This window comes from Pinus tabuliformis, chromosome X (genome assembly GCF_031772625.1).
Source record: "Pinus tabuliformis cultivar Carrire ecotype Pingquan chromosome X, CPIR1, whole genome shotgun sequence".
NCBI classification, from domain to species: Eukaryota; Viridiplantae; Streptophyta; class Pinopsida; order Pinales; family Pinaceae; genus Pinus; species Pinus tabuliformis.
In genome coordinates this window covers 768,926,537-768,998,625 of record NC_142308.1, presented here as the reverse complement: position 1 = coordinate 768,998,625, position 72,089 = coordinate 768,926,537, and the positions used below count along the sequence as shown (strand labels likewise).

General features: G+C 40.4%; 1 protein-coding gene and 2 long non-coding RNA genes across 3 annotated transcripts; all 3 read left to right on the top strand.

The window, feature by feature from the left end:
• The first annotated feature begins 44,407 nt into the window (after positions 1 to 44,407).
• On the top strand, positions 44,408 to 44,892 carry LOC149142121 (uncharacterized). The gene is made up of 2 exons (XR_016265261.1): positions 44,408 to 44,725; positions 44,814 to 44,892. It is a non-coding gene; the product is annotated as an uncharacterized LOC149142121 (long non-coding RNA).
• Positions 44,893 to 45,080: 188 nt separating this feature from the next.
• LOC149142120 (uncharacterized) lies at positions 45,081 to 46,426 on the top strand. The gene is made up of 4 exons (XM_089449911.1): positions 45,081 to 45,773; positions 45,865 to 45,945; positions 46,033 to 46,119; positions 46,300 to 46,426. Exons 1-3 carry the CDS (start codon positions 45,083 to 45,085, stop codon positions 46,116 to 46,118), a joined length of 858 nt encoding a protein of 285 aa, XP_089306037.1. The 5' UTR covers positions 45,081 to 45,082; the 3' UTR covers position 46,119; positions 46,300 to 46,426.
• A 10,303-nt stretch (positions 46,427 to 56,729) lies between these two features.
• On the top strand, positions 56,730 to 58,874 carry LOC149142119 (uncharacterized). The gene is made up of 2 exons (XR_016264392.1): positions 56,730 to 58,210; positions 58,497 to 58,874. It is a non-coding gene; the product is annotated as an uncharacterized LOC149142119 (long non-coding RNA).
• Positions 58,875 to 72,089: the final 13,215 nt, after the last annotated feature.

The window sequence follows — 72,089 nt, the reverse complement described above, 5'->3', positions numbered from 1 at the left end:
GATATTTGATGACCCGGCCAACTCAACGACTCCTCTCTCCCTCCCGGACGACGGGATAGCTTCATTAGCGGGATCAGTTTCATTGGGGGATCGAAATGGTGGATATGCAGGTGGTGGAAGGGTTGGACCGTGATCCTCTGGCTAGCTGATGAAAGAGGTGGAACTGTATCCGATTCTTATCGAGCGTATCCGAGACAAAGAGTGCTTATTCCGACCCCGCTTTCCCTTCTGCTGTTCCGACCCCCATGGACGGCCTGCCCCCGCTGGATATAAATTAGTTGTTGGTCTAGCTATCCCATCACGGTTTCATCGTTGCATCGGCCTAGAATTTCTATAGGGGGGAGGATAGGTAATTGAGTGATCGTTCAACCGTCGGTCGGGGTCCCTCTCTCTCTTTGATGGTCTGATGATGCCCTGGGATCGAAGCAAGAACCCAGACTCTTGGATGGGTGGATCATATACCTATATATTGTACCTGCTTATGTTCGATACCTAGCTGATCCAGGCACGGGAACAGATGCCCCCTCGTCACCGCCTTCCCATCTACTCCACGCACAAGAATCCATTAACGACCGATGGGTTCACCATCCCACCCCTGCCTAAGATTCTCTATTTTGCCAATCATAAGAAGCAAGAGGATCGAATCGTAACATCCCAGATATTGGGTTGTTTTTATGTTCCCATGTATGTGGAATGCGGTGAAGTCAAACATCAATCAATCATTCGTAATCACTTCTGTCTGTTGTTCCTCTCACAGCAATCAATCTATTGTCTACGTATTAACAACTGGAATGACTCGGCAACTTTGATATCTTAAGCGGTTGGTTTAATAACCGGGTGGATATAATATTATTAACAGGCAGACATAACCCGCTAGCAAGGGGTTAATACGTATTAGCTGTGCACGATCGATCACTTGGCAAGCAAATGGGCTTTACTCACGGGGATACGGGGGTAGTGGCTACGATCCGATCTATGGCAGGCAAGGTTTTGTGGCTGAGGAGTAACGGGTACGGTAGGCACAGATGTGGGAGGTATGGGTGGACCCAATTCCGTAAGCACCCATTCGCTTGGTTGGTTCCAGGAAAGGCGGGGGAAGCAAAGGTAGCATCCCCGCCAGTTTGAGACCCAGAAGCAATCAATTGATCTGGATATTATTAGTAAGCGCATCAAAGCAGGTCTACCTCTAGCTGCATAAGGTTAAACGAAGTCAAATAGCACAACTGCAACCGGCTTAGTTGGTATTTCCTCTCCTTATCAGTCGAGCCCCCTGTCGGGTCCTTGCACTAGGAAGCGCAAGACCCTCCGGACCTTCCTTTGAGAATAACTACGACTATAGGGGAGCTCACAATGGCTGAATCCACAGCTCTGGGAGAATCCATCACAATGGCCGAATTCATCGCTCTGGGAGAATCCCCTTACCGGAAGCAAGCCCTTGATGGCTGGATTCAGGGCGGGTAGGCCAAGCGGAACGTGGATTGTGTAACAGCGATTATTATTATTTTGCCAGGACTATTCATTCCAGTGAGGAGGTTAGTCCTCCCTATTGTGGACGGAAAGATGAGATGGGCCCTGCAGCAGGCCAAAATGGGTTGGGTTTAATATCGAACCCGACCGGTAGTGATCCGACTAAATCTTATTATTCCAGTAGGTACAGCTATTATCATGGTAGCTGCGGGATAGTTAGCACGCGGAGAAACGAGCGAGCCCAACAGTAGGTATACATATGATGAGCCCGGAGATCCAGGAACACCCATACTTAGATGGAGGAATAAACCATGCCTGGATACCCGAATAGGCTGGTCTCCTTGTCCCGAAAAGGAAATACGATATGACTAGAACGAATCCGGGCGGAATGTAAATATAACCTCTGGCTGACCGGAGAACCAAAATAGATGCTGGTTTCATATCGGGTGGGGTGGGTATCCCCCTACCTCCAGCAGAATCGTCAATTTAGAGTTCTACCTCGCACCTACCCGCAAGGTAGTCATTCCGAAACTATAGTAAGTCAAAGTGCACGGGGTCTTACCGTCGTGGGGATGCTGCTGGGCGGTAAGTAAGATCCTGCCCAGTAAGGTCCCTACCCAGTCAAGTTATTATAAACCCTTCTCACGCGAAGCCAACCCTACAGATATGATCCTTGCCCTATTACTTTATACCAAGTATTTAACAAACGTAAAGTTAGGGTGAAAAAAAACTTAGTACCTCGCTCCTATTTTACTTATTGGGTGGGGGGGAAAATGCAGCTGGAAATGGCAATGGGAAATGGGTAACGTCTGTCTGTCTGAAAGGGAAATGGCTTTCTATCTGTCTTTCTGTCTGTATGGCTTTTTATGTCTGGCTAGCTTTAGAAAAAATTCTAAGAGCCTTACCTCTCCTTATCAGTCGAGCCCCCTGTCGGGTCCTCAGTGTAACCTCTCAAAATGAAACCCTTAAAAACACGAAAACACTTATCGTCGAAGCTCTTTACTAAGGAAATAAAAAGATTGTGACTCCGTACTCAAACCATAAAAAAACCACCAAATTTATTACTGTGTTCACAAATTGAAAATTCCTTCCAACTTCCAAGGTGCCCCTACCCCTATTAATGCCAGGTTATCACTAGTTAATTTCCCACAGTCGCTCACGCAATCTCAGCCCAACCAGCCATCGAACCAGCCTAGCACTATCCACCATCCCATCCATCCCCGCAGGAGCATGCTACTATACTAAAAGTTCTTGGCTAATGGACCACCATCCATCCAGCCGTGTCTCATCAGTTATGACTTTAGTGAATAAATCAGGCAGTGAAATTCGCAGACGACACTTTTTTTACATCTACCGGCCTGCAGCTTAAGAAACCGACAAGCAGATCAAATACCTTTTCTCTCTTGGTGCACCTCACACTGCTACATCATCCGTCCGTTGAACCGCCTAACCTCACACTACGTGGGCTGTTGTCCGGTGGACCACCTAACCTCCACAACTATCTATGTGCGCCGTCAAACCAATAAATCAATCAGTGTCCGGGCCCAATCGCAACTATGGTGTAGTCCGTCTTATGTCCCGCCTCACCTCACAATATGTTTTTTTTGTTGTCCGTTCGTTGGACCGCCCGCCCCCAGAAAAAGTGTTTCATCAAGTGAATGAATCTAATCAGTTCCTTGCTTGCGAAGCGACCCACCCCTGAAGGATGTTTCCAATCAATCGAATCGAATCAATGCTGGTGCACCCCTCCCATAAGACTCATCAGTTGAGAGAATCCGATAAATCAATGCCTCTTCTGCCATTGACATATGTCTGTTGTCTGCCCGCTGGTGTGTCCCGGAGTTAGGTGCGGCTGGTATCTCTGCAGGTGTGTGATTCTTATATTTGTCAGGATGGGGGGGTAGAGGGTTCCCCTGTGAGTTGTTTGGCAGTTGCGGATTGACCTGAAAGCGGGCATAAGGCATACTGGGGATTGCGGATTGACCTGAAAGCACGGATGAAGTGTATGGGTAATGGGGAATGCTGGGAGACTGGTATAATGCGTATATAACGGACTGCGTCCTCTTTCTTATTGGGACGTGAATATTGTGATATGATTGGGCCGTGAGCAGGGGAATGAGGGGTCCGCGCTATTGGCAGATGTATAATCATTTGTAGCCCCCCTATAAAAAAAGAATAAGTATTCCGCTTTATTGGGCCACTCCTTCCCAGCCGGCCTCATCGGCGGACTCCTCATAAGTGGAGAGAATCCAATCTGGTAGGCTCCTTCTCTCTTATTAGAGCATAGCGTATTCAACTGAAGTACTCTCATTTCGGGTCCCCCCGGCAAGTCATATAACATCCTCAATCTCTGCTTAAATGTAAATTCAAGTAAGTAACAGTATTAGTTTAAAAGCTAATCAAAGGGTAGGTAGTGCTAGGTATTATAGTAGTTTAGTGTTTACGCAAATAGTTGAATGAAGAGTACGTATGTGATGTTGGCCCCTTTAAATGGTAATGAACATAAAGTGAAAAGAAGGCATATTGGGGATTGAAAAGAAAGCGTGTATGGCATGGATGTGGATTGAAAAGAAGGCGGGGCGTGTATGCGAACTTGGGGGGCGTATTTATTGAACTGGATGCCATGTATGGCGTGTATGGTTACTGAATGAGTCAATTGAGAATGCGAACAGAACGGAATGGGTAATGCGTGGATGGAAGCGCGGATGCTCCTTTAACTGTATGGCGTGTATGGCGGGCGGATGGCCCAGAAAGCGTGGCGTGGAAGCGTGGAAGCATGGAAGGCGGGGGTACTGGCGGGCGGTTAGCGGGAGCCTTTCAACCCTACTGACTCTCATAGTGCCTTACAGGGCTAGTACCTCACTGCGGTTTAAATAGTCTCTGTACAGTGCAAATAGGCACCCAATCCCAATAGAGTTTAAAGAGGTCTAGAAGCCAACATATTACCTACCGTCCCAGGCGGCTAACGGTCGAAATAGGACGCACCCATTCTATTAGAGAGAAGAGATATCAGATAGCCCCAACTATAGATATTGATGGCAGAGGCAGGCCTCGGGTTGGGCTCGAGAGGGTCGCGTGGGTAGATCATTCCTTCCCTCCGAAAACCGGGGTTGTTGCAAGTAGATAAAAGCAAGCAATCCACTAAGTAAAGGTAAAAATAACCAGGCGGGGCACGATAGGAAACATATGACTTCTCGCTACCACGGAGCCTCCTGCCCCCGGGACACTGAACGGTACAGAACACAGTTACTACTAGCTGGGACGAAATGCCCTGGAACGGGTTACTACGTACTGGAACCCTTAAACTGACTGAACGGTACGGAGCGTTGATTAATTCGGTCCCATAGCACGAGGACCAGAACATGATAGAGGCCTTGACGATACAAGCCTGGACACGGCAGGCAATAGAGGATAGATAGAGCCCGACTTACAGATACACAGAAAGCACCCACGGGAACACACAAATCAATGGAAACAACCTAGCATATTCTTCGCTAGAGCTCAGGGGCATAGAAGGGGCGATGGATTCGGTTAAGCGAGCCAGGACACTCACAGAGGGCACTAAGTAGCGGGAGAGAGAGGGAAGCGGGCACTAAAGTAAGTAGCAAGCCGGGGCAGAGGGGCTAGGTGAGGCACATAAGTAGCGGGGGTAATAGTTTGGTTACCTGATCTACAGGCCCATACATAAGTAAGTGGCACGGCGTTGACTTCAGTAGCGAGGGCAGTAGATGCAGTAGCACAAGTAGCAGACCCATACCTCTAACTCTACAACCAAGGCAAAGGAGTGAAGTGATTGACCAGATTTCATGCATTCGAGTGGATTTCTATCTTTAGGTTCCGCTTGAGTTGCTATTTCGAACCCTGGTTATCAGTCTTTATGCTGCTTATGGGGTCAGGTTCCTCTCTGAACTTCTCCTCTCTTCACTGGGTGGGGTGGATGGCTTGAATGAACGGTTGTTTCAATGCTTATGTGCGTGGTAGAGGGGTGACTCTTAAGACCACCGAGGACGAACCAAACAAAGACGGAAGCAGGGAAGTATATAGAGACAGAGCCAATTCCGGCTGAACTTGTGACCTGACTGGATACCTGATTGAAAACTCATTGATATCCGAATCTATCGATTAAGATCCGTATCGATCTTGATACCTGACTTACTTATCTCTAGCCTTATTCAATCCCTTCTAGAATGGCTACGGTTATTACGTATATTATACGATTTGCCATTGTAGCTCAAAAGAATGAATGGCACAATTTCAAGGTGAGGGGGCATCTCGATCCTCGACCTTCGATCTTGACCAAAGTGAGGGTGAGCAATTTAGAAAGCCAGCTCTAAAGCCAGCCAGAATTCATAAGAACAGGCTGGGCTTTATAGTGATTGATCAATTTGATATAGCCAACTTATTCCGAGATAGCTTAGGTGTGGTCCCACAGACAGGCAACAGCCATCTTCTCAAATAGGCGCTCCCACACGAATGAATGCCCACATATTCTCCACTAGCCAACTGGAGAAGGCCACCCCGCATAGCCAATAGGGATAGGGACACCCGCATAGGTAGGTGAGGCTTGGTGGGCTTGGGAGAGGGTGAAGGCGTGCTAAGCGCCTCCCCGTTGCGTTAGCCAGATGACCGGGAAATGACATTTACGGGGCTTTACGTTGCCTGACGCTCTACACTTGGTTAGCTAGTGTCATTTTACCTAGGGCAAGGGAGGCCCATAGATATTTCTTTGAGGTTTATGTTATAATAAGAATTTGAGATTCAGCCCTAATTCTGTCCAGATAACATTTCTTGTTGCAATTCCGATTTTCAATCATTCGTGACCAGATATTCCCGATCCTCCCGTATAAGGCGATTGCATAAAAGTCTCCATCTAATATGTTTAGAGAGCAGTAACTCATTATTCTGTAACTGAGGGAAGGCTCTACGAATTTTTGATAAAAGGACCCTCATTCTTGGAGAATCAGGTATTTTGATGCCGACGTGGTATTGAATTAGGCCCCCTTTGACCCTTTGTTTCGTCACAAGCAGGGAAGCTCCAGGAAAAAGTAAAGAAAATTGATCTAGAATAATAGTCCGGGTAAAGATGATATCTTTAATGGGGCCTAACGTTACCTGATAGACGCCAATCTTAGGTTTTATTCGTTCCGATAGGAAATAAATAGGATCACCTTCGATTGTTCCAACTAGGTGGTCCCCTACGTAAACAGTATGAATCGAGCCCCCTTTTTTAAGACTTAGGTGTCTAACTGATCCAGGACTTACTTCTTCCCGACCATATGCTTTATGACTTATTTTCACCCATAAATCCGAGAAGAATGGCGTACTTAAGGTTTTAAGTAAAGCCCTAATTGTAGCAATTGCTCTCACAATAAATACCGCTGAAACCCCAACAAAGAGCATTAATAGAACTATATTGAAAAGTATTTGGTTGGGAAAGAATTCGTTTAAGAACGATTTAACCTCATGAATAAATTCAATATCACCAAACATATCTATCAACATTGCTTCAGGTAGTATAACGACTATTAGAAAGAAAAAATGGAGAAAATAAAGATATAAATATTGAAATATACACTTCATGCTATCTTTTCTTTCCCTTCTCCTTAGTGAACGAAGCAAGCGGGAGACCCATTCGGGTACTTATTTATCGATCGTCTTGCCCATCATATGATAAGTGCATCATATTATAAATCGAATTCATGTTGACCCGAAGGGAAGGTTAGGAGCAGAAAGCAGGTGGGTTGTTAGGCAGCTCTGATTCGATGGCTGGTGCGGTTGGGTTCGGCAGCTCTTGTTCTAAGGCCTACTGCTGTTGTGAAGGCCTGTGAACTCTTTTCTTACTTACTGGGCAGGTGAACAAAGGTGAAATTGTATCATCTGCCGTAGCCAACGCCATTGCTATCGTGAATTGCTCATTGCTTTTTCCTCGCTATAGCCAAGGCCTATCAGATGGGCATCGAAGTAAACATTATCGTGTAAGCTCATCCCACGGACTAAAGCAAGTTACCGAAGTATTATCTCCCACGTACTCATGCAAGTAACCAACGCATATCCCACGGACTCATGCTGTATGTCCCCCTACTGCCTGACTAACGAATTCATCACTAACAGACTAACTGACTGATTCACCTCTCTCCCTCGTTCAAGGCCTCTTCAAGTGTAAGGCCTCCTTCTCCCGTCAAAGCCTCTAGATGGAAAGGTGGGCATTACTTCGCACGGTAGTATAGTTTATGCACAGCGAGCCAGGTACTTTCTTTTTAGGAACTATGGTGACAAGTGGGACTACTTCTCTACTCTGTGAGTAGTACGGCTTAAGACCTTATGGAAGTCCGGCTAGCACTTCTTAGGGGAGGACTTACACTCTCTCTCTTTTTCAAATAATGGGAAACTATCTTGTCAGTTGGCACCTACCTTGTCATGCATGGAGAAGTTGTTAATAGGTCACCTCACACTACTGGGGACTACTACTCCGTGCCCTCTGGCCTATCCGATACAGCTAGCAGCCTCAGAAGTTTTGGAAATTCTTTATGTCAACTAGGATAGTTCACTACAGCTAATTAGAACTTGGATTCTTCTTTCCCAATGAAGTGGAGTCTCCTCTATCAGATTTGACCTCGACAAAGGGGTTTATCAACAATCCTGTAGACACTATCGTAGCTCTAGTGTAACCTCATCATCGAACCTCTACTCGGACCTCTACGTGGTGTCTTCAATGTGACACTCTCTAGCTCGACTATGGATGGATGGATTAAATTAAAGTTGTGTATTTAGGGAAGAGAATGGTGCTACTAAGGATCACCTAAAGAGGTGCAGACCTCTGGATCACAGGAGGAAACCCCATACATATGGATTGGATTAGTCTTAGCTCGGCTCTTTCCCTCATTACCACCGGTACACGCCAGCCGAGAGGACATCAGGCCCAGGATGCAAGTACCCATTCACAATTAGACAATACCCAGAAACTACTTACCCAACAGAACAGGAGGGTCACACTGGGAGGTAGGGGCCTAATCACAAGGCACACTATCCTACACAGAATGATACAGTGAGTCATTTTGCATAATTGCCATATATAATACACGAGCTAAAGAATGCATGCAGAGCGACTTAATCTTCTTCTCACCTGCTGCTATATCTTCATGGTTCATTGCTTTATATACTTGCAGACCGGAGGACTAGCAACGAAGCTGGGGTTGGGTTGGACAATGGATCTTATGAAGTTAGCCCACTTCACTGATGAGCTTCGACATCAATGCTGATAGGAGGCGTCTTCAATACATTCCCTGAGCACAAGTACATAGTTAAGCCCGAAACACATTGCACAATTACTACCCATTCCCCAGTAGAGAACTTCCCATAGCGCAATTACCATAGTTCCACATACCACCCAGTTGGGGGGCGGTACAACGGACGGCAAACTATGGCACATGGCTAACAACTACAGCACTAGCACACAGTATCGCACTAGAAAGGAAATAATGAAAGCATACATACACGTGCTAAGCCAGGGGAAGACTTCTTAGCAGGGTATCATGAAAGCATTGGCTCAAAATACCCAACCAGGGGGCAAGCGGTAGGATCATCATCACCAAACCATGGCTTTCTCTTTCTTCCACGCTCGCTATGCGCCATAACTGCTCTGCTCTTGGTTCGCCCCCGTAAGGCACTCTCATGGGATGTGAACGCCCCCACTAACTAAGCAACCCCAGATTCTAATGTTGGAAGTGTACGGATGGATCGACCAACCAACCCTTACCCTTATTACTAACACCATCACGTAGGTACCCCCTATACGCCATTAGCTTTACAGCTTCCAGAACACTTGCTTTCAGATACTGCTGGGTACCAACCACTATGAACTCTTCTTCCCGCTGAGTCACCTTTGAGTGAGGCCGTTCTAATTGGTCGATAGCTACTAGTAGTAGTTTACTGCTTAATTCAATCCGAAGAAGAAGGACCCGGAGGGCGCTTTCCTGTAATCAGGGAAGGAGATTGACGACCATAAAAGACCTACAACTGGCATTCTGACTAGCCTATCGTGCAGCTACAGCTCAGACTGATACCTGAACTCCATGCTGACTGAAAGCCAAGACGAGTCCATCTTCCTAAAAGCGAGGGAAAGAAGCCCACTCAAAGTTGGGGTTTTCCAGCTTGTGCGAGGCTTCCTTACCTTTCTCGAGAGCTCAGTGGCCGGTAGAGGATTCTCAGCTCTGGCGAACTACTCTTGCCTTCCTTGGTTCGAGGGAAACCATTCCTAGATTCAGACTTTGGGCAGGTGCAAGTCTTCCTGCTTAGGTATGAACTCGTCCTACTTACATCGAAGAGAAGATGATAGTTATCGAGGAAACAACTGGATCTGCTTGATCTCAAACTATAAAGGACGCTGGGCGAGATGCTTCCTCTATCTCTGGTAATGGTGAAACTCTTGCCTCTATGGCTTAAGGATCTAAACTGCTTCAGGCTCTACCACTAATGCTGCTACCTATGTGGGATCAACTGATTCAAGGCCAACGACTGGACTTGGAACTCAATCTCGATTTGCTTTTGGAATGGGATCAAAGTCAAATGGCTCCGGTTCCACCTTTACTACCGGTGGTTGATCGCCTCGCAACGGAAGAAGCAGTTACTAATACGTAATCCCCAACGCGAGAAGAGGCGGTTGTTTCATCTGTTGATCCAGCACCATCAGTATCCGAGTCAATAGTCAAGACATAGTTGGCAGCTATAAAGGCAGTAGAATAATACCTATCGGTGGGTAAGGAAGCTGCTCTGGTGTAAGTGGAAGGAAGGCAGCACTCAGGTCAAAGAAGTGCGCTATGTATGCCCAAATGAATGTAGCGCTCACCATGCTTTCATCTTCGTGCTACCCCGTATGCCCTAAGTTTATGTAGTAGAGACATAGGGAGAAGCAGCGGGAAAGACAGGAGCAGAGCCATAAGCACTAGCAAGGGTGGTGGTTTCTGTAGCTTTGGTAAGCAGATCCTATATCCTATCCTATAGCAGTAGTTCCTGGTCCAGCAGCCTTCGATCCAGCAGATATAGTTCCAGCAGATTGTGCGGTTGATCCAGTGGATTCAGTTGAGGGAGATGGATTTATAGCTAGTGGGTAGCCTGCGTAACTACAGGAATTACGACCCGTCAAATTCACTTGATTTTTGCGATTCTCAATACACCAGAGCAAATTGGAAACACTTTATAGCATGCGTTACACCTATCATGTTATTACCCATAGCACGAACCCTCCGCTCGATTGTTTCGATTCAACTCCTAACAAACGAGGAAATCTATTGTACAGAAAACATGAGCGTATAGTAGGATTCTCGCTTGGACGTAGCGCTATCATGGACTATTCTATGGGCCGGATCCCCAACCTTGTCACTACGGGGCACTACCTTGATGTTGGCTTGAATAGGGAGCTATTTCTATCTCTAACACATGGATAGCATGCAGGCGTAGGGCTTAATTCGCAGCATCTTGGACCTTATATAAGTGAAAGCATCCGAGCCAGCTAAAGCAGATTCAGTTCCAGAAGCAGTAGCAAAGCCACCATCTTGCCCAGATAAAGATCCAGTCCCCTCACCCATAGTAGCAGAGGCACACGCAAAGATAGAGGTTTCAACGACGTAAACTAGTGGATCAACTGATTGTTCGACTATGACAACTGGTTCAAATGCTACTTATGCTGCTGGTGAAAAGAATGAATCGACTACTGCAGCATCAAGGACTAAAGACTGGAAGGGATGCTGCTGGACCAACTTGTGCTTACGGATATTCAACAACGGTCACTACTGTTGGTGGTGTAACTGGGTATGGAACTGCTCGTGCAGCTGAAACGGAAACAACCGAATCAACTTACTCGGCTGACTCATATACATATGCTGCCTTTGCTTATAGGTCAAAATAAGAAACTCTATACCTATGCTGCTAGTGATGCTTTCTTTGGTTCGGGGTAAACTGGGTATGGATCTCGATCTGTAACTAGCTATATAACAGGTAGGGATGTGCATAAACCCGGAACAAGGTCAACTACTGGATATGCTTGGTCCACTTTCTCTTCTACCTATGTCACTGGATCTACTGGTACCGGATCTCATTCCCTTGCCATTAGTGCCACTTCTCTATATACGGCTACTTCTAAGTCTCCATCTCGATATGCTGCTGGGACTAGTGCTTAAGGTGGATCAACTGGTCCAACTTCTTAATATACATATGAATCTACTGCTGGGTCAAAAACGACTACCTTCCCTGTTACAGGTGGTTCTCTAGCTACCTTAGCTTCTGGTTCAATAGATGCTTCTGGTTCATTGACTGGATCAACTGATGAATCAACAGCTTAATCTATTGCTACATCTCCCGAGTCAATGGGTTAAACTGCTTAATCAACAGGAGAAACTACTGGCACTGGTTCTTAATCTGGATATGGGTAAACAGATAAGGTTGGGTTTCGATCTAGCTCATCAAGGCAAGTGACTGACTCTGAACCTCGATCACGAAATGGAGCTATAAGAAGGGGTGCTACTACGGGCTCTATAAATGGAAGGTATGTTGCTAGCTATGGATCTGGGTATGCGTGCTTTATTGCTGCTGGAACATGAGAATCTACTATTGGTGTAGCTACTCCCGTATAAGCTTCTGGATCTACTTAGTAAAGGTAAACGACTGGATTTGTCTTTGCTCTTGGTTCTGCTCCTGCACCCCTAGTATTTGCTATGTGTGCAACTTATGTTGCTGGGTATCGATATCTAACTGGTCCATCTATTGGATCTGCTTAGACACTTTGGCGAATGTTCCTGTGATGCAGATAGTACTGCCAACCTCCCTTCTATCTTAAATCCCCCCCACCCAATAAGTAAATTGAAACTGGAAAAGAATCTTGTATACAAAGAGACATTTCATTATACATGAGGGATATCGTCATTCAATCAGCGATACCATAATGACATATATAATAGCAACATCGAATCCAATCATGATGCGCGGCTCGACCACTGGATGAGGATTACCCAAACCAGAAGGGCCAACCTCACACCAAGCTCACCAAGAAAGAGCTAATCCACCCTTCACAACAGGAGAGAATATACACCATCCCACCAAGAAGAAGATACAACATCGCGTACGTTGCTACACCCAGAGCTTCTATGTGCTTGTTTTGATTTACAAATGTTGCTCGAATATCTTCTAGTTGCAATCAATCAATATTTTCTCATTGCATTTGTTTTTGATTGATTGCTAGATCGATTACACCCATCCATACCACCAAGGGCGGGCCATCCCATTGAGCCCAACCCCAGGCGAACACTGGCTCGACGAAGAAATCAACCGATCGAGCCATAACACCCATTTACACCATCACACGATACGGGAGGGAGAGATGCCGTTACCCCATGGACCCCCGGACGGGGCGGGGTCCACCGGACGAGGGAGGGCATAATGATCGGGGTTGAAAACGAATAGAGAGTTGCCTGGCCTTACTGAGTGGCCAGATTAGAAGGTCTTAGGAAGAGACCAGAAAGAGCAACCACCTCTCCAACTAGTAGGTAGCATTGACCTGGCTTTCCATCCCACCCTGGACACTCATCGTTACTCAGTTCAAACTCCCACCAAACTCAAACTGCTTACGAGCTTGCCTGGAAACGACCAACTAACTCCAACTTGCTGGGACTTACTTTACTTGCCCAAGGCCAAAAGTGGATCCCGCAGATCTATATCCAGTCCCAGTTGATGTCGATCGATCCAACACCAGTTGCATAGCTATCGACCCTGAGCGAGATACCAATCGCCGATTCACCAAGGCGAGCATTCCCGATCGCCAAGCGCATTTGCTCCGGAGACACAGGCAGGATTCCGATGTGTTCCAAACTGACCGTCCAATGGCTCGTAACAGGGCAAGTTAGGTTCCTCCACCCATTCCCGCGACAATAGAGTTTCGCTACGGATCCCATCATCAGCTTACTATGCGCAACCTAGGCCTAATCCTACTAAGGTTATTACTGAGCTTCACTGGGCGAGGTCCTAATGCCAGTAAGTAGATCGCGCATTGCTCCCGCGCACCACCCACTGGGCCGCCCATGCTGCAAACCAACGAGCTCAGTTATATACCATGCACCGAAACGATCTACCAATCAATGAGATCAATCAAGTCTGATTCACTAATAAGACGTTCCGATGTTGGACCAATTCTAATAATACATTCTGATCCTTATTCACTAGGTGCTACATCCCAATACCAGTTATCCAACGGAAGAACCGGTCTACGGTCATCTGTCTGTCTAGCTTTCTGGAGCCCGTATGATAAGTCAGTATGAGGTCTGTTTTCTGTTCGCCATAGGAAGTTCGCAAACAGAAACCAAGTGTGTGAATTAGGTGGGGGCACCAATACTTATTGGATTCTTACAATGATGCTTGCTGGCCCAGAGGAGTGGCCGGCCAAAGGGGACGGAAGAAGTTAAGGAGTGTCAGGTTGTGCTTAGCTTATTTTTGTTTGGGATATGCACATATATAATGCATGGATGGCTTGTGCTTAATTAAACGAAACTAGCTAACTAGGGGCACGCTTTGATTGAATGAATGGGATTATGTTAGTGGCGTATTCTCACATCCAGCACGAGACAGGACAACACACGGTACGGGGAAAGTACCAGGGGCAGAAGGAATTTGATTGAATCAAAGGGGAAATAAAGACACTGGCGGGTTTTCACCAACAGAAATCTTAGTTTGGTGGAAGCTGTTGGATATATAGAGATAGAAAGAGATTGGATTGCCAACATCTTCAGAATAAAGAGTGGGGTGAGCCACGAAATGAAAGGGGAAAAGTGATTGCCCTTACAACCCTACCACGCATGACGTGTTACCACTGACCGGACCTGGACGTATACACTCTCGATTTAAACTCATCCTTGGAACCCTCATCAAACTCAGCCTTGGGAACATACTTATCAGCCTTACTTGGGTCATACATACAGCCTTGCGCGGGACTTGCCTTGGTAACACCCTATGCCCTCATCCCTGGAAACTTTCACTCAGCCTTTGGAACAGCCTTTGGAAATGCCTTAAACTCCGCCTTTGGAACCTCTGCCTATTACCTATGCCTTGGGTGGAATATGGTAACCTAATACCTACTGCCTTTTGTGGTGGTGGACTAGCCCTGGTAACACATCAGAACTACTCCTTGGGAAACATCCCTATCTATCTTGGGACCCTCTGCCTCATACCTACGGGGCCGCCTCATATAACTACTCCTTGGGATCCTGACACTCAGCCTTTGGAACAACCTTTGGAACCTATCATCAGACGCCTTGGGAACTGAAACTGTACCTTACTGATTCAACCTTGGGATACCTTCCTGAAACTCTTCTTGGTTAACTCCCTACAGCCTTGGGGAAATAGCCTTTGGAATTACTCCTTGGGACCTGACTTACACTACTCTTACATAATGCCTCTGCCCTAGGACCTATGAACGAGCCTTGCCTTAGGACCCTTGCCTTACGCTTGAAGTCCGCTTTCCGCCATAGGAAGCTCAGCCAGAACCCGAGTGTGTCAGTGAGGGTGAGCTTGCCGAACTCTCGAAAACAGGCCCGTAGGGTGAGCTTGCCGAACTCTCGACATAAGGCCGCCATCGACTCGGCCGAGGTTACGAGCCCCCCAACCCAATAAGTAAATTGAAACTTTAGTTGCTCGACCATAAGGACCTTTAGGTGCTCGACCATAGGACCTTTAGGTACTCGACCATAAGGGAGAGGGAGAGTATGCGTAAACAGGCTCGACTGTTAAGGCCGCCATCACCTTTAGGTGCTCGACCATAAGGGAGAGGGAGAGGAGAGGTACAACAATTATGATTTGATTCTTACACTTATGCTGCTCGCTGGACGGGATGGAGCCGACAAAGGAAAGGAATGGGGACCGAAGCCCAGTTGTTTGAGGTAGGTCACCGAGGACACGAAAAAACACCCTTACCCTTCTCTCCCTCGTACGTAAGACATAGATTGCTGGGGGAGGGATCCAGACAGCGATAGCCATAATCGATGAGGCATTATGTTACTCTATCGGGGAGGATGGGACTCGGCCGGTATGAGATACAAGTTGTTATACACCAGCTTGCGAGGTTGCTCCTTATTTTGGCTATCCCTCCTTGATAGTATGCCCCCCCCCCTTATATATGAGATTATTGCTAGCGCTTTCCAAACTAAATCACTTGAGCTCTCTATCAATATCCCGCGAGCTGATTCGAATCTAGGCAGAAGCGAGAGGCAGATAGGCCTGGGACCAGAGAGATGCTGCCCGGCCCACCCACGAAGCTTCCTGTCTCTTTCTTGTGCCCGCTCTTTCTTCTGCCCGCACCCTGCACCATCTTATGCTGGAGAGAGAGAGTTTCATTCTTTCTCTACGTCCACTACGTTGCCTGAGCGAGAGGTTGCCTGAGCAACGATAGAGCCACTAGCCGAGAGTAGGTAGGATCGATTGGAGAGAGGCGGCTGGAATATAGTCAGTAAAGAGAATTAGCAATGGGTTCGGCCCCTCGATGCGTCCTGATCGATGCGGTAATCGATGCGGTCTTCCCGGCCCACCCACAAATGAGACTCTAGATCGATTCATGGCTCACCCACGAATGAGACGTCTGTGTAGCCTCCCACAACAACGGTTCACGAATCACACGACTTAAGCAAGCCTTCCCGCAAACGTGTTGCGGGTGATGCACCCTTACATCGGTGGAAAGCCTCTCACAACATCGTAAGCAAGCCTCCTCACCTCGCACCCATAACCAAGTTGGCAAGCCTTCTCGATGGATAGTTCAATCCCGTCCCAAGTAGTTGGAGGAGAGATACTATTGTAAACAAATCCATTACTATAGAACGAACTCTATCTACAAGGAACAAGAGTAAGCTTCTATTATATTATTCACGTACGGTTATGAAGCCGAGCCTTTCCAGCAATGGAGCTTAGGGACCGATATGATTATCGGTAAGAAGATTATTCTAAAAGGCACGCACCTAGTTGGTAGCTACAAGGTCTCGGTTCAGTTGAATCCAAAAAAGCTGATAAGATGCATCTTACCTCTCCCTTATGGTCGAGCACCTAAAGGTCCTCCAAACAGCAATATTTTAGGAATATATTCGAACTCAATCACAGGCGGGGCATCTTGTCTCGCGAGTGGACCGGAATAGATCTTTGCCTGTCGATCCATCAGATACATATTCACAACCGACGACCTTTTTCTTGTAGAGAGAGAGAAGGAAACATTCTCTTCCATGCTTTTATCATGACCCACTATTATGCTACCATTGGCCAGTCGACCCGCTTAACCACCAGGTTGTTTTTATAAGCCCCACCTTAGATATAGAACTAGGCTGCGCGCCCACCCGCCTGAATAATCAGAATTGGGGGCACCGGTTCAACTGTTTCTGACGGTTCCCACTCTGATCCAAGCAACGAGAGGATAATATGCTAACGGAGATTCCAGAGATGCTACTGATAAATAAGTCAGTGCCGTGATGACCAAGTCCTTTCCAAGAGCGATGAAGTTACGATGAAGTAACGATAGGGATGCGAGTACGGAAAGATATGTTGTCCCGGTCATGCTCTCTATAGGGCTCACCACCATTCCTATTCCATATGATTCAGATGATTTCGAACTGGGAATACTGCAACTGGGGAACGGGATGATTGGAATGATTGGAAATGAGAAAGCTGCTGATCTTAGGGATGGAAAACTAATGGAATTGGATAAAAGATGGTTATATGCTTGGTCCTCGGAGCTACTGCTGCTAGCGATCGCACCTGAGCCTTCTCTATCGTCCCCCGAAAAATCACCCTTGTAATCCAATCACAAATTTCTGCTTCTCGACCCTTCCCAAAGCTACAAATCCTACAATACCATCCTTCTTTGGCAGTAGGGGCTTCGGAGCAGCTGACAAACCGAAAAAGACTAGCTTCCTCGCTTATAAAAACAAATAGGGCTCGGAAATCCTCCGATCTCGGGGCGGCAACTTCTTTTAATCCTTCTCCACCGGCATGCATGGGAGCATAAAAACTATATCTATCATGGCTATGGGGGAACGCGAATCCTTCTCTGAACCTCCTTTAAAGCATCTAATTTCGGTGGGGTCGGCGGCACTTATTAATTAATCAGTAATGGCTGGTACTACTGGCGATGGAGATAACACCGCTTAATCAGTAGGAGATAGAGAGGCTTAGGTGTAACGTTCTGAGGCTCGACGGCACTTCCTAACCGTTCCAGGCTTAGGTGCGACTAAGGATATACGAAAGATCTGGATGTTGAAACGTATACAAAAATCCCGATCCAATGCTTGTTCCACTACCAAATGGTTATGCTTTTTCACGCTCATGCGAGATAATAGTACGGTGCGATGGGTACTGCTGATCCCAGGGGTGACACTATAAATGAGACTGCTGAGATTCCAGGATTTGCAACGGAGATAGATGCAACTAAGGTAAAGGAGGGTGGTAAGGATGGCCAAGTGGGAGCAAGTTCCAGGAGCTATTAATCCACTTTTTCTCTCCACGTCTGCCGAAGAAGGGGTTTCGTCGGGAGGGAATGTGTTGTCAATTGCAACGGTTGGAGTATCGATTGGTTCATATCTGTAGGCGGGTGGTAAGAATATGTGGGTTCAGGGGCTTGGTCAATCGTATTATTCGAACTAATATTTTGGTCCTACCCATACCCACGGGCACTAATCTCTCGTAGCAGCGGAGCAACAAGGGGTATCGGAGATACATAGCTATCAATAGGCGTAGCGCGGAATACTCCCCAAATTGCATGTTGCGCCCATCTCATCCAGCTGGATCGAAGGGATCAACTATAGATTTTGGGGAAGGGATAGATGCAGATCGGGCCATAGATGCTAGGTAGATGTATGCAGGCCATAGATAATATCTAATAGATAGATCTATGCAAATCGAGCACATTCTTCACCAGTCATCGCTTCACTTGATCGAAGCACTCCCACCTTCATAATAATAAGAATAGGTTCCACCTGGCAAGGTAGGTGTAGCGAGATTCCCTGTGCTTGGTTTAGCAAGCTCGGTTAGGTAAAGAAGTCAAAGTTTTATTCATTTGCCGGGAGAAGGAGATTTATGCACTAGACCCGAAAGGCTTTCCCTGGACGATCCGTAGGTGAAGGATTGTTTCTCCATCGTTGCCCGGCTCTGTGAAATGCACATTAATTATAGATAGGGCAGTGAAACACCTTTAAGAATAGGGAAGGGGGTTCGATGTCAGAAACAAAACAACCGGCTGCCCCCTAATGAAATGGAATGCCCGCCTTAGAAGCATGGAATGCTTACCCTAGCATATTACTTACGAGCATGCCATCCTCAAACAGCACCTTACCTTGCCCGGTGCGGGACAAGTAATAAATTCCTCTCCTTATCAGTCGAGCCCCCTGTCGGGTCCTTGCACTAGGAAGCGCAAGCCCCTTCGGGTCCTTACTTTTATCCTCTTTCCTGGGCATGGTGGTAGTTAGTTATATATGAGCATGTGGTAGTTTAGGTTCAGTCAGTTCCTTGCACTAGGAAGCGCAAGCCCCTCCGGGACCTTGCTTTCCTAACGTCAAGCAAGCACTACGTTCCTTGCCGAAGTACTTATCGATTCCTTACGGGGCTTTGGTCGAGCAAGCGGCTTCGCACCTTGCCCGGTGAGGACAAGCAGGTAAACCTCCTTGCTTTCCTAACGTCAAGCAAACAATAAATTTCAATTTACTTATTGGGTGGGGGGGCGATGGTCGAGCCCTCTCCTTATTAGTCGAGCGTTCGTACCTCACCCTGCCTTCCTTGATGCTTATTGGGTGGTGGGCGTTGGTCGAGCGTGCTCTGCATCCTCTCCTTATCAGTCGAGCCCCTGTCGGTTCAATTTACTTATTTGCCCCCCCAAATAAGTAAAAAAAAGAGTCGAGCAACTAAAGTTCCTCTCCTTATCAGTCGAGCCCCCTGTCGGGTCCTTGCACTAGGAAGCGCAAGCCCCTCCGGGTTCAATTTACTTATTTGCCCCCCCAAATAAGTAAAAAAAAGAGTCGAGCAACTAAAGTTCCTCTCCTTATCAGTCGAGCCCCCTATCGGGTCCTTGCTTTCCTAACGTCAAGCAAGCAATAAATTCCTCTCCTCTCCCTCTTGGGTTTACTTATTGGGTGGGGGGGCTATGGTCGAGTACCTAAAGGTGATGGCGGCCTTAACAGTCGAGCCTGCTTACGCATCTTCTCCTTATCAGTCGAGCACCTAAAGGTCCTTAATAGTCGAGTACCTAAAGGTCCTATGGTCGAGTACCTAAAGGTGATGGCGGCCTTAACAGTCGAGCCTGCTTACGCATCCTTATCAGTCGAGCCCCCTCCGGGTCCTCTCCCGGTGGTCGAGCAACTAAAGTTCCTTGCTTTCCTAGCGTCAAGCAAGCCCCTACCGGTCCTTGCCCGGTGCGGGACAAGTAAGAAATTCCTCTCCTTATCAGTCAAGCCCCCTGTCGGGTCCTTGCACTAGGAAGCGCAAGCCCCTCCGGGTTCAATTTACTTATTTGCCCCCCCAAATAAGTAAAAAAAAGAGTCGAGCAACTAAAGTTCCTCTCCTTATCAGTCGAGCCCCCTGTCGGGTCCTTGCTTTCCTAACGTCAAGCAAGCAATAAATTCCTCTCCTTATCAGTCGAGCCCCCTCCGGGTCCTTGCTCTCCTAATGTCAAGCAAGCCCCTACCGGTCCTTGCCCGGTGCGGGACAAGTAATAAATTCCTCTCCTCTCCCTCTTGGGTTTACTTATTGGCCCCCCCAAATAAGTAAAAAAAGAGTCGAGCACCTAAAGGTCCTCTCCTTAACAGTCGAGCCTGCTTACGCATCCTTATCAGTCGAGCCCCCTGTCGGGTCCTTGCACTAGGAAGCGCAAGCCCCTCCGGGTTCAATTTACTTATTTGGGGGGGCAAATAAGTAAAAAAAAGAGTCGAGCAACTAAAGTTCCTTGCTTTCCTACCGTCAAGCAAGCACTACGTTCCTTGCCCTCAAATTCTGTTTCGATCAAATAAGATGAATGCCCCACCTCACGGACGAGACCCCATTGCCCCAAACCCGACTACCTTAATCTACCAATCACATATGGTGATCCCCTTCCCTACCACCGGCCGGGTATATTGCCAACAGAGTGCACAGAAAGAAGAGATGGATAACCCTAAACTGGATACAATGAAAATAAGAAATTGGTACCCCACATATTCTTTACGCACCTTTTCAACCTTTCCACTCCACACCCCGAGCTGGATACCCGGAAACTGGTTCGAGCCAATCAAATGGATTTTCTTATTACTAAACATTGCCTTTTGAGAGCATTTACCTTGTTTAGCCGATTCGATTGACTGGTTTCGATCCCAGGATTTCATGCAAGTACTCTATGCTGACACTCAATGCCAGGTGTGCTGTAGATCCCAGAGTTGATACACTCGATACCAATACTCGATTCAGGTTGGTAGTCGATCCCAGCAGCAGGTTGGTAGTCGATCCCAGCAGCAGGTTGGTAGTCGATCCCAGCAGGGAGACCATGACAGTCATAGATCGGGGATTAACAGTTCAAACAATGTTATGCCTTACTTACAATGCACCCGTTTAGGATCGATCTTGACAGACAGACCACTTATCACTTATCACCTCACACTTTTCACTTTAAGCATATGCTTATATACGTTCTACAGTTACCTCTTTGATTTTGTTTGGGCTTACTACAGTGATTTAGTTACATTGATTGAACTTATTTATTTGATCTATTTACTTTCTTTATTCGTTTTCCGAGAGAGGCTAACAAACTTTCTTCTTAGAGAGGCTAAATGAATGGATTCTTAAAGAGGCTTACTGTTCGATAAAGCCAGTATGATGCGAGGGCTAACTGACAGGATTATGCTAGGGGGTTGACAAAGCTCTTCTTCGATGGCTAACTTATTTAGTTATTATTTCATCTATTTCATTGATTTCTTTATTCGTTTTCCGAAAGAGAGAGGCTTTCTGAGGCTTCCTATTGAGGATTTCTCTTCATGATTCTTCCATTTGAGAATTGATTGAGTAGTCTTCCTATTGAGGATTTCTCTTTATGATTTTTCCAATTGAGAATTGATTGAGTTTTCCGAATGAGGATTTCTTAATGGATTCTCCGAGGGCAGGCATTCGCACAAAGAGGGCTGAATGAATGGATTATACGAGGGAGGGGTTTGACTAAGACAGTCTTCTTAGATTGGCTAACTGAATAGTCTTTTGCGAGGAGGGGATTTCTTTCGTTTTCCGAGAGAGGCTAACTGATTGGATTATACGAGGGAGGGGTTTCAAAAAGCCAGTCTTCTTGGAGAGGCGAGAGCCATAAGCCAGAAGCTGATAGCCAGGAGGTGGGTTATGCTTGCCCAGAAAGTGATTGATTGATGCATCGCCCACATCTTTAGAGATAGGTGGTCCGGAGGACGAATGAGGCAGCCCACATATTCGAGAGGGGTGGGACTAGGTATTCAAGATGGGCGGTCCAACGGACGGACCAATGACAGCCCGCATCACCAATGGACGAGAGGATTGGGCCTCCCATATTCTCACATACCGGATTCCCCTCTACAACATGACACATACACCCAACATGCACGGTATGGTACGGGGCCAAGTGATTGAGGCACAGACATAGGGTCATTGTCAATAGCTGGTAGTCGATGCACTCAATACTAGTCATAGCTGGGCTGGGCTACTTGGAAAGGTTGGGCTTAAGTGAATGGTTTCTGTGAACGGCTTATGCAGTGAGTGAATGGCTTCTATGCGCAGTGAAATAACACGGGGCTAGGCTAGGTGCATGCTCTTTTTCAGCTTCTATTTGCAGTTTGCGAACGGATGGCTCCCTGTTAACGGCTTCTTTGAATGGATTCTATGTCTGGGCTGGGCTCCTGGGCTGCTCGGTTGGGCTTATAGGTTCGGCTTATAGGTTGAGCTCATGGGATCCTGGGCTGGGCTACTTGGCTTGGCTCCCGGGCTGCTCGGTTGGGCTACTCGGTTGGGCTGGCATTGCCGTAGAGCATAGGATATCATAGCCGATTGATCATTGCCGATAGATAGCCCCAGTATTGGAAGGTCAGTTCCAGTCAGCCGAATATATCTCTAAATCAGTGTTTTACGACTCCGACTCCGACTCCGACTCGGCCGAGGATCGACTTCGACTCCGACTCCGACTCGGTAATGACTCGGCCGGCTCGATTTCAATGACTCGGTCGTTGTAAAAAATACATTAAATATTTTTTTTTTATTAAAAAACATAATTTTAAATATTTTAAACATAATTTTAAAGATTTTCATTCATGTTTCCATTGTCCAAACACACAGTGGGGGAAGAGTCGAAGACAGTTTTGGAATTTATTGAAGGTGCTTGGCCCTTTCTTATAGACCACATATGAAGTATCTGTGGCTCCATTGAAGCTACCTGGAACTATAATCTTGAGCAGTCACATAAAATGCTTGAATCTCCATGTTCATTGCACATGCTAAGTATGAGTTCTGTTGAGGTTATGACAATGTTTGCATTAACAGTTTTGTTGGTGACTCTTCATCCTACAGCAGCATGTAAAAGTTACACAATTAACCAATCCTATTGTTTGCAGCATTAAGGTGATTGAAGAAGTCTTGGTAACAGTATGGTGGTGGAGCACATACATGTGCATTGATCTTTGGATCCTTGATCAGAATTTCTGAAAGGGTTTGAACTTTGTATTGTTGATATGAGTATTTTCATAAACATTATTGTCCATACTGTGATAGACAGAAGATGCAACCTTCTCTTCTGTAACTTTTGATCCATCACATGTGAAGGTTTAGGTCTAAATATTGACTCTACCGTAGTCACTAATCACTATCAGTAAAACTTGGATCTCTCCTATTCTATAAAGAAGAGATGATACAGACTATTCGGTATATGTCTTAGAGAAATGACGAGCTAGTTGCTATGTAATTTTCATGTTTTGAGTTAATAGACAGTGGTGGAAATGGTTGCTGCAATATTAGCTTGCTGTAAAATTATAACACTTATATTGTGATTTCACAGTTCACTTGTGACTCGGCCAGCTACCCGGCCTGGTTGACCGAGTCACATATGACTCGGCCGAGTCATTGGATGACTCGACCGAGTCATATGTGACTCGGTCAACCGAACCGGGTAGCTGGCCGAGTCACTCCCCAGGCCTTTGACTCGGTTCGACTCAGCCGAGTCGGAGTCGATTCGACCGTTTTGTAAAACAATGCAAGATACAAGTGGGAAATCACAGGTGGACTTGGTGGTACTCATGCTAGTTTGGTGTGCACCCTTTGAAGAGGCTACAAGTAGCTTGGTGTGATGCCTTGCTAGGCCAAGTTTGCTAGTTATGGTTTGTTGTTGATGGTGGATACCCTATCTAGGGTTTGGAAGTATTCCAAATGTCCTAGTCTGTGTAAAGATTGATGGACATGTGCCAACTTTTGATAAACTGGTTGGTATGTACTTGTAACTTCATTTGTTGTATAATGAAGTACCTTGTTGTCCACACATTGTATACTTGTAGATCTAATTTTTAAGGTATATTCCCATGGAAATTAAGTAGTTTCTGATGTTGGGTATGCATGCTAATTTAATATAATAGTGAGTAGAATTTGTTGAGTAAGATCATTGGAGGAATGGATGCTTGACTTAGATAACAAGGATCCTTTTGATGAGAATTGATTGATACTTGGAACCCATGCTTGGAGAGTGCAACATGTGAAGATTGATCTCTTCACATGTGTATGCCTTGGAGAGTGAGTGCTTGACTTAGAGTCTTTATTTTGTAAGTTGCAATAGCCCTTGTATGTCATTCATTAGACACCATTACTTTAAGGCTATGGACCACATTAGTGTTAGTGGGCGCCCACTAACACTAATGTGGTCCATAGCCTTAAACTAAGGGTGTCTAATGAATGACATCCAAGGGCCATTGCAGCCCTACGCCAAGCTTAGCCGACATTTCTCTAAAAGTTAATAAGGTGGCAACAATTAGCATATCTCCATTAGGATCATATGTTAAGCTGAGCCAACAATTCAATAACATCGACCTTACGATTTCCTCGGCAACAAAAATAACAAATCGCCACCAATACATCAACAACATTCCCCTTTAAGATTAACTTGGGGAACCAAATATGGAATTTCGTCATAAAAGATATTTGACCAAATAAATATTATATCCCATTGGAGCATATACGTTGAGTAAGAGCATTTGTGCACTATAAGTTCATCTCAGACAACAAGAATCCTCATCATGTGGAGTGTCTAACTCTTCAAGCCCATGGATGTAGAGCACATCACTAGAGGATTTATCTCTTGACATGTGTACAACTTGGAAAGTGAGCGCTTAAATTGGATACCAAGGAAAATTTTAAGGATGGAAAATTTTCTTGAAGTTTAAAAACATTGGCGAATCTCACTAATCCCTAATACGCAAACTATAAAATGTTTATTGATACATTTGTAAAATTATTCAAATTTATAATGATTTTATATATATTCTCTATATAACGTTGGCGACTTTTAAGGTAAAATAATTTTATATTCTAAAATTTGGGCGAACCATATTTCATAAAAATTGGAAATTGGCTAATCTTTTTTGTGGAAAAATCATGGAAAATTAGCCCACTGGGCAAACATTAGCCCCTAAAATTTTCCATGTTGGATACCTTATCTTGTAGATTAGGTAGATGACTGAAGAAATTAACGAAATTTCAGAAAAATTGGCAAACATTTTGATTGTTTTACTCTCCTGCACCAATGAAATCTGCTTGTAAAAACATTTTGTAACTATCTTCAAACATACGGGCCTTCCCTGTGCACCTCTGCTTCATTCAAAGGTAACATCTTGTACTAATTCAGTTTTCTTAGTTCACATTGGACACGAATTGGCTTGCACGACTTCCCCTAAACACTTGTCATGCATCTAGTCTTTCTACTATGTGTATCAGTCCCTACATAGGCCCCATTGTTCACGTGGGTCATTCCATGTGGCAATGATTGAGTTGACACAACAACACGCAGGGTCCAGTTTCCAATTTTCACTACCATGGTGACTTTTCCTCCTTCCAAAGCCAAGGGTTGATCTTGAGGTAGATCAACGACCTAGATTCCCATCGGACTAAAACGTGCATGGGCATTTATGACAACTTACCCCCACCGATGAATCTAACTGCCAGGATTTCTCTGATTTCACAACCTAGATTTGTATCGTGCTAGAACATGGATGCTAGTTTGTGGGGTGCGATCTGCACGACAGATCTGGTGGTTGTGATTTTTGCTGATCCAAGGCCCACATCTTGCATCACTCTTAAACATGTACGAGGGTTTACAACGAGTTTTGTGCATGATAGATCTAATGGTTGTGCTCTCCCTTCATCAATGTCTCATAATCCACATCGTTCTCCAACTTGCACAGGGAATAAAATAGACTTGCACCCCTAATAGATATAATGGCTACGATCAAGCGATATTAATGGCCCACAACACACTTGCAACTCCAACTTGCACAAGGGATAAAACAAAATTGCACCCTCAATAGATGTAATGGCTACAATCAAGCGAGATCAACGACCCAGATCACCCATCAGAATCTAACTTGCACAAGGGATAAAACAAACTTGCACCCCAATAGATCTAATGGCTATGATCAAGCAAGATCAACAACCAAGATCACCCATCCAAATCAATTTGCACATGAGATAAAATAGACTTACAACCCCAATAGATCCAACAAATATAATCAAGCGAGATCAATGACACACATTGGGCTTCAATTTACCAGTTGTTTATCGATGCAAAGGGCATCTGGTGGATCTAACGGATCGCATTATCCATGTCATGCTTGCTAGTTGTGGTTTTTTGTTGATGGTGGAATGCCTAGCTAGGGTTTGGAGACAAATTGGAGTCTCCTAGCCTTTGACAAGATTACGATTGGTTTGTACTTGTAACTTCATTTGTTCTATAAATGAAGTACATTGCTTTCCGCAATTTGTGTACTTGCAAATCTGATTTTAGTGTACGTTCCCATTGAAATTGAGTAGTTTCTAGTGATGATTATATATGTTAATTTAACAAATTTTGTGCATCATCATAAATTGAGGAGTAGTATTCTAATCAATATGTTTTGTCAATGATCCTATATTAAAGTATTTATAATTTTGTCAATGCAAGGGTGGAAGGTACTAGGGTTTGTGACATGAAAAAACTAGAGAAGACATGATGTGCTAGAGTTTGATGTCCTTGGGTGAGAAGGATCTAGGATTTGTCGCATAGAATCCCTATCAAATACTTGTAGCACTATCCTTGGAGGCCTTGTTTAATGTAAACTTAGAGAATCTCCTAGATGACTTGTATGATGTATGTGGGAAATTAAGGGTGGACTTGTAGGCATTCATGCTAGTTTGTTGTTCATCCTTTGAAGTGGCTACAAGTAGCTTGGTGTGATGCCTTGCTAGGCCATCTTTGATAGTTGTGGTTTGTTGTTGATGGTGGATGCCATAGCTAGTGTTTGGAAACATTTGAAGTGCCCCACCCTATTTTAAGTTTTTGGAACATAACTCTCAATAACTATACACATAACATTTTACAACCATATAAATGGATTTGTTTAAATGTATGTCATATCATTATTATATATAATGTAGTGCTCTTAACCCAAGATTTAGCCATTTTTTTAATTTAAAATTTACATTAAAAAAGAGGAAGAAATGTAAAGGTCAAGTTGTCATTGGTATCCTTAGATTTCTAGCAGAGAAGCCAAACTAATGGATCATACTTTGAACACTAATTTGTCATACCTTGTTGTAAATGAGTTTCCTTTGCTTCAAAAGTCTAGTGCCAAGGAATAGGCATGGAACCATATGTGCTCCAGAACTAAGGTTATGAAAAGTAATGAAGATCCCAAGTTGATCATGCCACACTTATCTAGTGGATAAAATGGAAAAGGAAAGAGCAATAGAAGACCCCACCAGTCTTGGACATGTCTATTCATACTTAGGACATGGTTTGCAACCATGTTGGAGATGATTACAAATGCTTTGATGAGTCTCCTAGGATAACCAAGCTAGAGATGTTTCCCACTTTAGAACTTATGTGGGATGAACAATATGATGATGCCAAACCATCCCTATAGTGTATCTCATCCTCATGATCATTTTCAAGGCATGGAAATGTTAATAATCATCACAAATTCTTGCCAAAAAAATTAATTTCATCCATGCCATGGAACTGTTGAGAGACAATGAAAACATGCATCCATGCCTCATTAATTTAATCATACAAATTGATATGTCCCAAAAAAAAGTTTCTACTCTAAAGAAACACCACTATGTTCTAAATACAGTCTATGTTTACCTAAGTGTGATTAAGTTCATTAGGGTTTAGTGTTAAATAATTCTCCTCATACAAATGAATCATACTTAGCAATATTGTCTATACCTACTTAAATAACTTCTTATTTAAGTTTAATATAAAATGGTTCCACTTATATAAATAAATTATATATTTATTTTATAAATATAAACACTTGGTAATTGATACATGACACAATTATTTAACATATTTTAGACCAAAGAAAGTCACTCATTTCCTTTGGTTAAAAAAAAATCCTCCAACATTTCATCAAATCCGAACTTATTTTTAAGAAAATGTGACTAAATGGATAAGCTCAGGCGTTTATATCTATCTTCGCTGGAATCATTAAACCTTATATATAAATGGATAAGCTCAGGCATTTATATCTATCTTAGCTGGAATCATTAAACCTTATATATATATATGGAAGCCTACACCTTCCAACTCGTTTATATAGCGGTAGTCTAAAAATTATGTTTTTTGCCTTGAAAGTTATGGAAATTCTGATCATATTTTGAAAAATCCGGCAGGGATTTTTGTAAATCCAAGTAAAAGCTCTCAAAATTCATAATTTTAGGTGGCATGGAAGTTTTTGATGGCACTGATTCCATTTCCACTATCAAAAACATGATTCAAAGACTGCATCTACAATATTTTTTGAATTTTTTTAACCCGAATTCCGAACAATTTTCGCTGGCAATTCCGTAGTCTACCTAGGCTGTAGAATGGCCCTTTTTCCGGCACTGGCCGGAAAATCGTTCGGCTCCGGCTACCGGAAATCTCTCCCTCCTCGGCCACCATCTCTCAGCTCCACCACCCTCTTTCTCCGCCCCCTTCCCTGACCGCCCTGACAAAAAAACAGGATGCAGTTAGAGCGCCTGACATCCCTGACCGATCGGGGATGAGCTGGAATTCACACGAGGAGTAGAATCGCCGATTCGAAATGGTCACTCCCAATTCTGGCATGAACGAAATTATAGCGGGCTGCAGAAGCTTTCAGATGCCGATTAAGGCTGGGAACAGGGGAATTCAGTAGTTTTTTGAGTTGGGTTTTCGAATTTTTTGTTACAGGATCGATCAATATCTGGGTGTATATTCAGTGTGTATGTAACAGAGAAAAGATCAATGCGTTGTGGACCAGTCCTTGCTATCAGTGCGCCTAGCAGCCCTGCGAGAGCTCATGTTCAGCGAACCCTGATCTCCGTTACAGCTTCTCCTAGTATTGTGAAGCCGAACATCAGCAATCATGAGCACAAGCGTCTTCATCATCAATCTAAAGTTAAACAATTCAGAAGGTATGTGTCCATGGATAGTCGGCCCGCCAGACCCACGAGAGAGTATAGCTTCTACAGGAGGACCAAACCGGCCATGACTCACAATACCAGAGTGGATGTAGCTGCTATGATCACCACGCTACTTTGTTTGGTTTTCTTCGGCCGGCTCTGTGCAATTTTCTTCACATGTTCCTGTTGGTATCTGCTGCCAATGTTGGGAAAACATTTGAATAAGGAGAAGTGATAATACCGGGACTATGGATCTTCATACCAGTGAGAACGGGAAGAAAGCGATCGGGGATGGATTAGTGCAGGGGAAGGATAATTGATAAGATAAGTTACGTTATGTGATGGGGTTTAACATTTAGAAGAGGCATTGATTACAATAGAAACAGTAATAAATGGTGGATCTTGAGACTCGAAGAAAACATGGTTCCCTTGTTTTGCTGGAGTAGATCTTCATGGGCAAATACAGGTCCATGGTTCCAGAATTGATTGCAGCGGCCTCGACAGTGTGGATATTAGATTGGCCTGGGTACAGGAAGGTCAATGTGAATACAGTGCTGTTGAGGAAGGTTGGATCAGCATGAGTATAGGGAGGTCAATGTGAATACATTCCTGTGGAGGAGGCATAATTGACAAGGTTAGTTGTGGGAACTATTTTCCCCTCTGTGCAATTTTCTTCACACCATAGATCAATCAGATGCTCGGACAACACCATGATTTCTTATGTAAAGGAGACAAATGTGTTGGTTGGTATGGACAGGATGTAACCTCTGCTCACTATTTTTCTGAAGGCATATGAGGTTGGTTGTGCTTGTGTGATGCATTACCCTTCTGGTTACTTGCTTATGGTGGCCAGCAACTCTTTTCTATGTTCTGGTCTAGTTTCAAGACTTCACTGATTTGAGTGCTATGAAAACCAAGGCCAGTTCTCGACAATGGAGCACCCCACTCATCAAAACAGTTCTAAGCATATCCAGTTCTGTTTCTAGTGGTTCAATTTGTTGGCTTTGAGATGCCAAGACAATGCTCTGTACATGAATGGCTACAATCAGCCTCTGTAGGTGATGTCCACTTGTGAGGGAACTTTGGACGCTGATTTTTTGTACTCAAGAAAGACTCATAATTATCCTGTGGATTTAATGTATTATGGGGGAGCATTGAAGATACCGATATCAATAAATCTGTTGTTTTAACATTTTAGGAAACGTTTTAATGGGTAGTTGTATGTCCTGTCAGGGAGTAATCTAGAAAGTTCCTTGTAAGTAATCTGGAAAGTTTCTTGCAATGTACCCAACATAGAGGCATGGAGTGTATAAAAGGAAGCTAGATGCAAAGTAACAGATGGGAGATTGGGTGAGACAAGATGCTCCTCATGGGAAAAGTTTATCCTTTGTATTTGTTGCAGGGACAGTTGGTTAATGAATTATTTGTCTTTGTTATTCTCCCTAAATCTGTGTTGTCTCATCTGAATACATTTTTGGTTTGCTAGCAACTTTTCGTCTGTGGTTTTATTACATAATATAATCTAGTTTATCTCCGAGTGTTTATTTTGGAACACTTGGTCATCATCTTCATGATCCTTCATGCAACAACTTATATCAAGAAAACCATCACTTACCTATTAAACACAAATAATGTTCATATAAAAGTTTAACAGTGATATAGAACCAAAATAGATCGCCAAATTCTAAAGTGCATTCATTGACCTTCAGGCATGTGACAATACAAACAAAAATTGGCATGCCATCAATTAACTTGAAGGACAGAGCTTCACATGCAAACAAAGATTGTTGAAAAGCTAAGTTGCACAAAATGTGGAAATGTGTACAAGTTTTTGAAACACAAATGCATCTAACTAGTGCTACTGTAGAAATTTGTGCAACAAGTTCTAGGACATGCAACTACCTATCTCAGTAACTTGATTAAAATTAGGTGACAAGTTTGATTAATGAGCAATGTGAGATATATTCGATTAGATTATTTATGAGTCACTTAAGATTGAACAAAGAGACCAGTGCCTTCATAACATTGCTCAAATTACAAATTAGAAACAGTTGCAAGTAGAATGCCAAGTCACAAGTTAGGTAACGGCTGCAATGGAAAAGTTAGTACGATGAGATGGCATGATATCAAATATGAGAGATATGAAATATTGCTTGCAAAATGAATAAAGCTTGTACTTCAATGATATGACAACATTTCAGCAATGTGACCAAGTACAAGAGCAATAGTGGATAATTGTAAATGCAACAAGATTAGAAGCCCACAGTTTTCAGTAGAATGCTAAATGAGATGATGCAAGACGATATGAGAACTGCAAGACGCAGATTAAATTGTTTCACTGAGCTCACAATTATGTTCCAACACCAAACCACTTGCAACCAATATTATCAATTAAACAAGTATTTCAAAGTCACTCAATGAAGCAGCATTGGAAATGATGCCAAGGTGATTAGGTGAGCTTTATTATGATTCTCTTCCACTTATGGAGATGTCAATTGTAAACAAGAGAAATTTCAAACTTATGCAAGCACCATGATATGAGTACTTTGAGATGTGATTAACAGTGATTTTAAATGAGGCAAATGCAGCAAGAGCTTAATGTGAATTCCAATCACGAAATGCAATTTATGACTATGTAATGATAAGAGAACAACAGAAAATGAAATAGGATAGTAGCTAGCTAAGAGACAGAAGCCTACCCTTGATACCTTGACAATATCACGATTAATGCAATTACCAATCTCTTATGCTTTCGACTGCCACAGTAATGCATGAGAAAACCAATGTAGGACTAATAAATGCACCAGACCCTAAGATATACCAATATCAGTCCACTGTATCTACTTATTACTGTGATGAAATCAGCTCTCAAGATCATTCACAAGATGCGTAATAACCAAATTTAGAGCTAAGAACAATGCAAGGATGCCTTTGTGAAGAGAGATCAAACCACTGTAAGTTCAGTTCAGGCTTCTGCAACAATGATATCAGTCCTGTAACAATCAAATCAGTCATAAAACATGCATAAGATAATAGGAAAAACACTTGTTATTTATCTTGCAATTATTATGGGTTATTTTAATTTATTAATGTTTTTGGGTTTATTATTAGGTGTCAATTTTGATGATTAAGGTCACTGTAATGTATTGCTTCAGAACTGGTTATTGTGGCAGTCAACAAAGGTGGGAATGCGAGGCCTTCCCTTGATGACTGTTATATCAATGCGAGCCCTCAAAATTAATGTTTAGACCATAAATGAATATTGTGATCCCTCCTCAAGGCAACACAGACCTGGAACCACAATTATGTTAGCCCTAATGTGACAAAAGGATATAGATCAGCCCTCAAACTCCTTGCATCCAGGGTTAGAGAGGGTCCTAGGCCTTTCGGACAGGACTAGAGACCAAGATTGATGTATCAATGAGTTCCCAAAGTCAAAATAAAAGTAGAAAACCTTTGCCCAAGTGAATGATAGACCTGCAATCACCCACAGTTAGCCTCTAGGAGTCTAGACAAATTTATGAGCATTCAATGGGTCAGAACCCTGCAATAATCAATGAAATCTAATGCCAAACCCTTGGAACAAGCCTACAACAAAGTCAAATCAGCATGGAAATGGAATGCAGCTCACTTATAACCCTTCCAAAGGATTTGTGCATTGAGGATGTTGTTTCATCGGTTTTTCCATGGTTTTAACGTGACATTGGCTATATTTGTGAAGGAGAAGTGATCTAGAGAAGGTTTGGGACTTATGATTGTTGAACAACAACGTTATTGTGGAAGAGAAAATTTAGGGTGACAACTTTTACATGATAATTGTGCAGCAATAATCCCATCACTTGCACACTATAGTCCTGCATAGGGTATGTCTTAGTGTCTTTTGGGCTTGTTTAAGGATCTAAAATAGTAGACAACACTTTATTCCCAAGTTTATTTTTAGCATATTAGATAGCAAGATCAGTGGGCATAGGTGTTTTGAGAAGAATTTGTTTACAGCCTGTTGGTGATTTATTTTTGGCAAACATCAAGTCACTCAGAGTTAGCACTACATGTAGAACTTATTAGTCCAGTTTGATCCTTTTTCCCTCATGTTTAAGTGAGAAAATAAGGTCCTACAAAGAAATCATATCGTAAAAAGTGTCTAGAGAGGACCATATAGAACCATTATAGATCCAACAACCAGTGTAGATAAAATTCCTTCCTCCCCCCACCCAAATTGACCTGATAAGACCTTCATTTAGCAATCCCAGCATGCAAAAGGAGAGTCCTACCTAAGGTCACAAGTATTGTCTTCTTTCCTATTTGTTACTAACCATTCTTTGGCTAATCTGAATTCTTCTACTTGCAATATTGTAAGATTAACATCCAGAAAAATATTTTTGGGTAGTGAAGCAGGTTTCTTCTTGGAATTTCCCTCTGACGAGGAGAACCAACTCATGTGGGTAGAGTCTATTTCTATTCAAACCCTTTCTAGGTTGATGTTTCAAATCAATGATGTCATGGATGAAAGAAAATCTACAGAGATTTTGAAAAAAGAGAGGGAAGGTCATAGACTCTTAAGATTCAATTACTTAGCGCATTGGATCCACTCTTTTGTATACTTGGCTTACACAACAACCTACACAATCAGGGGAACCTTCTTCAACTCTACCATTTGGACCCAGGATTTAAGGTCATCAACTTGTTTATGTATGAATTGTTGACGGGCCACTACCTCATTTTTCCAATTTTCCTACTATGAAATAACTTAGGCTGCCTATATTTGACATCAGCCTCCTCATTATGGAGGTTTCCCATTCCTTAGCCTGTCACAACCTCTTTAATGCAAACTTGTTTTGTACCACAGTCTCCACAATTGGGGGAGCCTTCTTCACTCTACCACTTGGACCCAGGGTTAATGCTCATCAACTTGTTTATGTAGGAATTGATGATGGGTTGCTGCCTCATTTTTCCAATTTTTTTCTTCAAAATATATTAGGTTGCTTATCTTTGATAGCAGCCTTCTCTTTATGGAGGTTTTCCATTCCTTAAGGGTGGCTTGGAGGTGTCATTTTATAAATTTTTTATTTGTTGATTGAGTTGTTGGTTTCCAACTTCGATTTCTCAAGCTTGTTCTCCAGTCTGATTTTCTTGTTCCTCTTGAGTTTATTGACTTGCTTCATGAGGGTCTTGATCCCATAGTGGCACTTCCTCTGTTAGGTTAAACACCAAAGGAGTGGTATATGTGATACATATTTTTTGTATCATTTTTGTTTTGAATTTTTGCATGTATTAGTGTCAAATCTAGTTGAGTTTGTTGATACACAGGTCCTTGATATTCACTTTGCACTAGTTTCAATATCTTTTAGTTTTTGACCTTAAAGATGAGGCCTGCGGTTGTATGAGATGCACTAGGTACACACTATATTTCCATGTACCATTTTGATTCCGCATGTGTTGATTCTACAAAGTCTTGTTTCATTTGTTGATATATAGGCCCTAGACATTTACCTAACATTCTTTGCAAGTGCTATACCTTGCACTTTTTGTTTGATATTATTTGAAGTTGATGCCTATGGTGTATCAGATGCATAAAATTGAAGTGTGTCATTTCTCTTCACATCTTAGATCTCTGAAGTTTCTTTTGAATATCCCCTCTTATAAATTTTAGCTCGATTATCCCTAATGACGCTGCTTAGATCTTATATTCTTGGTGAGAGATTGCCCTAACTTTCTTCGTCATTATGTTGAGTAAAGAGAAAAAATTGTTTCTTGTAATTTTTATCTAGTGAGATATTAATATTCTTTTTGCCTTGTTAGGATTTGATGATGAAATGGATGAAGTGGGATGTAGAGGCTCCTTTAATAGGCAAAAGTAGTCTAGAGAAAAATGTTGCATTGATATAAAAACAAGGGGTGCTGCTCACATGGATTATACTATTAAGAATCAAAATGAATCGTTTTATTGTGATTTCAGAAAATGACCATCCAAAATCATTCATTTGAATACTAAAAATGGATTTGGCATTAAAAAAGTGGGTACCTCAAGGAGCAGTGGGAGGAAACATGTATCTATTTATGCAAGTCAACCTATATCATTTGTTCATAATTGAAGCATTAGAATAACTAAGAATGCACGTTTCAAATTGGCAGGGTTTGACTCAAGAATCAAAGAGCAAGCCATCTGTTATAGGAACAACTTCCCTCAACCTCGGGGAGTATGCATTGCCTATCATTGAAGTACAAGCTTTATTCATTTTGCAAGAAATATTTCATATCTCTCATATTTGATATCATGCCATCTCATCGTACTAACTTTTCCATTGCAGCAGTTACCTAACTTGTGACTTGGCATTCTACTTGCAACTGTTTCTAATTTGTAATTTGAGCAATGTTATGAAGGCACTGGTCTCTTTGTTCAATCTTAAGTGACTCATAAATAATCTAATCGAATATATCTCACATTGCTCATTAATCAAACTTGTCACCTAATTTTAATCAAGTTACTGAGATAGGTAGTTGCATGTCCTAGAACTTGTTGCACAAATTTCTACAGTAGCACTAGTTAGATGCATTTGTGTTTCAGAAACTTGTACACATTTCCACATTTTGTGCAACTTAGCTTTTCAACAATCTTTGTTTGCATGTGAAGCTCTGTCCTTCAAGTTAATTGATGGCATTCCAATTTTTGTTTGTATTGTCACATGCCTGAAGGTCAATGAATGCACTTTAGAATTTGGCGATCTGTTTTGGTTCTATATCACTGTTAAACTTTTATATGAACATTATTTGTGTTTAATAGGTAAGTGATGGTTTTCCTGATATAAGTTGTTGCATGAAGGATCATGAAGATGATGACCAAGTGTTCCAAAATAAACACTCGGAGATAAACTAGATTATATTATGTAATAAAACCACAGACGAAAAGTTGCTAGCAAACCAAAAATGTATTCAGATGAGACAACACAGATTTAGGGAGAATAACAAAGACAAATAATTCATTAACCAACTGTCCCTGCAACAAATACAAAGGATAAACTTTGCCCATGAGGAGCATCTTGTCTCACCCAATCTCCCATCTGTTACTTTGCATCTAGCTTCCTTTTATACACTTCATGCCTCTATGTTGGGTACATTGCAAGAAACTTTCCAGATTACTTACAAGGAACTTTCTAGATTACTCCCTGACAGGACATACAACTACCCATTAAAACGTTTCCTAAAATGTTAAAACAACAGATTTATTGATATCGGTATCTTCAATGCTCCCCCATAATACATTAAATCCACAGCATAATTATGAGTCTTTATTGAGTACAAAAACTCAGCGTCCAAAGTTCCTTCACAAGTGGACATCACCTACAGAGGCTGATTGTAGCCATTCATGTACAGAGCATTGTCTTGGCATCTCAAAGCCAACAAATTCAACCACTAGAAACAGAACTGGATATGCTTAGAACTGTTTTGATGAGTGGGGTGCTTCATTGTCGAGAACTGGCCTTGGTTTTCATAGCACTCAAATCAGTGAAGTCTTGAAACTAGACCAGAACATAGAAAAGAGTTGCTGGCCACCATAAGCAAGTAACCAGAAGGGTAATGCATCACACAAGCACAACCAACCTCATATGCCTTCAGAAAAATAGTGAGCAGAGGTTACATCCTGTCCATACCAACCAACACATTTGTCTCCTTTACATAAGAAATCATGGTGTTGTCCGGGCATCTGAATATTGATCTCTGGTGTGAAGAAAATTGCACAGAGGGGAAAATAGTTCCCACAACTAACCTTGTCAATTATGCCTCCTCCACAGGAATGTATTCACATTGACCTCCCTGTACTCAGGCTGATCCAACCTTCCTCAACAGCACTGTATTCACATTGACCTTCCTGTACCCAGGCCAATCTAATATCCACACTGTCGAGGCCGCTGCAATCAATACTGGAACCATGGACCTGTATTTGCCCATGAAGATCTACTCCAGCAAAACAAGGGAACCATGGTTTCTTCGAGTCTCAAGATCCATCATTTATTAATGTTTCTATTGTAATCAATGCCTCTTCTAAATGTTAAACCCCATCACATAACGTAACTTATCTTATCAATTATCCTTCCCCTGCACTAATCCATCCCTGATCGCTTTCTTCCCGTTCTCACTGGTATGAAGATCCACAGTCCCGGTATTATCACTTCTCCTTATTCAAATGTTTTCCCAACATTGGCAGCAGATACCAACAGGAACATGTGAAGAAAATTGCACAGAGCCGGCCGAAGAAAACCAAACAAAGCAGCGTGGTGATCATAGCAGCTACATCCACTCTGGTATTGTGAGTCATGGCCGGTCTGGTCCTCCTGTAGAAGCCATACTCTCTCGTGGGTCTGGCGGGCCGACTATCCATGGACACATACCTTCTGAATTGTTTAACTTTAGATTGATGATGAAGACGCTTGTGCTCATGATTGCTGATGTTCGGCTTCACAACCCTAGGAGAAGCTGTAACGGAGATCAGGGTTCGCTGAACATGAGCTCTCGCAGGGCTGCTAGGCGCACTGATAGCAAGGACTGGTCCACAACGCATTGATCTTTTCTCTGTTACATACACACTGAATATACACCCAGATATTGATCGATCCTGTAACAAAAAATTCGAAAACCCAACTCAAAAAACCACTGAATTCCCCTGTTCCCAGCCTTAATTGGCATCTGAAAGCTTCTGCAGCCCGCTATAATTTCGTTCATGCCAGAATTGGGAGTGACCATTTCGAATCGGCGATTCTACTCCCCGCGTGAATTCCAGCTCATCCCCGATCGGTCAGGGATGTCAGGCGCTCTAACTGCATCCTGTTTTTTGTCAGGGCAGTCAGGGAAGGGGGGGAGAAAGAGGGTGGTGGAGCTGAGAGATGGTGGCCGAGGAGGGAGAGATTTCCGGTAGCCGGAGCCGAACGATTTTCCGGCCGGTGCCAGAAAAAGGGCCATTCTACAGCCTAGGTAGACGGGGCTGGACTGGAGTAGTCTACGGAGGCTGTAGAATGGCCCCTTTTCCGGCACCGGCCGGAAAATCGTCCGGCTCTGGCTGCCGGAAATCTCTCCTTCTTCCGCCACCATCTCTCCGCCCGTTCTCTACCACCCTCCCGGTCCACCCTGACATTCCCTGACATTCCTGACCGATCGCCTGACATCCCTGACCGATCGGTGAGTAATTCCTGCGGGGAGTAATGAGCTGGAATTCATGCGTGAAGTAATTCCCTCCATTCGAATTCAACACCCGCGCCCATTCACTCCGTTTCGCTGTGCTCCCCTACCCTTACTCTGGTTTCGCTCTGGTTTTTGTGGTTTCGCTGTGCTCTGATAATCGCTACCTCTGCGAACTCCTTCCGCACTGCAGCTCGGAGGCCTGTGCTCTGATACTCGCTACCTCTGCGAACTCCTTCCGCACTGCAGCTCGGAGGCCAGGTACTCTTCGCTTTGCTTTGCTATCAGTTCGCAGTGTTCATCCTTCGAAATTTCGAGCGGGGTTTGCAATTCAGGGGGGTTTGTAATCGGGGTTTCAATAATACAATTTACTATATACCTTAGCCATTTGTTGCTCCACCACTCTCTTCTCCGCCAAATCACATTTGTTTCCAACGAGGATCTTGTTTACATTATCACTCGTATATCTTTCAATCTCAGTCAACCAGTGTTTGACATGATCGAAACTATCCATATCTGTAATATCATAGACAATCTGCAACAAAAGAAGCTTACAAATTATAGCTCGATTCCAAACGCTGTTAATCACAATAGCTACCTATTTCTGTAAAAATGTAATGATGCATTAAGTAAACCTTTGCAACTGTATAAAGTCTCGGCTTGTAGTCTTGCTTCTTCAGAAAACATGCTTTGTTGTAACCATAATGGTACTCTGAATTGTGATCCCACAGAGCACTGAACTTGATCATCCTTTGCACTAGCCTTAACAAGATCCAAACTAGAATATACATTGAACTGGGTCAAGTGCCAAGATCATGATTGAACTAAATATGATTAGAACTGAGTTTTCCACTACACCCAGTTGGAGATCGAACTAGGCTTCATGTATCCAAACAATAGCTTCATTATAATCTTCCTCAACGGAGGTCCGAATTATGATGAGATAATAATCTCCTCTGAACTGTGCCAAGAAAGTCTTCAAAACAATCTCAGAGAAATCTGAATTGTGTTAAGGGTGTCTTCCTTACTGTAGAAAGGTAGATCTCTGAATTCTAGCTTCATAGAATCACCACCAAGCCATAGAAAACATGGGCTAACCAAAACTAAAGCAAATGATTTTATTTATGGTGTTCATATTTAAGAAAGAAGCATATACTGTAAAGAAAATTGAGATAAAATAGATAACAGTCAGGATGACAATTATGTCTTATTCTGAGCACTAGGTGTCATCAATATGCATATACTGTATGCAAACATAACTTCAGCTGCTAATATTATGCGAAGCAGTTCCACAATCTTTTACACTGTAATGTATATAAGCCCTTTATCAAGTCATATTGTAACTTGCATAAGGGCTCGGTTCAGATACATATATACAACCTTAGCCTCGATTCAGGCATGTCCTGTAGCTCAAACAAAGTCTCGGCTTGTAGTCTTGCTTCTTCAGAAAACATGCTTTTTTGTAACCATAATGGTACTCTGAATCCCAACCAATAAATTGAATCCCAACCACTGAGGCATTCCCAGGATCAGAAGCTTCATTGTCATTTGACTGGTTGCTACCACAATGACTCCCACAGTTCTGATTCTTTAACTCCATCTTCTCAAAGATGGAGATATTTTCACCAGCACCAGGAAATAAGACCTGCCTATTTTCACTACCCATGCCTTTATTACCCTGATTAATAATTTCAGCAACAGGTGCCAAAAGAGGGGAGAAGTGACCAAATTGTCTCCATTTAATTAACCAAGAAGGAGACCTCAAGAGCATTGGACCCCTGAATCCATTAGATGATTGTCAATGCATCTCCAACAACAAGAATCTTGTCAATTGCCAACCAAAAGGCACACTGCAGCACCCCCAAAGGGCAAACAATTCTGCCCTGCAATTGGAACTTGCTCCTCCGTACCAGCAAAAAACTATACACCTCTGAAGGGATATTCCAAGCAAGAGAGGGGATCCTGTGAGGTTTTCTTTGGAAAAAGAATTCTTAGAAGCATCCATTACATTCATTCAATTTTATAATATCCTGTGAGGTTTTCTTTGGAAAAAGAATTCTTAGAAGCATCCATTACATTCATTCAATTTTATAATAAAATAGGACTTTATCGTCCTTAATATATATGACTATGATTTGGCTTGACACAAGCAACAGCTCTATCATCCGTAGACTACTCCTTAGCAATTTCACTCCATACAAACATCGGTAATGAAATCAAACAGTCACTAGCTTCCTTTTACTGAAGAAGCCTTTTACAAGCATTGAGCAGTTTCTAAATGTTGAACTTCAGAAAAAGAAAGATTCAGTGAATTGCACCTGTTTTCCTTCAAAGTGTACCAAAAAGACTCCTTCAAACTTGCAGGTAAATTAAAACAGCATCCATCAACATAACTTCACTTCTCATAAAAAGTACATTTATCCCAATGACTAGTGATAGGGACTTGCTTACGTTCACAGAGCATTCAACAAGATCAGAGGTGCCATAGCTGCTGGAAGTCAAGTGATTTCATTGATATTAAAAGCAGAGAAGAAAGTGATGAACAAAAACATTGACTTGCAAAAGAATCGGGACCTGCCAGTAAATTCATATATAAATGATATGCAAGAGAAATGCACCAACACACATATGCCTGAAAGAAACTCATCACATGGTGAATCATTATGCATCCTTGTTCAAAAGAGGAGCTTAGAATATCTACAAGAAAATGAGAAGAAGTCTCAACAATTGTCCTGTCGCAGTGATCCCGGTTACACCAAGTAAAGAAAGAGTGCCTAGACTTTGGCAGAAAATGATAGGACCAGAAGGCAAAGGATGTTCTCCTTTTTGATACATGTAGTGAAGTAACCTGTAATAAGAAAAAGGAAACTCCAAGTTAACCAGTAAATGACCCAAACTAAGTTCAAAGATATTGAACACAATGCACAACTAGCAAATGAATTTAGAAGGAATGAGGTACGGGAAAATGACAAGAATACTCACAGTGAGGGTGCTCTGAAATAGCTTAAGTGAAACCCTCTTTACTTCTTCTCTACATCTTTTATAAATCACCTTGATCAGTTGATTTGCCAGTTGCATCAGTTAAGAAAGCAGGCAGTTACATAATCTTGCTTCTCATGACTCATTGAGGTTGTTAAGGTGGAGGTGGCTGGCTCTGTTGGGCCGAGACGCGTATATGATCAACAGTTGTACGGATATCCTCTCTAAATGGGCCTACAGTGGTGTTTTTCTTCACCTTGATTTCCAGTAAACTATTTTCAATATTATATAGCTCCATATCCCCGGTCTCAAGAGCTGAAGCCACCTTTGAATTAATAACAGCAGCATCTGTTACCCATATTCTAATATCTTCATCTGTAATCTTCTTTTTGCTATAATATTCTTTTCCAAAATTCTCATTGATTTTAATAACCTCATTATTAAATTCATTACTACTTCGTAACTTCCCTTCATGCATCAGCACTGGGCCGTCCAGATTTTGGACACTCTCATCAAGCTTGGATACCAAACCAAACCCTGTTTTGTTCTAATTTATTACAATCAGTTACTAATTGAATCAGTAATCTGATTCTGTAGCTCCAACCTCTTCGAATCTCAATCAATTGAATATCATTAGGCCACTGTTCGGCTTCTCTGATAGTATAATCAACTTTTGCCACTGCATTCAAATAGGGCCTAACGCAATGTTCTTCAAAAGCATTATCATTTTGCAGCTCCAATTCCAGTTGTCCTCTTATCACTGATATACTTATGTTCAATAATTGGGCCCTGTTGGCCAATTCCCATGCATTTTTCAACAATCTTTCTTTATTGGCTAAGTTATCTACAATGACCTTTCTCATGCTCCTAAGAACTGTTTTTGCTAGTTCGGTTTTGTTGTCAATCTCAGTTTCTGGTGACAGGGTAGCAGGCTCTACAGGAGACCTGGTTGTTGGAGGACCTGCATATAAAGGTTCAGCACACAAAGCATTTTTGTATTCCTTTATTTCTGCATCCTTTTCATCAATTTGTCTCCTCATTCTCTCAAGAAGAGCTGTTTGCTCATCAACCTTAGCTTGTATAACTTGTGATGTTGCTCGATTTAATTTGACAGCATCAGAGGCTGCCATATCAGACATATCGAATGTGGCTGAATGAAATTCCATCTTTTTTTTCTCCCTACCTGTAGATTTTTCTGACTCCATTACCAAAGTTATATTTTTATCAGCATATTTGAATTCGTGAGGCACAAGCCATTCATTATCAACTGTAGGTTGAGGGCTAGATTGAATTTTCTTTAACAGTTCTTCTCTGCTCCTCAGCTCGGTATCCAGGTCTATTTCTCCCCGACTAGATGGAACCGGAGATACTGTATAAAGGGACTGTGAAGGGTCTGGCATGGGGTGGAGGTCATTACCACTTGGTTTCTTCAAGAAATCAGATGACTTTTCTATCTCTGCAGCATTTGCTTTCTTGCCTTTCTTCTCTTTAGTGATCTCGTGTTCTCTTGGCCTTTTGGAACCTTGGTGCTCTTCATCTCCACCATCGTCACCAGTACCTCCACAGGATTGCATTGTTGACTTTAAGGGAAATTCTATTGTTAGTACACCTTTCCCTGTAGAAGTGGTTGAAGTAGTTCCAGCTTTACTATTCTCTATAGATCTAACAAAATGGACGAATGTTTTGCATCCTTTCGTGCTATTTATTTTTGTCATTATTGAGTGATTGATATTTTAGACCTCAAAAAAAGCATAAAAGAGGTTTTATATTTATATATATGTTGAATAACTTGCTAAGATCAAAATTTTGGTTTTGATGTCCTTGCATGTTGTTTGACCAGATTAGTTCAAAATGGGCAAGCGAAAGAAATGGCAATATATCATGGATCTTGAGGTGCAAGACCTCAAAGACAAAATTACTTTCTCTAATAAAGACTTGGTTTGGACAGAAATAAATACAAAAAACAATGGTATTGATCGTGTTGCTGTAATCCCGTTACGACGAGTTGCTGACTTTATAAAAGGAGAGGAAGAAAATCCTATTGCTCCATGTAAATTCGTACGAAAAACAAAGGGTAAACCAAAAGAAAGATCTACTGCTGCATTGCAATATGATATGTGAGTATTTAAAATATATATTGTTTAGATCTTTTGAAACCACGGTTATCTTTCTTTGTATGTACTAACAATTTAAATTTTTGGTTTAGCTATTATTGTTCATTTGGCCCAGAGGACAAAAGAGGAAATCTTTCAGCTAAACGAAGGACTTCATTTGTGCAGAAGAGGGGTTGCCAATGCCACTTTATTGTGAAAGTTATGCATGAAATTCCTGATAGAGCAATAATAACTTTCAATATGTATGAACATGTAGATGGGGAAGGTTGGGCTTGTCATGGTCAATGTGACACTTCAGGTGAGACCAGGGCCTTGCTTAGGCCAAGGCTTTCGAGGGACATTGTTGCATATGTAGAGAGTTGTTTCTTTTTTGGAGTGCCTATTGATGTAGTGTATAGAACCCACGTTAAGAGACATGTTGACATCGATGTGGCAACTCGAGATAGAGATTTCTTCTTATGCAGGAAAGATATTGTAAACATTTATAATAGGTTGGCGAAGGGAAATTATCAACTTCACAAAAAGGATGAAATGAGTGTAAACCTTTGGTATCAAAAGCATCGGGAAGATTTTTTCTTTTACCAAAAGCCCAATGGTGTGGAGGTCCCTTTTATAATAGGGATTCAAACAAAGTGGATGTTGGAGACAATGGTCAAGCTATCGCACAATAGCTTAATAGCCATGGATTCAACATTTAACACAAACAAATATGGGGTAAGTCAGATGCCAATGATTTATTGAATATATTTATTTAAGTTGTATCCATTCAAAATGATTAATAACTTGTATTTGAATTTATGTAATGTTGAAAATGACAGTATCAGTTGTATACACTCGTGGCATTTGATGAACAACAAAGCGGGGTGCCTGTTGCATGGGTCGTGGCATCACGAAACACATCAGATGATATTGCAATATGGCTGGAGCAGCTCATGCGCAAGTGTTTCCAAACCCGTCCTGATTGGAAAGTCAATACTTTCATGGTTGATGATGCACTGGCTAAAATCAGTGCCTTGAGGTAACTTTAACATTGTCATGATATAACCAAACTTGCATTTTTTCTAAAAATATCACACTAAAATGCATTGAATATGGCAGGAGGATCACAGGTTGTGATGTGATCTTATGCGTTTGGCATGTACGGAGGGCTTGGTTGAAAAATGTCAATCGATTGGCCACTAGTTCCATAAAAGCCAAAGAGATGTTCAGTGAGTTAGGTTTCATCATGAAACACACTCTCAATTATGAAGTGGAAGATGCAATCAATCAATTTTTTATCAAGTTTGCAGATGAAGAGAAGTTCTTAGACTATTTCAACAAGAATTGGGTCACTGGAGATAAGATTCGTAAGTAAACATTTTTTTCATATTATATGTATTTTTTTCTTTTATAAAGGTGATAGAGTGAGACTGACATCGTTCTATTTGCAATTAGGTATGTGGGTGAAAGGTTGTCGGGAGTTTCCTCATGCAAATCAGGAGACCAATAATGCTGTTGAGTCATACCATTGTTACCTAAAAACAACATTTCTATCTGATAGAAGGAAAAAATGTGCCCGGAGGATGGATTGGTTATTGCATATGCTACTAACAACAATTGAACCTTGTTATCGGTTCAAGGAAATCTTAAAAGAAGAAGGATTCCTAAACAACTACAAGAGAGAAAAGCAGCTAGAATCATCAGTGGAACGAGCTAGAAAAATTATGGATACTGATTGTTGTCCTCATGAGAACATAACACGTGCTTATTGGGTGAGAAGTCAGACAGATCGAGATAAAAAATACCTTGTCACCTGGTATCGTAAGGATTTTATAACGTGTGAATGTCCATGGTCTATCCGTGGAAACATTTGCAAGCATGCCATAAAGGTTAATTGGTTGTATTTCCAATCGGATAATTCAAATCCATTGCTTCATCAGCATGCAGAGGATAACATATGCAATGACCCACCTGAGATCAATATAGAGCCTCAAAACCATGATGAAGATGTCGATGCTACTCTTATGGCCACAAATGTTGTTGACGCAGATGCCGAGGCACTTCATTTGGCAAGGGAGGAGTTGTTTAGCTATACCCATCTCATTTTAGATAACCCTCCTACTACTTTGGCAAAGACAATCCAATTGACTGATATGCTTAAAAAAATGTTGGATGAAGCCAATAATTTGCACGTTACTGATTTTGACTTCACACCTGGATTGGAATCTCTTGATCCATCTTTGAAGAGGAAGAAGAGTTTCCTTAGCCCCACAAAGAAAAGAAGAAGCAGCAGAAAAAACAATGGTTTGGAAATTGATTTAAATGTTGATCCATCAGAATATGAACCATTTGAGTTTCGATACCTCAATAAGCGAGGACGTCATCGATCAAATAATGTCGTCTCTATGGTTCCAGGTTAGTTTCATGTGTTGAATAGAGTCATGATTTTAGATTTAAGTATTTAATCATCACTATTCTTTAACATGTGGTATGTTTATTTTTACAGCAATGCAACAATCCCCAACCATGGCGATAACCCAAGACCAAAGGGAGATGCAAGACCATCCAACCTTACTTTCCATGCCAGGTACATTTGACACTCTTTCATTGTGTGTGCACATATACCTTGATGCTCTAGAAAATTTCTTTGCGATAACGTTTGACATTTTTCTAGGTAACTATAGAATAAGTGGAGAAGCATCATCTTCAACCATGACTGATCATCTACAGAAGGACTTCAACTCTAGTGGGAATCAATGAGGTATGCACAAATAATAGATAAGCTAGGTTATTATGGCGTCGTCAGGTGGCCCTTTATCATATGATAAGTATATTTATGTTTTTCCATTGTTATGTTGTTATAAAAATACCTTTTTCATAATCTGTTCTCTGAAAGTTCATGAAACTTTGTGTTTTGACATGGAATGTTGTGTTGTTTCAGAAGGCTCTAGGTACATTGAGAACATGGGTGCCTGCAAAATTTGAGGAAAGTTTGAGCCTTTATCAGTGCAATATTAAAAATATGGGTGCCTGATGAGCACCGAGGAATGTTTGAGCTCTCATCAACGCAAAAGTAAAAGTTCAATTATATGCCACTACTCTCCTGAAGTTTCATGAAATTTTGAACTTTGACATGGAATGTCAAGTTAATTCACATGGCTCTGTAATTGTTCAACAAATTCAATTGTCAGTTCTTTTTATTGCAATGTTTATGTATTTTCTCACGTAATTGGTCTAATACTGCAGACTAAGCTGTAACAATGTTGTATACACACCAAAATTTGGTAATGAATTAGTGTTTTAGACATCAATCTAAATTGTTCTTCAAATATATTCTCAAATGTTAGATCTGTTATATGATCAAAACAAATCTGATTTTATTTATGGTGTTCATATTTAAGAAAGAAGCTCTTTGGTTTATAGCATCTTGATGTGCAGTTTTCTGAACCTGTTGCTTTTGAACCAAGTCAACATGAAACTTGCATTCTTAGTTATTCTAATGCTTCAATTATGAACTCTGTTACCTTCCTCATTCATTTGTGCTGTAGATGATCCCTCCTCTTGTCAATTAATGAGCTAAACCACTAACTTGACACTGCTTCATTGTGCACTATGACATTTTTATCTAACTTATTCGGAAAATGAGGAACTGATGTGATTCATCTTAATGCAAAAACTTATAAGATTCGACAAACCCCTGTTCAGCATTGAAATTGATGATAGCATTACAGCGATATCAAAGTCCTTCAATATTCTGAGAGTGGTCAAATTACAGTCCACTCAATAAGCTTATTTAGCACTTACATAAGCATTAATCCAGTATATCTACAGAGATTTGATGATTATACAAGTTGGCATACTTGCTTAAGGGTGATGTACCCTAAATGAAGTAAGACTCCTAAATGATGTACCCTAAATTGCACAACGTATATAATTTCAAGGTAAAACTCCAGCAATAACAAACATTTATCCATGCACAAATCTGTCTCTTACAATCTGTTCCAGAAAGGTTGGTGTAACAGATTTATACATCAATATGTAGTCTGGCATATTTGATCTCAAATGAGGCATGCAACCAAACCTTGAGGACAGATTTGAATAAAAATATTCTCAAGTAAAATTCTAGATATTTAGGACAAGTAAAGGTGAGTTTAAAGAGACTTTTTATGAGGCCATAAGGTGCTACCAATGCCTCATCCTTCACTTGGGCACCTGGGATCTAAACAAATCCGTGAAAGAAGCTCTAATAAAAAGTTCTTTAACGAAGATACTCCGCACGAAGTTCTTCTCATATAACTTCAGCAATAATATATCATTTACTCATGCACAAATATGTCTCTAACATGCTGTTCCAGAATGGTTTATCTAACATATTTATACATCAATACATAGTCTGTTTTATTTGATGTTAAATGAGACATACAAGCAGGCCTTGAGAAGATCTGAATAAACATCTCCTTCAGTAAAATTTCAGATCTGTCAGGCAAGCAAAGGTGAGTTCAAAGAGATTTTTATGTGGCTGTAAGGCGCTACCAATGCCTTATTCCTCACTTGAGCCCCATGGGGTCTAAACAAATCCCTGAGGGACGCCACTCTAATAAAAAGGCAAGGGTTCTTTTGGCTGTAGGTTGCAAGTTGAAATTACCCCTCTTAATCCTTTGAAATACCCAGAAATTTCTTACAACAAATCTTACTAGAGTAGAAAAGATCATGGATTATGATGGTTTGAATCCATCATGAAACGAGAAAATATTTCTTTCATAATACATAAAGAGAAATACATCAATAATACCACTTCAAATTGTTAATCTTCTTACGAACCTAGCATCACGCAATCCATTGGCCTGGCAGATTACAGGTCTACTGAATGAATGCACAGCTAGGTTCTTAACATTAATTAGCACAAGAAAAAACATAACCAACGGAGTCTGCCCAATCAAATCAGTGCTTCATTAAAAAAAAATCAGAATCTACTAGGGCTCCCATCCTAGGATAATGGCCCAACTGTGGAAATTACATGTACAACCGGATCTGATGCAACTGATCAAGCCCTCCCTGGCTGATCTGGATCTTGTTGCTGCCATGTTCCTCAGACCCAACACAGTAGAGTATCACACTCCTCACTGAGATGCATCTCAATCTTGTGTTACTTATGTTACTATATGATGCATCCTCTACAACACCTTGCCAAAGCATCTAGCTTGAAAGAAAATTACAATGCAAAATGATACCCAAGAGCTCAAGTGTTCATTCCTCCAACAACCATTTCATTTGGGAAGGGTTTCTTTAAATAAGAGAAGAGCCAATCTCTGATGAAATAAAATAACAATATTTTTTCTAACTAAAGATAAATTAATAAAATGTTGATGGCGGTGGCACAGAGATAACAACTAATTTCTAAAAGCTAGATGAGTGGATTGAATGGCTCAAGAGATGCCTAAGAGATTTGATGATTATACAAGTTGGCATACTTGCTTAAGGGTGATGTACCCTAAATGAAGTAAGACTCCTAAATGATGTACCCTAAATTGCACAACGTATATAATTTCAAGGTAAAACTCCAGCAATAACAAACATTTATCCATGCACAAATCTGTCTCTTACAAGCTGTTCCAGAAAGGTTGGTGTAACAGATTTATACATCAATATGTAGTTTGGCATATTTGATCTCAAATGAGGCATGTCCGACTGTAAAATTTGTGTGAATTCTGCAAGTGATTGGCAAGGTGGTTGGAGATGACTGAGAAGCAGTGCCCAGGATTTACCATGCCAATTTGTTTCTTTTCCTATTAACCTTGTAACCCAAACTGCTCATGAGTTTATCCAAACACTTGATTTTTAGCATGCATATTGTATTGAAGAACATGTTATATATGATGGTCACTTCATACTAGTTCTGTCTCAGCCATTGCAGGGAATATTGGCCCTACCTGCTGTCGAGGAACAACCCACAATCCAATCATTGGATCAACTCCCAAAGATGATTACATTACCAGTAGAGGATGGAAATGTATTGCATCCATTGCAAGGAATATTGGCCCTACCTGCTGTCGAGGGACAACCCAGTATCAAATCATTGGATGAACTCCCAGAGATGATTACATTACCAGTAGAGGATGGAACTGTATTACAGATTAACAAAGCTATGTATGCAGAAATTTATCACAAGAAATCTATGCCTTGTGAAGTGCTGTAGCTAGGAAATTGATATTTTTGACATATTTGTTTATATACCCATGGTAGCCTACATGTTTTATAGTAGAGATTGCTATCCAATGGTACTTTTACATATTCACTGCAATGGTCATCATTTGACATTTAAAACTCCATATGTATATGCGTATATATATAATGGATGCTTGGTTTTTTCAATTATGTTTACAGTTTCAAGTGATGTAAAGAGGCCAATAATCACTGAATCAAATAATATTATTTAAAATATAACCCTGAGGGAAAAGTGCACACTTGTGAGTCGAGACCTTAGTCAGCCCAGGGACCCCAAATTTGGCCTTATGTGTTCTCAAGTATTTGCTTTAAAAATATTAAAATTAAAATATTCTACAAATTAAGTCTTGAAACTAGACCAGAACATAGAAAAGAGTTGCTGGCCACCATAAGCAAGTAACCAGAAGGGTAATGCATCACACAAGCACAACAAACCTCTAAGCAATCAACTAGATACTCATTACAGTGAAAAATAAATCAGTATGTTGATGTAAGGTTTAGTTTCATTAAGTTATTGATTCAAATCTTATGAAAAGAAGTAGAGCCTTAAGTATGTAAATTGTTTATTTGTGGATATGTTAATTGGGGTATCTCTAGCTGTTGGATGGAATGACCACTGTCTTTCTAACTCAGGATTTATTTTCCCTACCCAAGTTCAAATCTGAGCTAGTGACATCATAATGAACTATAATATCTTGCTAAATATTCTTGTATTAGCTTCTAGCTTTGACATAACTTGATCCTGCAACTTCACTCTAATCTTTCCAGTGAAAAAAACTGATCTTCCCCCCTCATTCAAGCAAATTGGAAGTAAATCCCTTTTATGCAATTGGCTTAGTAAATCCCTAACTCACTTCTAGAAAAGTGTGCCCAAGGTGCTTTCAGAAGTTTCCTAGAATAGAGAGCCTCACTCCTAGACTAATGCACACTAGTCTAAAACTGGTTACCTCATTTACCATGCACTTTTCCTATAAATTGATAACAACAATTAAAGGATAGAAACAGTGCCTAAAACAAGGATGTCTATATTTTCACTATAAGAGATGAGACAAATTGAAGAGGGAGCATGCATAAACCTCATTGACATACCATTCAAGATTTCCCAACCCAAGTAGACAACTATCTATTATCTATTGGATGAGGAGGACACATACGTAAAGAAACCTTTCATCACTGATCAACAACCAACTAACAAATCACATAGCATATCAATATCTCTCCAGAAACAAAGATCTGAGAAGGTGTTTGGGAGGATCAGACAACATCATAATGTATTGATGATAATCAGAAAATCATGAACCAGTTACTTTTCTCAAAATACATTTGTCCATGTACATGGAATATATTACATTTGTCCATAAATTTGTCTCCCATACAAAAAACTGTAATGATTGCATGTTGGGGAAAAATAAAATATTAATAGGTTCTTCTTTAGTGAAAGAACCATGCGATGATAGACCCCAGAAAAATGATAACAACAACCCATTCACACAATGGGGATTTATATTGATGGTGATCAATGATTTCTGTTGCAGTGGATGGTGATCCTATGTCATATTTGGCATCTACATATGTGCTTAAAAATGCTCTGGACATTATATCAGTGGACATCTTTTCAATATCTGCAGAGTGATTGATGGTAAAATGTTGAAATTGACAACTCCAATTTATTGCTTCCTTATGAAGAGGTTTTAAATTGTCCTTCCGAACCCGATAGATGCCTTTCATCTGATTACATATCAACTCCGAGTTGGTGAAGACTTCAATATCATTGACATCATGTTGTTTTGCCTCTTTTAACCCTTCAACAAGGGCAATGTAATATGCCTCATTGTTTGTCGTCATTCCAGGCACTTCTCTCTTTCCATGAAATAAATGATTTGTTGCCATATTGTAAAGGACGAATTTAATAACTGCTCGACCTGGATTTGGAAAGCAAGACACTTCAATGCATAAATGCCACTTTTGCACCATTTTTTACACTTCAAAAACCTGAAAAACAAATAACAATAAATTCATGTTAAACAAGTAGACAATTATCTTTTTCCTAATACTCAACATGTTTTTCAATCATATATAATTAAAAAAAGCAGATAATTTGTGTTCATTTACACTGCATCACTTTTAATACTGGCAACTATTCTGCAAAAAACACATTTAGTAATCACCACTTTATATAGATGAAATGCTCATTATAGGACCCAAATACATCTATGAGTTTTAAAATAAATGATACTCAAGGAAGTGAATATTGTATGCAGTTCCCTTATTTTTGGATGTGTGAATAGGCATAATTCTGATCATAGACTAATTCACATCATTCTTTGGTGTGTCTGTTGATAGTAAGTACAGATTCCCTTATTTTGGGATGTGTGAATAGATTAATTCAGATCACAGTGAACATATTGCTTCATTATTCTCAAACATTTCTGTATAATAGTCCCCTCACAAAGGTACCATTACACTAAGGTTGGAGAATTAGTGTATTATGGTGTGTCATAAATACCATCCTGTACAGCATCATCATTTCCCAACATTCTTATTTTTGAACCCTTGAGGCTTCTTATAAAATTGTTTTGCCCATTACCCTGTTTCAATGGTTGGAAGCTTTATTGATTCAGTTTCTTTGTGCCCAGTATTTGATAGCAAAGAGTTTCAATTTCTATGTGTTTCTATGAATTTCATGGAGAAGGATTGTTAGACCAGATTAGTTAGGTTGAGTGGCCTGTATAGAGGTGATCGTAGAGAAGTTGCACTCAGAATTGCATTGAACACAAAAACTAAAACTCAAAGCCCTGATTGGCATACTGAACAGCAAAGGTACATCTTGTTATTCCATTGCCCACTAACTGTTGTGCAAGCTACACTGAAGACAGAGATCATATTTTCACCTAACGATTGAAAGTGCACTAACATGCCTGCATTTTTTAGGGCAGGTGACCTGACATTCTTATTTCTTGGAGATTGCTCTCTGGTCTTCTAGGTCTCATTTCCGGTCAGTTTCGTTTTTAGACTTGAAGGACAAGTTCTCGGTTGGATTTTCTGATGGGGCCTCTTCCGGAGTCGGTGTGGATGTGGTATTCATATCCGGATAAGCTTATTGTTATCGAGGTGAGGAGTGTATTTTACAATTGCAGAGTAAACATCGTGAAACAGAGTGTGCTGATATCGAGTTGCTTAGACAATTAAGCAAGACAATAAGACCAACTTAACTGTGTATCCAAACTTAGCAATAAACCAGTGATTGAGCATTCATCGCGAGATCACACCAATGAGATAAAGGATTGCTCAATTGTACAGTGTATTTCTGGCACAATATCTAATACAAATTTGAGTAGTGATTATTAATGCTGTAGGGAGCAATATGGCTTGAGTCATTTGAAGGAAACAATTGTGCAGCTAGATCCCACAAGACAACAATCTGATCTCTCGATGATGCTGAAGATGATCTACAAGTACAAATATACATATTTATACAAGATCAAATATCAATGGAGGTGGTCCTGAATGGTTACCTTTGTGCAAATTGGATGATCATTGTCTCATCTCTGGAAATCAGGACACTTGAGAGTGTGTTCACTCTGGCAGAACTAATTAGTTGCATTTCCCTCATTGGTGTCATTAACTTTGATTGCCCAATTGGTTGGCTGTGCAACCATATGGTTAAACGAGTTCTCATCCTATAGACTTCTCTCTTGTGGTGGTTTTCTCAAAACTCCTTGTGATTTCTCTTATGTGATTGGTAGATGCACTGAACGCACAGGTCTAACTTGCCAAAGGCTGCAAATCTTGAGACTATACTGAGCAGAGTTACTTTCTTGAAATTAATTTTTGTATATGAATTTGATTGGCTTCCATGGAATTTGGAAGGGCTGCGATAATTTTCTACCTAAGTTAAGATCATGTCCCTGTTCCATGTTAGAAGCTGAAGTGAGCTATGCTCAGGTATAACCTTTCGGTTGGGACCAACCCTTACAGGGTGGGAAGACCTTTCAGGACCTTAACCAATTTGTTCAACTAAAACAATACTCCTGCTTTGGTGCCATATTGTTTATGCTGAAATGTGAGCAAGTTTTGTTTGCTGTTAAAGTTTTCATTGTGTGTAGGTCTGGGTCATATGAAAAATGTTGGTGCATGAGTGTCCATTGTGGCACAATTGATTTTTAATGGGGAATATTTCTCAAATTTGAACAGAAATTATACATAGTTTATAACAGGGATTGCCAACTTTTCCCTTGAAGATCTTCATCTTTCATTGTAAGACTAGTACATTATAAATTCTTATTTATGTAATGGTGCAGATTGAAAATTGATGATAGAGCTGTTGCTTGTGTCAAGCCAAATCATAGTCATATATATTAAGGACGATAAAGTCCATTTTTATTATAAAATTGAATGAATGTAATGGATGCTTCTAAGAATTCTTTTTCCAAAGAAAACCTCACAGGATATTATAAAATTGAATGAATGTAATGGATGCTTCTAAGAATTCTTTTTCCAAAGAAAACCTCACAGGATCCCCTCTCTTGCTTGGAATATCCCTTCAGAGGTGTATAGTTTTTTGCTGGTACGGAGGAGCAAGTTCCAATTGCAGGGCAGAATTGTTTGCCCTTTGGGGGTGCTGCAGTGTGCCTTTTGGTTGGCAATTGACAAGATTCTTGTTGTTGGAGATGCATTGACAATCATCTAATGGATTCAGGGGTCCAATTCTCTTGAGGTCTCCTTCTTGGTTAATTAAATGGAGACAATTTGGTCACTTCTCCCCTCTTTTGGCACCTGTTGCTGAAATTATTAATCAGGGTAATAAAGGCCTGGGTAGTGAAAATAGGCAGGTCTTATTTCCTGGTGCTGGTGAAAATATCTCCATCTTTGAGAAGATGGAGTTAAAGAATCAGAACTGTGGGAGTCATTGTGGTAGCAACCAGTCAAATGACAATGAAGCTTCTGATCCTGGGAATGCCTCAGTGGTTGGGATTCAATTTATTGGTTGGGATTCAGAGTACCATTATGGTTACAACAAATCATGTTTTCTGAAGAAGCAAGACTACAAGCCGAGACTTTGTTTGAGCTACAGGACATGCCTGAATCGAGGCTAAGGTTGTATATATGTATCTGAACCGAGCCCTTATGCAAGTTACAATATGACTTGATAAAGGGCTTATATACATTACAGTGTAAAAGATTGTGGAACTGCTTCGCATAATATTAGCAGCTGAAGTTATGTTTGCATACAGTATATGCATATTGATGACACCTAGTGCTCAGAATAAGACATAATTGTCATCCTGACTGTTATCTATTTTATCTCAATTTTCTTTACAGTATATGCTTCTTTCTTAAATATGAACACCATAAATAAAATCATTTGCTTTAGTTTTGGTTAGCCTATGTTTTCTATGGCTTGGTGGTGATTCTATGAAGCCAGAATTCAGAGATCTACCTTTCTACAGTAAGGAAGACACCCTTAACACAATTCAGATTTCTCTGAGATTGTTTTGAAGACTTTCTTGGCACAGTTCAGAGGAGATTATTATCTCATCATAATTCGGACCTCCGTTGAGGAAGATTATAATGAAGCTATTGTTTGGATACATGAAGCCTAGTTCGATCTCCAACTGGGTGTAGTGGAAAACTCAGTTCTAATCATATTTAGTTCAATCATGATCTTGGCACTTGACCCAGTTCAATGTATATTCTAGTTTGGATCTTGTTAAGGCTAGTGCAAAGGATGATCAAGTTCAGTGCTCTGTGGGATCACAATTCAGAGTACCATTATGGTTACAACAAAGCATGTTTTCTGAAGAAGCAAGACTACAAGTCGAGACTTTATACAGTTGCAAAGGTTTACTTAATGCATCATTACATTTTTACAGAAAGAGGTAGCTATTGTGATTAACAGCGTTTGGAATCGAGCTATAATTTGTAAGCTTCTTTTGTTGCAGATTGTCTATGATATTACAAATATGGATAGTTTCGATCATGTCAAACACTGGTTGACTGAGATTGAAAGATATACGAGTGATAATGTAAACAAGATCCTCGTTGGAAACAAATTAACAGCGTTTGGAATCGAGCTATAATTTGTAAGCTTCTTTTGTTGCAGATTGTCTATGATATTACAGATATATATAGTTTCGATCATGTCAAACACTGGTTGACTGAGATTGAAAGATATACGAGTGATAATGTAAACAAGATCCTCGTTGGAAACAAATGTGATTTGGCGGAGAAGAGAGCGGTGGAGCAACAAATGGCTAAGGTATATAGTAAATTGTATTATTGAAACCCCGATTACAAACCCCGATCGAAATTTCGAAGGATGAACACTGCGAACTGATAGCAAAGCAAAGCGAAGAGTACCTGGCCTCCGAGCTGCAGTGCGGAAGGAGTTCGCAGAGGTAGCGAGTATCAGAGCACAGGCCTCTGAGCTGCAGTGCGGAAGGAGTTCGCAGAGGTAGCGATTATCAGAGCACAGCGAAACCACAAAAACCAGAGCGAAACCAGAGTAAGGGTAGGGGAGCACAGCGAAACGGAGTGAATGGGCGCGGGTGTTGAATTCGAATGGAGGGAATTACTTCGCGCATGAATTCCAGCTCATTACTCCCCGCAGGAATTACTCACCGATCTGTCAGGGATGTCAGGCGATCGGTCAGGAATGTCAGGGAATGTCAGGGCGGACCGGGAGGGTGGCGGAGAACGGGCGGAGAGATGGTGGCGGAAGAAGGAGAGATTTCCGGTAGCCGGAGCCGGACGATTTTCCGGCCGGTGCCGGAAAAGGGGCCATTCTACAGCCTCCGTAGACTACTCCCAAACAATATCGCAGTTCCTATTTCCACCTCCATAGCAAAGTTAATGCTATGGAGGTACACCCTCTGACAGCGACAGACATCCTCCTCGACGTCATGGGGCCCTTCCATGTTCGACCATGCATCATAGCGTGCATCCGTCTCCGGCGATTACAGGGCACGCAGCTCCGGCGACTCTGCCGTCTGCCGTGCTCCTGCCCATCGACGACCCTGCCCGCCTCCCCTTTGCCCTCCACTCTGGCGTGCAAGCACACGTCGGTTACCTCCGCGTTGAATGCCACCACCAGACCGTACACTCATTTGAATTTGGAAACCCGCCGAAACAAGAACTTGAATCGGGCCATTCATTATTCTAAGTTGGTTTGAAATTTGAAATTGAAAGCGCGGCATCTCGTGAAAGTGACGCTCTCTGATTCAGTAGTACTGCCATTGGTGGAAGACCTATGGTCGAATGCTCGGATCGAGTTCAAAGAGGAGGCTCCATCAAATAAACTCAGAGGTAAATCAAGATTTTTCACAAATGGGTGTAAAAAAGGTAGATTGCATCGAAAGCAAATTGGTACTGGATCTATGAAGTAGAGAACAAGTTTCTTAGTTAATTATCTGCGAAGACCAAACCCTCTATCCCCGTGTCCCCAAAGGTGTGGTCTGATCTGAAAATGTATTGGGGAAATAAGGCCGCAAGTGATGAAATGGATCGGAGAGACGAAGGCTTACGCCAAGAAATTGAACAAGCCCTCTGATGCCGATTGAGCAGAGACTGGTGATATGAGGTTTTGTGGAAAATGGATGGGAGAGACAAGGGTTTAGGCCGAGAAATTGAATAAGCCCTCTGCTGCCGATTGAGCAGAGAGTGCGGATATGAGGTTTATTTTCTTTATAAATTAGTATTGCTCTGTATCTGGAAGGATGAAAACGGGACCGATATTTGGTTAAGTACATCAATCGCTTCTGCTTAGTTTTCGAGCAAAGTTCTTTAACTGCATTACTCATCCGATAGGGTCGCAAAATCTCTGAAATTTGGGTATAAATTCATTGAAGGAACTTGACAGCCTGTATTTCGTATCGTTGATTTACTACTGATAGCTAGACCCTCGTCGCTGATTCTGTGCCCGTGTTCATATTATTATTTTCTTGTCAATTAAAGCTTTGGGCAGAGGATTTCGGTATCGGTTGCAAGGCAAAACAAATCACGCTCCTGCTGAGAAATTCAATGATCAAGACTTCAGTAACAACATGTTTTGTTTTCCCTCCGCAATTGATACTCAAAAGTCCTGCCGAGGAGCACCAACAAGGATTCATTGGCAAGACGCTGAGGCATAGCAGAGCACCGCATCGAGTTTTCTCCATTTTCATTCAATACATTTTAGGTTTTCCCCGTTTCCATTTTTTTTCCTATTTGTTGAGCGATATAGATAGGGTTTTACCTTGTGTAGCTGCACAGACTACGAAAGCCGCACCAGGGCAGGTATTATGGGAGATCGTGAAGCAGAACAACTCTTTTCTTGTGAAGCCGAACTGCTACAGGAGCACCAAGATCTTTTCTTGTGCAGCTGAACAGCTACAGGAGCACGAAGATCCAGTTCAGCGAAGACACCTATAATCTCTGCAACTTGCATTCATTCAAATTTTCAGGTATCTTTTACCTTCTGTTGAAGTTTGTTGGTATTTTTTGAACTGCTTATTTGCATATTACTGTCAGTTTTTTTTGAAGTCCCAACAGAGACAAGAAGAAAGCATGTAGATGCATTGAAATGGAGATTACAGACACCAAGGGAAGAACTGTGTGTCTTGGACCTCGATTCTCCATAAGCTTATAAGGTTATTTTCCGTGCAGAAATTTATATTTAGCTGCAATTTTTCAATAAAATGCAAAATTCTTGCACTTTTTGTTCATAGAGGTGCTTGTTATGACCTGTAATGCGGAATAAAGGTACAGATAACTCTAGCAATGTTGCGGTTTTCCTCTGTTTTCTGTGTTTTAGGGATCGATTCCATTAACTCATGATCTGATCTTTGGTCGGCTAACCATATAACTCTCTTCTTTCTCCTTCTTCTTTGGCAGGCTAGCCATATAACTCTCTTCTTTCTCCTTCTTCTTTGGCAGGCTAGCCATATGTCTGTTTCTTCCTCCTGTCTGAAAGAAGTACTAGTTGGTAAAATACTATAGGACAAGTAATGTCACCTGAAGTGTGCTGAGCCCTGGGTGGAGGAAAGTTCTGAAGATGAAAAGCAAGGAACCTTGGAGGTAAATTACCTTTCCTTTAATCCACCTTACATACAAACCAAATGCTCCGTTTGGGGACACTGGAAGTCCAGAGAAGTTGATCCCTTCATTGGGTTTCTCTGTAACTGGGAACAGCTAGTTGATCCCTTCATTGGGTTTCTCTGTAACTGGGAACAGCTATGACACACATAAGTGAAAGCAATGTGCAAGAATATGTATGAAATTATTTCCCAGAAATTTGTTTGAATTACCTGATTATTCTTTTGTCTCAAAGTTCAAAATAAAATATTTTCGTTGTAACATTTCGAAAAAACATTTACATGGTCTCAAAGTTTGAAATAAACTTCTTTCATTGTAACATTTAAAAAAAAAAAGCATTTGCTCAGCATCATTCAATACCATACAAATGATATTCAAAGACTTATATTCTGGTTTTGCTTTTCACAAATAATTGCTCTTGATTCATGCCTATGCCCCCTTACTCTATATTTTTACCTTCTCCAGTAATTCAGGTAAACATTGTAGACTCCATATACTTTGACTGGTACACAATTTTGCAGAAGCTATATATTATTATTTGTGATTAGTGCCAATAATGGGTAGTGACCAAATTCTGAAATTGATTGGAATTATGACGTTCTATTAATTTTATTATTTGTAATATGAATTATAAAACCATATTTGTAATATGAATTATAAAACCATATTAATTTTATTAACAATTTCTTATTTTAATTTAAGGTGTTAACATTTTATTTTTATTTTAATGAAGGTCTAGATTGTTTGTAAAATGAATATGTTTAGTCTTAATGTTTATTAATAGCAATAGTGTATTAAAGAACTTGTTAGTTTGCATTTCCTTTTAATAAATTAAAAAAATTAGATTCGTGCCACTGCTCCTCGCCCACCAATTTCTTAGAGATTTGAGATTATTCCAATTCTAATAAGTTTCTCGATAAGTTTCTCATTATTATTTATATCATTAATTTATATAAGCAAATGGTTCATTATTTTTAATAAATTTAAATAATTATATTCATGCCCCGTGGCTCCCCACCCACCAATTTCTTAGGGATTTGAGATTATTCAAGTTCTGATAAGTTCCTCATTATTATTTATAACATTCATTTATAATTCTTCTTTTTTTCTCAAGCTAAAGTTGACCCATAACTTTTTTATACATGGTTAATTAGGTGCATTAGTAAGACATTCTTAGTGTTGCAATAATTTTTTTTGGTTATATTATGAAGCCTTCTACTATATCAACCACATTAATATTTTTTTATAATGGTTATTCTAGTTTGTAATATGAATCATAAAAACATATATACAATCATCTGTATTTGTTCAGAGCATTAAGCTTCGCTCAAGTGTTTTCCATTAAATTTCAGATGGAAGTTGTGAAACACATTCTTGTTGGAAGGGAGGGTTACCCTGTTGTAATTAATTTATCGTTGATTTATAATGAAATTAACTTATTAGTAAATTAAATGTGATTTAAGATTTGGAAACTTTGGATGGTCACCTATAAAGGATGATTCACACTTTATTATTGTGTGCATAAATTAGGACTTATTGTTATTTTGTGAAAGATATTTTATAAAAGAAATATAAATTTATGGTTGTGAGAGGAAATGAATATGATTTTAAATTTTATTAAAAATATTTTAAGAAGAAAAATTATGTTTAGGGATATTTGTAAAAATTTATATATATATATATATATATATATATATATAAATTAAGGAAAGGAAATAGATTAAAATTTAGTTATTATTATTATTATTATCGTTATTGTTTCTTAATATAGTAATTCATATAATTGGGGTTGTTTTAAATGTTTTTTTATCATGGAAATATTTTTAAGGTTATAGTAGAAGAACTTCACCTAAATGATATATAGGTAGACCTTTTTATTTTTATTTTTATAAGTGGCATTAAAAAGATAAATGAAAAATAATTATACTATGTACACATAATATATTTGGGAAGAGTGAGCTCACTAATTGTGAAATAAATTATATTAGGTATAGATATTATATGTGAGAAGTTCTAATATTAGTCAATTAGATTTAGTATTTAAATTATTGTTTATAGGGATGGTAAGTCCTCAATTTTATATTTGTTTTGACATGCCTCCTATATGGAAAATAGCATACATTTTTTGAAATATTAAACCGATTGAAAATAGTCATTTTGAAACTTGTATATTTTTATGTTAGTTTAAGATTAACTAATTTTGTAAAGTTTTAAAAATAGGAATTAAAATTCTATAATATATAAAAATAATGTAATTTTTTTGAAATAAAGCAATAGATGCTTAATTTTGTATAAGCCAAATTAAACATATTGAATGAAAGATTATATATTATATATATTATTTGAGATAAGTCAATATATGTCTCATTTTATATATACATTGGGCATATGAAATTAAAACTAATACCTTATTTTGAGATGCAACAATATACATATATATAATCTTGTCATACAAAATTGGATATATGAAATTAAGTGTTTCAAATGATAATCATGGAATACATGGAATTTTGATTTTTACTATTTCAAATTCTATAATTTTAAACTAAGGAATTTGGCATGCTAATATGTACTTAAAGAGCTTGAATTCAATGGACTTGATCATCTCCTCGTTAGAAAAGAAGATGACATTATTGGTCTTCATGGTAGAGATGCCATGAGGGACATATTGGATGATTGTTTCTTGACTAACCTTTGTAGTGGTTTGGAAACTACGCATGAATTTCTATGAGAGAAAAGTGGGATGAGAAAATGAGCAACTATGGTGTACATGAATGCTTTCTCAATAGGCCTGGAAACAAAAGCTTACTATTAAACTTCAACTTTAACACAGTTTATAAATCTATATTCTACAGACATTTAGATAGAAACCTCTATCATAAAAATATAATGGTTAGAGATAGTTCAGAACAAAAATATCATGATATTTATATCTCATAAAAGAGTTTTGAGATAGAGTAATTTAAGTCTCATTTTGTCTATACAAAATTGGATTTAAAAATGTGTTGTGGACACAACAAATACATCAAAAGAGGGGAAAATACAATTTGTTGATTTACATCCCCCTATTTACCCTTAGAATGCCCGCTATGCCAAATCTTTTGAGTTCTTTTATGTCCAAGCTACTATTCTTGTATGCATGTATACGCCAAAAAACATACAGAATTTGACAACATCAGTAGATTAACATGTTAGGTATCTCAAAGAGGAATGTCATCACCCAACCTTGATTCTCCCTTTTGGGGGAACACTGTTACATTGAGATAAGGTAAATTTTGTGTCGCTATACTAATGTCATCATTGGAGAAAGATGGATTTGAGGTTCACATATCAATAAAAAACTGAAGGGCTTCAGTTTGCTAATGGATATTAGAGAGCTCATCTTCATTTATGTGCATTAAGGTTCTATGTTCAACTAATAGGTCTATAACAATGGTCAAATTGGACGCCAATTGATTATGTCACAATGAGACAATTTCTTCCTAAAGCTGATTAATTTTCTCCATTAACTATTTAAATTACACATTGGAGGGTCATGGCATAATGTTGACAACTTTGCACCCATTGGTTTTGAACAAAGGCATATAATTGATCTATGCCGATAGGAAAATCCCAACAAAATTTTGAGCAATGATGTGAATTAACTAGCATTGTTGGGTGCTTGAATTGCCAATTAGGTCAGAGGCCCTGCCACTCTTGAGGAGATTAATGAGTTTTTAAAACAATTAGGCAAAGATAAAAGTCCTGGCCCAAATGGCTAGACAATTGAACTATTCCTTTCTTTCTTTAACGTTATGGTTGTCGACCTTCTCTTAACGGTGGATGAATCTAGAGAAAGAGGGAAAGTCTCAACAACCATCAACGCTACTTATATTTTTTCGATTCCAAAATGTTCAAAGCCAAAAACCTTCCTTGACTTTAGGTTGATCTCCCTGTGTAATCTGGTGTATAAATTAATTACAAAGATCATTGCTAACATGATCAAGCGTCCACTAGTTGAGAAGATGTCTCCAAACCAATTTGTGTTTCTTGCAGATACACAAATCCATGATGCCATAGGCATTGCACATGAAGCCATTCATTCTATTAAAACAAAAAATCAAAATGCCCTTGTGCTGAAGATGGACCTTAACAAATCATTTGATAGAATTAATTGGTCCTTTCTTAGGCTTGTTCTTCTCCAAGTTTGGCTGGGCTTGGATGCTACAAACTAGATCATGGGTTGCTTGACTTCAACGAATTTCTCCATTTTAGATAATGCCCCCCCACACCCCCCCCCCCCCCCCCCCCCCCACCTCTCCAAAATTTCACTAGCACTAGAGATCTTAGACAGGGATGTCCACTGTCACCTCTATTATTTTCACTGGTGATGGAAGGATTAAGTCTATTATTATTGAAGGAGAAACAAGCTGATAATTTAAAAGGTGTCAAAGTAACACAGGATTTTCCTCACACGCCTTCTATTTGTGGATGACGTTATGCTTCTAGGAATGGGAACTGTAAAGGAATGTCAAGAGCCATAAATCTTTTCTGCAGTGCATCTAGAATGGAAATCAACCTGAACAAATCTTCTTTCAACCAATTCTCTATCAGCGCAGACACCCTCTCAGATATACATTCTTTTTTGCCCTTACAGAATCCCTCATTGGAAAATGGTATCAAATATCCCAACTATTTTCTAAAGCCAAATGACTACCATAAAGAGGATTGGAAGTGGCTGATAAGAAGAGTGGAGCAGAAAATAAACTTAATGTGCTATAATTGGTTGTCCCCGGGAGGCAGAAAACTTTTGGTCAAATCTGTGTTGGAAAGTATTCCAGTTCACTGGTTATCTTTAGCAAAGATTCCCATTGCCATCCTTACATCCATTAGACAATTAATGTTCAGTTTTTTGTGGATTGAGAAAAATAGCAGAGAAGGTTTTAATTTGGCAAGTTGGACCTCTCTATCAATCCCAAAAATTCTTGGAGGTTAGGGGGTCAAAAATCTGAGCTGGTTTGCAAAAGCCTTGGCACTGAAAAACCTGTGGAGAGGCCTATTTAGTGAAGGTCTTTGAAGTCTAGTTTTAAAAGAAAATATTTAAATAGGCAGTTAGTGGTTGATTGGCTTTGAAAACATGCATGAAAATCTGTTAAAAGAGGCTTTGTTGTTTGGAAAGCCCTCATGGCTTCCTTTCCCACTTTCTTCAACTGGTTATCATGGAATGTAGGGCATGGAAAACAAATTGTTCTTGGAAAAGATCCCTTCACAGGGGGAGCTGGTGTCTACAAATCATCCCCCGATTTGATTCAAATCTTACACTCCAAAGGGCTTTTCTACCTGTCCAACATTAAAATAATGCATCCTCACCGGACCTCCTCAAGTTATTGGATGACCTCAACTAAGCTCAGATTGGTGGGTCCTTTGGCTTTGGAATGGAACTCTTTCATAAATGTGATGAATCTTAGTGGAGTGAGACTTAGCAATACAAAAGATAAGTTGGTCTTACAAGTTTACATTTTAAGAACACCCACAGAGTATTAAGAAGATCTATTTTCAGCACTTCAAGACAAGTTTGATTTGACAGTCATATACCCTCAATCTTCCTCTTGTTTATGATCTATAGGCCATATCTTCTATGATTAGCTTTTTTGGCAATTTCGTTGTTTCTATCACAAAGCTGATAGTTTTATGAGAAATATTAGATATCTACCTTATTTGACTATCAATAATGCATAATTATAACAAGAAGACATGTTGATAGTTGTTCTATGTCAATTAATGTTTTTTTTTTGCGAAGATAAAAAGTTGTTTATAGTGTAAATTTTTTAAAAATCAATCCTAAAGTTGCTACAACATACATTTTTTTTTTTTTAATTCTATAGAATAACAAAAAAATATCTTTTTGAATGAAAACAAACTTGCCCTATTGAACCAAAATGATTAACTAGGTCCTCCGCTCCATGATTCACTGCTCTGATTGCAATGGTTTCCCAGAGGCCAAAATCCTCAAGACACCAACATTGCATCCACAGTAGTCTACGACTCCCAACATGAGGAGTGAATAACAAAGAATATGTATTTTTTTCTGAGCCCTTTCTTATTAATTATAAACTACAAAGCATACCAAAATAGACATAGAGATAACAACCCAAGGATTGGTCGTTTGTTCCAAACAAAAGTTTATTAATTTAGACCATTGAATTGATGGAACCCGAAGTAAATGAGAATTTCACCCCATATCTCAATAAGATGAACCCTACAGGCTACCTCAAACCTTTATGCTATAGACTTGCATATGACAACATAGTATGGCATAAACCTCTATATTCCATACTTGGAAATAGAAAAAAGCAAAGAATTCCTAAACAAGAAGAGGTAGATTGATGATTCTTACCAAATCAACACTGAGTTGGCTTACCATTTTGATGAAGACCACAAATAGAAAATTTTCTCCTAAATCTCTGGGTAAATTTTGATAGGGTCGCATCCCTGATATAACTCTTGCTCCCTTGTCCGCCTTCATGATATCTACCATTATGTTGCCCCTCATAATGATGTTCTTAGCTTGCTAATTTGGTACGAACTAGATTTGCGTGCACTATGATTGAGCTTAACACTGGGCTTACCTTCAACACCATAGATGGCATGAACTCTATAACATCATATACCACCATACCCAAGAGTGACGCCGAATACCACCTACAAAACGACAAGGAGACATAACCTCCACACTCCCTTTCATACATAACCAAATGCGGGAGTGGTCGTATTTGACCCTCCCCTCCCTTAAATGCCTTGAACTTTGCATGCTCTTGAATACTTATGGATGCCACTTGGCACCACCAACCATTTTTATAATCAACCATATCCTTGTTATCCATACTTATGGAATAGGGGAAAATGAGGAATTTCTCATTAATCGAAGTTCTCCAAGGGCTAATGAAACTTCTATATTAGTCAAAGAATCCACTTGTTGATTGTGCTATCTTAGGACATGATGCAATTCATATTTTTACAAATTTTTTAGGAGCCCCATTATTTTTTTCACAATAGCTTTCAAATGCATGAACTCTTTTGGAAGTGTTTTCTTAATCAAACTTTGAATAATGATACTAAAATCCCCAATGATTGAAAGGTTTGGTAACTTATGCATTTTAGCTAGCATGAAACCTTAGAGAAGAGCATAGGTTTCAACTTGTTTGTTGGACCTCTTTCTTAGACCATATCCCATAATTTATTTAAATCATAGATTACATTTACAATGACAATCTCAAGGCAAAACAAGTGGTTGAGTGCATTTAAGCCAAAAAGACTAGTATTAACATTCCCAAACTTGCATGTACCATTGGACATTTCATTCATGATGGTAAGGTAGGTTACTAAATTCCATGGATTTAATTTCAATAATAGAGGTGAACTTATTATAGAAGTTGGTCTGGTTTTCCTTGTTCATAACTGTGTTGGGCAAAAGGAGGTTCAATGTTTATGTGGTCCATCTTATTCATATTGGACTAAGGCTCCCCAATACTCTGTTAGAAATTTCTCGTGTGAGAGTCATGAACCAATTCCGATAGATCCAGGTAATTGCGATAGATCCAGATCGGTGAGAGTCATGAACCAATTCCGGTTCCGAAATCAAAGTTAGTTGATTAGAACCCACTAGGAAGTGAAACATCAGCAACAAATGAAACGAATTAGTAAATGAGCCTCTCGGCTCAATTATAATTTTTGGTTATTAGACTAATTAATTAATGAATAGAAATTCTGGGTTCGATCCTCAGTATGGTTATTTGTTCCAATTTTACCTTTCCTTGCCTTTTAATGGCTTCTGAACCTTTAACAATCTTTACCTTTCTTGTCTTTTAATGATTTTCGAAATTTCATCGATTGGTAATGTTTATAGTTCCAAATTGACCTTGGAATAATGACTGATACAAAATATCATTCTGGGTATAATCAGTTTCAGGACTTTTGAAAGATTCCTGATGATTAGAGCATAGTCTCATTCAAGGAACTAGAAGTTGAGATAAACAAGCTATAATTAGTCTTTTCCATTCTGAATTTTCTCATATTTAGTCTCATTGTCTTTACTTTAGTAGATGGTGAAGCGTAAATTTCTAATTCACTTATTTTGGTTATTAGATTAAATATTTTTCTATTGGGAATTTTCCAATATCGACCTCAAGATTCCCTACACTGTACACAATCTCCACTGGTCACCCATTGTGGCTCCTCGTTACCGCCCAGTTTCCGTATATGCGCACATCTTCCGTATATGCCCAGTTTCCGTATATGCGCACATCTTCCGTATATGCCCAGTTTCCGTATATGCACACATCTTCCGTATATGCACACATCTTCCGTATATGCGCACATCTTCCGTATATGCCCAGTTTCCGTATATGCGCACATCTTCCGTATATGCACAGTTTCAGTATATGCGCACATCTTCCGTATATGCCCAGTTTCCGTATATGCGCACATCTTCCGTATATGCCCAGTTTCCGTAAATGCGCACATCTTCCGTATATGCCCAGTTTCCGTATATGCACACATCTTCCGTATATGCACAGTTTCCGTATATGCGCACATCTTCCGTATATGCCCAGTTTCCGTATATGCGCACATCTTCCGTATATGCCCAGTTTCCGTATATGCGCACATCTTCCGTATATGCACACATCTTCCGTATATGCCCAGTTTCCGTATATACGCACATCTTCCGTATATGGCCAGTTTCCGTATATGCGCACATCTTCCGTATATGCCCAGTTTCCGTACACATCTTCCGTATATGCCCAGTTTCCGTATATGCGCACATCTTCCGTATATGCACACATCTTCCGTATATGTCCAGTTTCCGTATATGCGCACATCTTCCGTATATGCCCAGTTTTCGTATATGCGCACATCTTCCGTATATGCGCACATCTTCCGTATATGCCCAGTTTCCGTATATGCACACATCTTCTGTATATGCCCAGTTTCCGTATATGCGCACATCTTCCGTATATGCGCACATCTTTCGTATATGCCCAGTTTCCTTATATGCGCACATCTTCCGTATATGCCCAGTTTCCTTATATGCGCACATCTTCCGTATATGCCCAGTTTCCGTATATGCACACATCTTTCGTATATGCCCAGTTTCCGTATATGCGCACATCTTCCATATATGCCCAGTTTCCGTATATGCCCAGTTTCCGTATATGCGCACATCTTCCGTATATGCCCAGTTTCCGTATATGCGCACATCTTCCGTATATGCGCACATCTTCCGTATATGCCCAGTTTTCGTATATGCACACATCTTCCGTATATGCCCAGTTTCCGTATATGCGCACATCTTCCGTATATGCACACATCTTCCGTATATGTCCAGTTTCCGTATATGCACACATCTTCCGTATATGCCCAGTTTCCGTATATGCGCACATCTTCCGTATATGCCCAGTTTCCGTATATGCACACATCTTCCGTATATGCCTAGTTTCCATATATGCACACATCTTCCGTATATGCACACATCTTCCGTATATGCCCAGTTTCCGTATATGCGCACATCTTCCGTATATGCCCAGTTTCCGTATATGCGCACATCTTCCGTATATGCCCAGTTTCCGTATATGCACACATCTTCCGTATATGCGCACTGTGCATCTTCCGTATATGCCCAGTTTCCATATATGCGCACTGTGCATCTTCCGTATATGCCCAGTTTCCATATATGCGCACATCTTTCGTATATGCCCAGTTTCCGTATATGCGCACATCTTCCGTATATGCCCAGTTTCCGTATATGCACACATCTTCCGTATATGCGCACATCTTCCGTATATGCCCAGTTTCCGTATATGCACACATCTTCCGTATATGCCCAGTTTCCGTATATGCGCACATCTTCCGTATATGCCAAGTTTCCGTATATGCGCACATCTTCTGTATATGCCCAGTTTCCGTATATGCCCACATCTTCCGTATATGCCCAGTTTCCGTATATGCACACATCTTCCGTATATGCGCACATCTTCCGTATATGCCCAGTTTCTGTATATGCGCACATCTTCCGTATATGCCCAGTTTCCGTATATGCGCACATCTTCCGTATATGCCCAGTTTCCGTATATGCACACATCTTCCGTATATGCACACATCTTCCGTAGGGCCCAACCAAGGTGCTCAAGGCCCCTTCTATTCTTATTCTATTCTTATTCCGCTGCCGCCACTGTCACCTAACAGGGCACCTGCAGAATTCTTGCCCATCGCTGCCTGCAAAATCGAAAAAGGGCAACTTTGCAAAGACCAAACCCAAACATTGGACCCCTTGTCCTCCGCCAGTAGCAGTGAGTTCTGATTATTAATAGAATATGAGAGGGTTGTAGTAAAATTGTGATAGATGTCTTCTATGTTGTCTATCCTAGATAAAGGAAGAAAATTAGTTTTTAATTCATTTAGAAAGATATTGTTTTTATTTCTATCGAATACTAAGTTCTTTTGGCTAAAAGGATTATTTTCTATGGGATCTCTATGCATTGACAAAATTGAAAGTTGTAAGTATAGGTCTATGGTTAGAGTTAGGCTCGTGGTCATTTAAGATGTCAAAAATTATTATTTCATTGTATAAAGGGAGATCGGAAATAACATAGAAATACTCATAAAGGCCTTGTAGAGTAACTATGCTAGGTCTGCCTTTGGTAATCTTTGGTAGCTGTGGTGAAATATTCATACATGAAAATATATGTGCAAATATGTATGAGAAAAAGATAAGGAATGTGTGCACCTGATATCAGCAAACCTGATTGCAGATCGCACTTGCCTCGGATTGGATTGACCATAGATCCAAAGGTAAAATCCCACGAGTTTCTAGTCACAACAAATGGCTCACTATAAAATTCATCCGCGCCTAGTGTTGAGAATTCTGTAAAGCTTCTGTGATTCGAATATAATCAATTCTGCAGGGAACTTGTGATCAAATTGTGGCTAGATCCTTGATGAGAGTGAGAAAAATTTGGTTCTACGTAGAAATCATTACAATCTGGTTTTGCCTTTATAAATTTCACTGCCTCCGTCCAAAAAAAGAGCACACTCGCAGATTGTATCACCAAAATATTAGCACGTATTAGAGGCTACATATCGTATCTATATCTAGATCGTATCGATGTCCAGATCGCAGAGATGTAAATAATTAGAGGTCGCAGATCGTATCACCAGAATATTACCACAGATTAGAGGCAGATCAAAAGTGAGTATCAATGTCTAGATCGCAGAGAGGCTGCAGATCATATCACCAAAATATCTAGATCGATATCCAAATCGATGAATGGTTTATGTCCAGATTGCAGAGACGTCGTAGATCGTATCGATATCTAAGTCATATAGATGTTGTAGATAGAAATTAATGGTTTATGTCGTAGATCGCAGAGAGGCCACAGATCGTATCGATATCTAGATCGATGAATGGTTTATGCCCAAATCGCAGAGAGGCCATAGATCAAGCCTTCATCAAGCATATTGAAACCACATAAGACTATAGGGGTTGCCGCTTGAAATTACATGCAATTTGAAAGATCATATCCCCGCTAAGTTTCGAGTTCATATCTCTGCTTGACATTACATGCAGTTTGAAAGATCGTCTCACCGATATTATAAAACTATCTATTTTAAAATAGAAAAATGACAAAATTAACCCTATATATTATAATTATAATTTTTACATTGAAATTTATGTTGTATAAGTGTTGGAACAAAGGAAGTGGAAAACATGGAGATGAAGGTTTAGTATTATTTTAAACAAATTAAAGTCCAATCGTAGATATTTTGCTCCCTATAATTCTATGCATTAAAATTGTTGTCGAAGTGCATTAGAATTGTTTTCGTATTTATATTATAATAAATTATAATTTACTATGTTAATATATTAAATTTGATGTTTAATATTAATCATATTTTTATCAAATTATATTAAAATTTACAATAAGAAATTTGTATTTTTTAATAACAATAATATTAAAATTTTGATTTTAATTAGTATAAGAAATTTTACTTAAATAATTTAATGAATTTATGCAAACCATGGTTGGTTTAATGTTGGCAGAGGGGAAAGGGTGTGGAAACCATGGCTGGCTTAATGCTGGCATGCGGGAGTGCTCGCCAATTGGTAATTGGCGAGGGGAAGATAACTTTCCTACGACCATGACGAGTTGGGTGTGGCGACGAGGTCTCTTTGTCAGTGGAAGTAGGTCGGCCCTCCTGGGGAATGGACCTATGACCATGAAGGCTATCGCATTGACACTGAAGGGGAAGGGGAGGAGTAAGGTGGGACAATTATCTATGGTAATACAACCTAGTGTTGTGATCATTATTATACCATGTTAAATTGTTTTTGGTTAATGAATTGCTGCAATGAATAGGATTAGGGCATCCTCACCATGGCTCATCCTGGGAAAAGACATGGTCGTGGAAGATGGGCATAGGTGCCCAAAAAGGAAAAGGAATTAAGCACATCTAAGCATCGCAGGGGTAGAAAATCAGTCGAAAGGCTTATCAGCAAGGATGCAGAGGCATATTGTGAGGGCATAGATGAAGGTATTTAGAAAATTTTAGAGGAATGGGAAGAGGAAGTCAAGCAACATAGCGAGAAAGATGCAAAAATGGGTGACTAGAGGACCCTAGTCCCAGATCTTGGTAACACTAGAGGCAGTATCGCTCAATTTAAACAAACCTCATACCTTTATTGATTGATAAAAATCATGATGGGAAAGGATATGGAGCATATTTCAGTGAGCATGGTTGTTACTATCCAAGACATGCTGAGCTACAAACAATAATTTCAGAAAGTTCAGTTTCAACTCCATAAGTAAGATATCAGGCTGGGTGGAATTGAGAGGCACATTCCATGTATCTTGGAACTATTTGAGATGCCTGGATCGAATGTCAAATACCCTGCACCGATGGAATTAGCCTCGAAGTAACATAATGATTAGATAATCTTCCCTGTCTAATTTTGTTTTATATGCAGATAACTTCTACTTTTCCTTATGCAAGAATATGTATAGGTAGAAATCTAGAATATGGTCATGAAACAGAGGCTTATATAGCTTGGATAGAAAGTCTAAAACTTTTTTGTTTTTAAATGGCATACAACACGGATAGGTGGCCAACAGACTTGGTTTCCCAATGGGAAATTTGAGGCCACCTAGCCAATCTATGTGGTGTAAATTTGCTTATAAATGAATGGAAAAAAGAGGACCTACCAAGCTTAAAAAAAGATATATATATATATATATATATATATATATATATATATCACTTAAATTAAAATATTTAAAGGATTAAAATTTCCTCATAACTTTAATGACAAAATGTCATAAAACGTTTTCTAATTTGAAAATGACTTAAAATATGAAAGGATTTAATGAATGAAAAAGTCAATCTTTTAAATCATATAATTTT

Coding starts and splice junctions, on each gene's coding strand:
- LOC149142120 (XM_089449911.1), top strand. CDS start 45,083: ATGGATACTGATTGTTGTCCTCATGAGAACATAACACGTGCTTATTGG. Junction 45,774..45,864: donor TGTCGTCTCTATGGTTCCAG/GTTAGTTTCATG, acceptor TTATTTTTACAG/CAATGCAACAATCCCCAACC. Junction 45,946..46,032: donor AACCTTACTTTCCATGCCAG/GTACATTTGACA, acceptor ACATTTTTCTAG/GTAACTATAGAATAAGTGGA.